The sequence below is a fragment of the Elaeis guineensis genome, chromosome 3 (assembly GCF_000442705.2).
Source record: "Elaeis guineensis isolate ETL-2024a chromosome 3, EG11, whole genome shotgun sequence".
Lineage (NCBI taxonomy): Eukaryota > Viridiplantae > Streptophyta > Magnoliopsida > Arecales > Arecaceae > Elaeis > Elaeis guineensis.
Window position 1 is genome coordinate 94,037,423 of NC_025995.2, and position 59,584 is coordinate 94,097,006.

Sequence of the window (59,584 nt, forward strand, 5' to 3'; positions counted from 1 at the left end):
AAATATATTTTTATTTGCAACATTATTCTTGAAAATTAGATAATATCTGAAATATCTGGTAGAGATACTTGTTACTTACTGGGCTGTCTAGCTCATTACCTTTCTTTCTATTTTTCAGATTCAGATAATTAATTTCGAGCGTGGGAAGAAATATTGGGACAGAGCTTTTAGAGACGAGATTTAGCATTGTCAACTTCATTGAACTTAGATCTAATGTTTTATTTTTAGTGAAAAAATTTATTGGATGTAAGACATTTGATTTAATTACATTGAATTACAGTTGAATAATAATTATTTGAATTTATTCCGCTGCAATGCATTGATATCGTGATGAGATGCCTTGCATGCTTATGGAGAGAGTTCTTCATGAGTATGCGGCGGTTGCCGCGACCCTCGATTCACAATCTCGGGTCGGGGGGGTGACAGTAGACCTCACATAATCTCTGACACTGCCACCGTCACATGCGCTCACAGAAGAGGCCAAGGGAGGAGAAGGAGGTGAAGGGGTCAAAGAGGTAGGAGGTGGCAAAGGCAGTGGCAAGGGAGAAGAGCAGGAGGTTGTGATCGAGGGAGATGGTCTAGGTGGTGTCCCGGATGCCTCACACATGGCCCTCGTTGGGGCCATGGAAGCACCTTCTGTGAGAAATCTCATGGGAGCAAGAAAGAAAATCTCATCGAGATCAGTGACTTCGATGAGTTTTCATGAACAGAGACCTTCACTAATGTGGCTACGGCAGTCTCCGATGAAATAGGCGAGGGCTTTGCTGAGGAAGTGGAGGAGATGGGAATAGAGAAAGGGGACTGAGGGAGGGGAGAGAGGGAGAGAAGATGGGAATAGAGGAAGAGAGTGAGGCACCGTGGAGAAGAGAGGAGTTCACCACCATGGGAGCAATAAAGCAGGGATAAGATAGATGTTTTTGTTCTAACGGCGTATGCTTTTTGACTCTTTGTTTAGAAAATCTGAATCCAGTATTAAATAGAGTTTTTTTATATGCATGTCCTCCCAAAGAGTCTAATTTATATGAATATTTTTTCAAAATTAATATTTACATATATATATATTTTAAAATATTTTTTTTATATATATACCCACATCATCTAATGTCGTTAAAAGTTAATGGTTTAAAATTAAAATAACTAAAATACCCTTATGGATAGATATGTAAAAAGAAAAATTTATAAGGGTATATATGCAAAGATCAATTTTATGAGGATATTCATGTAAAGTTGAATTTTTGGAAGGGTATATATGTAAAAAGCTAAATTAGAATTTTTTGTGTGTAATACACCTCTCTTGATTTGTGAATTTTTTTCTTATTCTAATAGAGAAATGTTAGCATGCAGAACTAAAATAATGAATATACTTAATTTATTGACTTACATAGATAAAAAAATCTTTTTATTAAATAATAGATCAAACTTATTTTATTTAAAAAATAAATAGGTCGTAACTATCCATGTTTCCTCTAATGTATAACTTTATATTCTTAAAAAAAATATCTAAGCCTGATATTAGCTGGATAGCTTGTACATTTGCACAAAATGGACAGCTGTGGATTTAGGCATTATGTAACAACAAGAATTTATAATTTTATTTATTTTATTTTAAAAATTTTTATCGATAATATTTTTGTGAAATATATAAGATATATCATGTTATTATAAGATACACATAGTCATCCAATTTTACTTAAAAATAAAATATAATATAGTATTTTAATATATAAAATGTTATATAATATCATCATTATATTATGTTATATAATATGTTACTATATTGTAGAATAAGAAGATCCGAATCCATCTAAATAAAATACATAAAAATTAAATTAAAATTTTTTACATATATATTCTTCTAAATATTCAAATTTAAATAAATATCCTCATAAAATTATTATTTACATATCTATCCTTATAATTTTTTTTGACGCATCTACCCATAAAGTATTTTAGTCATTTAAATTTTAAACCACTAATCTTTTAATGGCGTTAGATGATGTGGGTGTATATGTAAAAAAAATAAGAAAAAAGATAGATATTCATGTAAAATAAGTATTTTATAAGGTATATATATAAATATCAATTTTAAAAAAATATTTATATAAATTTAAATATTTAGAAGGATATGTATATAAAAATTTTTTAATGATATTTTGAAACACATATCTCAAAAATCCTAAGCTGAGTGGGGACTGGGGAGAGGCATGGGAAGTGGGAACTAGTAAATATATTATATTGAAAGCAGAGATTATGTGAAAAAAATCAAAAAAATAATATAATTGTGTTATATAAAAAAATTAAAATAGATGGGATGTCTATTTTAAGGCTCAATGTCAATGTTTGGTGATGATATAACTTAGTTTATCTGCATCACAATTTGTCAGACTTCGACAGACTGATTCTACAGTCTACATCAAATCACATGAGTGAGCTGCTTGACATTACTTTCCTTTTAGCCATAGGAAATTACATTGCATCTGAATTGTGCTAGGTGATCACAAAAGGTTTGTAGTTAGATTTAGAGTCTTATTGGGCTTCTGTTCTCTGAAAAATATTTAAAATAAAAACCTCTCGAGTTGGTTATGCTTAAAACAACTAAAAAAAAAAAAAAACAGTGCATTGCGTGGGTTATAAGCTAGTATAGCATGATACTTGGCATCATTTTAAACCCCAAGATCATTAGAAATCTCTAGAATTTTTATCCGTAATCATCCATTCAAGTTCTCTGCCACTATCCATTCAAATTCTCTGCACCCATAAGCACACCCCCAAGGATAGGGATTTGGATTTTTCTTTTTTCTTTTTGACTAATTCTTTCTTTTGGCCATCTCTTTGATCTCCTACCCTTTCTTAGGTCCAGGCTAGAAAGTTAATAGGACAAATGAAAAAGGCGGGGAAGAACTCTACCAAAATAAAGGCATCTCTTCTCTTGATTATCTAATTTATCGCTGGGTCTACCTTAGATCCACCACAATCCCTTTAGATCCACCTCAATCCTCTTAGATCTAGCTTCAACCTGTCTTTATCCGAGGCTTAGTAAGCAGAGTTTGAAGAGATGTGCTAGCAAAGAGCTCAATAAAAGGATAGGAGAGATTTTTCTCAAGGGTCCTCTCCCTAATGCTGTGTTTGGTTGGAGTCATGAGAAGATGGATGGATAGAATTGGAAAGATAGATGGCTTCCATTTACCGTTTAGTTTAAAAAATTACAGAAAGAATAGATGAAAAAGATGGATTGTCCATCCATCCTGGCCCACTATTTTGCATCCTTCCAAATTGGAAGGATGAAAGAAGGATGGATAAAGCATTGAAAGAATGGACTTTAATATTGATAAAATTATCTCTTATTAATTTTTTTGATAAAAATATAATACTTCTTTACTTTTTTATCAATATTATTTATGTATACTATTAATTATATACTATTAAATTTTAATAGTTATTATTTTAATTTTAATATTTAATTTTCATAATGATAATTAAATAATTAGATTATTTTCTATTTCTCTATTAATATTTATTATTTTTAATTAACTATTTGTATAATATTAATTAACTGTTTAAATTAAATTATAAATTAGTTAGTTATTTATATAATTAATTTATTAATAATTAATTTATGAAATCTATATTAAATTAAATATCTATATAATTTTTAATATAATTATAGATTATAAAGATTATAACTTTATAAATTCTTTACTTCTTTAGTACAAATAAGTATTATAAATTGATAATACTAATATTTTTTATCAAAGGATAGTTTTGTAAAATGTTATAAAAATATCATCTATTCTTCTTCTCATTCTTTCTATACCAAACAGATGAGGAAATTATTTTCATCCATTCTTCCATATTTCACCAAACATATAAGAGAAAGAATAGAAAATCTATTCATCCTTTCCGTCATCTATCTTTTCTTTAATCTATCCTTCGTACCAAATAGAGGGTAAGAGAGACATCGATAAGCATTAATACTTATGCTTAATTTTTTTTAGATAACATTAGTTAGCATGTACTAAATAATCCAAAGTATTATCTATGTGATGTTTCATTTTTCTACAGCACTCCAAATTATCTTTCATGGCATACCATTATTGGTTTTGTTTAGGAAAATAAAAGATTATTTCTGGAACATCTCTTTCCTTCGTACTTTTGAATTAGATGTCTAAGAAGATTGACTTCATTATTGACCGTCTCTCTATGAAACTGAACTAATTCTCAAAGATTTTGTCATTTTCAGAAAAAGTTGATCACACCATTTGGTAGCTTCATAAACGGCTCATTTGATTAATTTCATAATACCAAGTTTGTACGTCTCATTTATTCTCTATTTCATCACTTTTGGAATCTTTGGAGTAATTTGCTAAATATACTCCCTGTTTTGCTTGATACACTTTTCTTCCGTCTATTTTATACAGCAAAAATACTAAACCTATGCTAAGGAAAAGTATCCAAAAAAATAGGAAAATGGTTAACGTGGATTCCTCCAAGCATCTAGCCCCCCAATATGGATAGGTTTCCCAGAGTGAAACTTAGTAATTGAAATGATGTTGTTCTCTTATCAAAAAAAAAAAAAAGGGATATTGTTCTACTTCCGTTCTCCATATGTCCTTAGTTTCTCCTAAATAAATTCCAGGCCTCAGGTTACCAACCATCGGGCAAGCCGCAGTTCACATTGTAGGTTTCTAGGAAACAAAAAGAAAGCATTCCGTGCAGTCGCACTCAGAATCCAACTGGAGCCCATGGTGGTGTTGCTTGGGGGATAAATCATCTTGAAAGACATTTATATATAGTAGATTTTACTCTATTTATTTATATAAATAAAGAAGAACAATTAATGGCTCATCTAATTTACTCTCTTTCCAATTGACACGTGCACTCATATTTGCTAGAATTTTTTTCTTTCTTGAGATATTCATAAAAAAGAGATGAACCCAGTGTTAATATTCTAGTCTCAACTTTTCCTTCAACAGCATGAGCATCTACAATGCCAGATGATGCAAGTTCAAAGCTGCAACGTCCATCCTAAGAAGGTTTCTTCCAGTTAGTTGCAACAATACCAGTGATGATCAAACTTCAACAAATAGAAAAATATCCAGCACCTGAAATCTGTGTCAAGAAGTGTGCTAAGAGTTCCAATATGCATATCTAGAATTTACATTAACATTGGATATAAGCACTAGACTGTAAATTTATCCATTTGATATCCATTTGTGCTGATAAAAGTCACAAGCAAGATGAGTTCCACAAGAATAAGGATTATTGCATTGGCCACTTTTGAATTGCCCATGTCCCAAATAACTCAAGTTTTACAGACTTACAGAGGTGGACATTAGAATAATATAGGATGTTTTATGGAACAGCTTACATCACAGAACTATAGATAACAATTTATCCACCACAAGAAAAATCATAAAATTCTTGTGGACAATAAAGTTCACCAGCAACTAATCCTCCATTCCATCTCCAGAAAGTCACCAGTTGATCATTACTTGCTTGTCATGCCAAGCTACAACCTCTTTATATGCCAGATCACCTCCAAATATATCTAGAGCACTTCCAACTGTTACATCCACACGTTCCTTGCCTGCTGTCTTTATCCTCTCTAGGTCAGCTATTGTTGTGACCCCACCAGCATAAGTTACTGGAATCTGAGGGAGCAAGATAATACATTTCTATTATGCCCAACTTACAGGTTCAAAGATAAAACTACATATGAACGGATGAATCTAAGACATCATAAATGGCTATCAATCAGATGCACCCCTGGCCATATACTATATCAGAGTCACTCTCATGCAATAGCTTGGAACTTAAACTACCTCACCCTAACTTCTAGTAGATTGAACAACTATTTTTGCAATGAAGGTTGTCGAGACTTCTACTAAATTGGCATCCAGCTAATCCACATGAAAACTGAGTTTGGCAGTAAGAGCTGTCTATGAAAACCAATTTCATCTCACTTGTTGTTTAGTCATCTCTACATGATATGTTCCAAGATAACAGCTCCATTTGCAAAAACGATATGCAAGTTATCAAATTTTTGCATAGAAAATTGATTGTTGGTTCAAGAGAGTATGTCTTGTGATTAAGAAATTTAAAGAATAGCCTTTGCTCGTACCAATGCATCTGATGGCTCCTCAAGGAGCAAACTGTTTTGTTCTCCAAACAAAGTCCAACAATAAATATGGAGAACATAATAATAACATGATGAACAGATGAAGTGTCGCATACCAGTGAGTGACACCCAAGCAGTGCCACCAGCTCCTCATCAATTCCTAGCCTGCAATAAGACACAACATGGTAAATTAGGAAAAAAGACCTATGTAATATATTTCAAGGGAATCTCGACAGCCCAATTTTAACTTACATAGGTGACTGCCAATCACAGAGTTAGATGATCTTTACAAACTCAAGTCTATGACAGGTTTAGATAAAGAAATGAACAGTTTTAATGGTGATTCAAAGAATGAATGAAAACAAGGATTATTAATATAAGTAAAAAAAATGAAGATTTCAACCTGAAACTAGTACTAGCTCATTTAAGCTACTAGTTTGGTGTTCCCTATGTGTGAATTTTTACAATTTATATTGAGTAATGTGAAATAAGAAGTCACCCAGCCAACATAAAATGCCAAATGATGATAACACCAATTTTTGTGCTAGATATCTTACTAGGTTTTAATATTGCCAATCTAGATTTGTGCAAAAGTGCAGGTCCTACTAGAAAAAAGGGATATAACTGGTGCACCAGTACATCTAAGAACAGCACACCCAGAACAGTACAGAAGATACCAGAGAAAAGAGAGGGCACATTTTATGTCCTGAACTTGTTCCTTTCCCCAACAAAAGATGAGATTTCAGAGAGCCTTTTCACTAGATAAAAAGCAAAATGAAAGATCAAAAAATAGCTCCCTTGAATCACCATCTCCATCAGAAGAGAAGAATGACTCTCAAGAAGCTTCTTATGAGGAGAATGCATGGGTAATTGGTGACCAGAATTCCTCAATAAAGGCCTCTCGAGTGCAAGAAGGAAATTGCACAGTTAATGATGCCTATGGTGCCAAGTCTGCTTGTGATATGCCAATGACCTTCCTGATGATTCTAAGGAACAATCAGATTTGATATCTGAATTCTGATGCTTCTCTTGTGGTCAACATCTGAGGCTTGAGAGGTCTTAATGGTAGAGTGCAGGGTACATTTAAGTTAGATACATACTTCTCAAAGTAAAAAATTGAAGCATGCAATTGGCATTGCTATTGCTATTGATAGCTTAAGATGCTGACTAGGGAGTTTGTCATAATCCTCATGACGACTGCAAATTAGTAGCCCAAAAAGAAAAAAGAGACAAAATAATTTGCAAAATAGCAGTTTACCTATCCATACATAAACTCGGAGCAATTAAGAAAAAGAAAAAAATGATGAAAGAAAGAGACAAAAAGAAGCTCAAGAATATGTGCTGGCATTTAAGGAGGAAAAAGGAGGCACTTGTTAGGGGTCAAAAACATACAAGTTCCTACAGGTACCATACATGATGTGGACTTAGATGAAAAAAATTGTATTTGTATTCAAAGTTGAGCCAGAAGTTTTTCAAAACTCTAGATAGACATGTATAAGAAACCAATAGTAATATGCTGAGGTTGCAAAGCAATGAATTAAAGGAACTGGCAATCTGGCACAAATACAAAGGAAACACATAAGGTTTCAATACTGAAGAGCATAATAAGATGTGAACGGTAGTAAGAAAATCTAAAAGTATGGCTGTTCATGTTATTTTAAGAGGTTGTATGCTAGTTTTGTGGAAAAGAATAATTAATAATGAGGTAAAGACAAATAAGCAAGATGGATTACCTCAATTCAATAATGATGAGGACAATCAGTATCGAGCGAAAGTGATGAAAATTAAAAAAAATGCTACCACTACTGTTTTAGCATGGGCACCATATAATTCCAATGCCTCATGCCAGTTCCAGTCAAGAGGATATTTCCAAGACATACTGAAGAGGAATTTGTGGCAAAAGTAGTTTAAGAAAAAAAAAAGTAGAAAGCAAATGAAGTTCACAGGTCACTTTGGATGACCAAGATGAAGAAAGCTAATCATTGAAAAAACAAAAAAAGGTGAGAAGTACAGGGACCAAATGGAATACCGTAAGAAGTATGACATTTTATGCAAGCAGCTAAGTTGGTTTTGCTAGGCAGCCTTTTCAACAACATTTTGAAATAAGCAATATTTCCAATTATTACCCCTGTATTGTACTGATCCTAAAAGGAAGCGAATGCAAAATCACACTGGTTTTCTCACACACACAAATGCAGGCATATATTAAGCAATGGAAGAGAGTCATAGCATAATGAAATGAAAAAAGGCACTATCAGTTCCTTTTGAACAGAGCATATGTTGATCTTCTAAAAGAGTAAAATCTTGGGCTTGAAAGAAGGATGACGTAGTAGAGAGTTGCAAAGAAAACATCAAACAGGTGAATGAGAAAATAAAAATGCATGTGAAACTGGTTGTGGAGAGACTGGTGACTCTTGACTCCACTGACATGAATGATCAACCTCAAGAAGTCAAATCTCTTTAAACTTGAATACATGCATTTACAAGTAATCTGCATCAGGCTCCATGGTTCCCATCATGCCTAAAATCACATATTTTTTCACTGACCAGACAAGAACATGTGGATGCTAAATTATCTTAAGGAAATATTACGACCAAAAGGAACTAAATTGAAATAAAAAAGAATTGGAAAAAGTGATTTTTTTTGGGAAAAGAAATAGAAATGAGACAATGGTTACACTAATTGATATGAAAACATTAAGTTCAAATGACAGCATATATGCTGTATGGCCAAAATGTTGAGCTATACAAGGGTACAATCATTATGTTTACATAATAGAGATAAGAATGCTGAGGTCAGCATTGGGTTAATGTTAGAAGAACAGAGCTAAAAAATGAGTACATTAATAAACCAGTAAGTTTCATGAAATTGATTGAAAGCTATTGCAGATGGGCCCTGTGCAACTAAAATTGAATGTCTAGGTGGACAGATCCAAGACCTAAAATATACATACAGAAACCTTGATTGAAGTAAAGAGAGGCCAGCACATACAGCCCTTGATCAGTGTAGTATTGGAGAAAAACAAGTGTTCAAAGCAACCAAATGAAAAACAACCTTCAAGACCATTCTTTGAGGAACTGTTAATGGTCTAAAAGTTGGACATTTTGGCTACCTAGACATCCCACGAGGCACCCGCCTGAATGTTTTGCATTACATTGGACAATGGAAAATGAATTGATTCTTGTATTAATATTAAATGTTGCCAAGTTGATACCTCCTGCTGATATAATATCTTTTAATTTGTCAAACTATAATTATTTATTTAGGTTTCTCCAATATATTTTATTATCTTTGACCGCCTGAGTTCTTGCTGGCTAGATGCTAGGAATCTCCTTGCCACCCATCAGCTGTCTGCAGTCTTTTTAAAATATTGAGAATTGTGTTAACAAGGTTAGGCACATCGTACTATCTTCAGAAATGACAACATCTAAATAAGTACTCTGGCTTTTTACCTAACAGTCCCCAGACAAATCATTGCATAATAAGAGTCATCAAGAGCAAAAGCCATTTAACAAAAAAATTCTACCCCGAACAAATAAATAACTTCATGTTAAGAAAAAGACACAAAGGAGAAAAAAGGAGGAGAGAATCACCTTTTTCCCTCAACATCAACTCCATGAACTAAAAATTCATCTGCATAGGTAGCAAGAAATTCCAAAGTCTGCTCATCTAGAAACATATCGCTGAATTTTTGCCATCTATCAGTGACAATAGCATACTTCCCATTCTGCACAGCAGAGACATGCAGCAATTAAAGGTATTCATTCTGGAAAAAGAATTACCATTAAACGTGCTCATAACTAGTTGTTTATAATGGAAGCATTTCTGCTAAAAGAAATTCTTTTTAGCCTTCTCATGACAGGTATTAGGAGCGTGACAAGACTATAAAACAATAAATAGAAAGAAAAGATCAATTTCTATGAGCTACTCCTCATGAGTGCCACAAATAATTGTGAAGAAAAGTGACAATTTTCGAAGCATGAACACAATAACAAGACTATCTTTTCAGTACTAAAAAGAACTAGCAAGTTGGTGATTCATAACCCTGAAGATATTGATATAACATCATGAAGGGTTTTCTATCTTGCATGATTGGGCTAAAGTAAGGGATCAAAAAATATAAGAAAAAAAATAGAATTGTACAACCATACAAGCATCTTTTGTGCATACGGCTGTACAATGGAATTTACTTTTTCTTTTTCTTCTCTTTTATTCTATTGAAGAAAGAAATAGAATCCATCCGATCCAAATCATTGAATGACCATTTACCACCCTTCCTTTCATAGGGGTAAGAAAAAAAATACTATGATGGTTCCGTTGCTTTATACATTTATTTTGTTTGTGATTTAGCAATCCCAAAGTTCCTTTCTGATACGATCAAATAAGGAATAAAAATGATCTGATGCATTATCAGAAGGAAATACAAATTGCTACCTAATGCACCAGTCAGATGACACATTTCGTATAATAATTAGTGTTATGAGTCTCTTTACTATTTTTCCTGATTTACCCTGTTCTTTTTGTTCCTAATTATTTTATCCAAAGAGTCAATTTTGCTTCAGAAAGCGTCCATTTAGTTAAAGCATGAACCATATTCAGAAAATAACTTCATGAACTAGATGGAACTTGGTTGAAAAACAACACATCATTTAATTTTGGTGTCTATGTAACAAGAAACCATCAAAGATGACATTTTAATTCTATGAACACCTACCATCAGCCTCACTAATAGAAGCTCTACATGAAGAATGATGTATATGCAATGATAAAGCAAGCAAATGATGGTGCATGGAAGTGATCATTGGGGGCATGGTCAATTGAAGCAGAAGAAATTGACAACACAAAAAGGAGAACTGACTTCAGATCATGAAATCTCAGAGTTTAGGGACCCTCATCTGCAGCTTTACACTTGACCATATGGTGCCCCATCCAAACAAGAAAGATAAGAAACAAAGTTAAAGTTAAAAACCTTGCAAAAGGCAAGTTCTAGATGCAACTGATGGACCACACAGCTTACTATTAAATTTATACCAACAAGTTCAAATGATTTATACATGCAAAATAAAAAGGGTAATGAATAACAAAGGGATAAAATCCATTACCAGTATAATGTTCCAAATGTAACTCTCGTATGTTACCTTCTTTCTACAACTAAGATCCAAGATGAGCCTTTGCTTTCCAATCATATGAACAAGATGTTTAAGCCGTTCAAGGTCCATTTGTCCATCACTGAAAACATACTGCAACATAGACAATAGACAATGTCATATTAACATATTTTGAAAAGAACATCCAATTCAATGTCAAAACATATTATTAATGATACATCAACTCATGATATGTGGATGAACAGTGGAAACCAGTACAAAAATTCAAGGAACATATCGTTCCATATCAAGAGGCTCCATGTTCTAATTTATTCGCTCGGAGTCAGGGTGTCAAGATCCATTTTTCCAAATTTGTTTAATTTTGATCGGTATATATGTTACACAAACGATAAAGATTGAAACACAAACGAGGTTTTTCTTTTCCTTTAATGTGATTAAACCACATGACAGGAATATAATTTGATGAGGTACTGTTTCTATGAACCCTAGGTTGGTGCAATCCTAGAAATTAAGATTGATGGTCTCAAAGAAGAAGAAAAGGAGATACAACAGATAAGGTAGATGAAAATGATGCTGATGTCAAAGTTACATAAACAATATACCGATGTTACAATCACATGACTAGCCCCTTCTTCAAGATAACTCATGGCATTCTCCCAGTTGATCCCACCTCCAACTTGCAAACCACCTAAAGTTACAATATCTCACAGTGAGAACGAAAATGGTAGAGGAGAATATGTAAGTTCCAAACTATTCCAGACACATACTAAACCCAGCAACATTACACTTTCACATTTTAATAGAAACTAGACAAAAACATATATACATGAGAAATAGCCATTAATGGCTCCCCTGAGCAAGTAGTTCTGTTTGTTGGATTCAGTTGTATACTTTATAGCAAGAGAGGACATAAACCATCAATTTTACCTTGAATTCCCTGGAAACTTGAAGATAAGAAAGGACAAAAAGCAAAGAAAAAAAAAAAAAAAGAAAAAGACAACAACCGGAGAGTGATGACCATCTCTATAACACTTAACAGAAGATCAACAATTAATCAGATTAAGCTGTATTACTACAAGGGTACATGGATCAATTTGACATTATTTAACAAATAAGGTGTATAACAAAGCAACAGATAACAATCTTGTCAGAAGTGAGACATTCGACATACACTCAGCGATCCCTCGTGATCAATGAGAAAAAAAAAAGATGGCTAAACAAATTGAACATGAGGACAAAACATCTCAACTTTAAGAGCAAGTTACCGGGATAAGCTCGCAACGCTTGTCTGGCTGCAGATTGGCTTGCAGCATCGGCGCCGAGCATTATGACATGACCACCCGTCAGCCCGTCCTGCTTGTACAAGCTCGCGAATTCAGCCGGTGACTTGTCGGATTCGAAATTGGTTATCAAGGAGGCATCATCCGTCGAGTCTCGAAGGGTGGACCCAACTATTTGCTTCACCTTCCCCTGATGACCAGTCCAACCTTGTCGTCACGATAAGCGGGTCAAAGATGATCAACGGGACAAGCAGCGAAAGCAGATGAGGAAAACCTTGTGGATGTCGATGCAGGGGCGGAAGCGGACGGCGCATTCGATTGGGCGGACAGGTCCTGCGAGTGGAAAGACGATGAAATATTTCAAATGCCGTCACACACACACGCGCACACAGAGAGAGAGAGAGAGAGAATTAGGTACTTGAAGGCCGTGTTGAGGAGGGGAATGGAGAGATCCTCCATCGGTGGTTTCTTAGAGGGGATGACGCCGGTGGAGTAGGAGAGGAGAGGGGTGATCTGAGGTTGGGAAGCGTGCGGGTTCCCATGGGGAATTAACTCGGAGCTCTGAATCGCGAAAGAGAGATTCGAAAACGACCAGAGTTTGAGCTCAGGAGGAGTCGGATGGGAAGAAGGCGAGGGAGAGGAGTCCAACGGGGGCAGGGTTTTAGCTTCCTCTTGAGAGTCCCATAAACGGGTCGGTTGGGGTGTCCATCCCGAAACCTTGCCCAGCGGCCAGGACGCGAGCTTGCTGCGACTCTACGATTCGATTATCGGACCCGATTGATAGCTAGCATCTTTGGGTTTGGGTTCGGGTTCGGGTTCAGATTCGGGTGTGGTGGAGATGGGGATGCGGTCGGGAGTGATCAGGGTGGGGTGGCGGGTTGTGGATAGGGGATTGAAAGCCCTTCCCCAGAACTTGAGAAGATGCCGGTGCGCGCCTGAGTTAACATAAGGGTGAGTGCTGTCGTCAATGGGGATTCTTATTTCAGAATTTGGCAATTTGCGGATGGGGTAACACCGTGACACTCGAGTTTGCATTATTAGATACATCTTTAAAGTTGATAGAAGACCATATTAACTAATTATATAGTAATTTTTGTTGTTATTCAAAATATATTGAAAAGATTGCTTAACTAAAATCTAGGTATGACTTGATCGTTCAATTGGATAATTGGGTTTAAAAGATTTATTACTATACCTAGCCTAATTTAGTCAAGTTCAGGTCAGAATCCACCTTAATTTTTTTTTATAGTTTTTTTACATTATATCATGGATAAAAGTGACTCCTAGCTGTATGGGAACATCATTGGCCCGACTCTAAACCTTAGAACCCTCCTATACTTGAGTACGAGATTTTGCAGAAAAGGTCCTCTTTACTTTTACACCTCAAGCATAAACGTAATCAAATACAAGGCCAAAGTTTCACTGTGAGAAATTAGTAACGATAACCAATTAATTCTGAAGGCTTCAAAATGGAATATACTTTTTGTTGGCAAAACGGAATAGCATGTGAAAATAAATGATACAGTTCTCTATAAGGAAGCAAATGTCTCTTCTGTTCCGATAGAAATATTCAGTCAGTTCTGAGAAAGAGAGCTGTTATTGGCCGGATGAATTAACGTGCCTGTGAACATTTAAATAAATAAATAAATAAATGATCACTTCCATCAATTTTTCTTTGGAGAAATTATCATAGAGATGGTATTTCATGAAATTTGAATTTGTTATGCCATAATTTTTTCAACAGTGCAACAATTTCTTTGGAAAAATTATCAGGTATTTCATGAAATTTAAATTTGATATGTTATAATTGTTTGCAGTCAGAGTCCAACATATTTATAGAGAGACTAATACTGCACAGATTAGGTGGCAATTTTTATTGTTGACCACTCTGACGATTGAATTTAGAGACAGAAAGAAGACTACCCATTAAATTTGCAGAATTTTTTGTTTCTTAATCTTTTGGACTGCTCTTGCACCAAATTGATGTGACCATCTATTTGTATCAAAAAAATTTTTTTTTATGTACCCTTGAATTTCAATCAAAATAGCCTCTCCAGCGGTTCCAAAAAAAAAAAAAAAAAAAAAAAGTGCAACAACACATCTGAAATTGATACTTGCATGTCGTAGCTGCAGTATCTCAAAACCATATGATGTAATTTATATATCATCACGTGTTTTTCCATGGTAACCACAAGGCAGCACTCTGCAAGTCCACGGAGTGCCAATATTCATTGGTTGTTTCAACTTTCACCTCAATCAAAAGGATTACCTGGTATTAACCGTTAAATGCCACAAGCAAAAAAGTTATGCTTATTATTTACAAAGTGATTATGAAATTTAATCACTTCCCGAGTAAAATGTTCTAGAAGAGAACTTATTACAAGAAGAAAACATTTTGCAGAACCTCCCAATAGTTTCTAAACCAAAAATTATGAACAAATAGAAAAATCAAGTAAAAAAAAAAAGTAAATGTCTTGTTTGTTCTTACAACTATGATGAACATTTTCATGTAATCAAAAAAAAAAAAAACATCACTGAGCTTGTCCCTGCACATGCATGCTCTATGCCAACTCTCTTGCTCCCATCTCATCTTTGGCTTGGTCTGATGAAATAGGTGTTGGGCAACTCAACATCTAGGCTAAAACTTGTATTCAGCTACAGTGTGTCCGAGAAACAAACTACTGGAAATCCTTGAACTTTAATATATCCTTCTTGTTTAGGTCATATTCCTTGCTGATGCTGGAGATTGTGCAACAACTGACACAACCATCCTCTGTATCTCTCTGAACAAGTCTCTCGAGGTCATCAGAGGGCTTTAAAACCTTTTGCAAGCAAGAACATATTTAATCAAAAGAGGGAGATGGATAAGAGCTAACGGAATTACATCTTGTTAAAATAAAAGAACCAAAGTAAAATCAACAATAAAATTCAATATTGTGTTTTTTTCAGAAATTTTATATCGAGGAGACAGCATAAATGCCATGTAAGCTCATATGCGTGCTGTTTCCATATTTCACGTTTCTTTAAAAAAGAAGTGCATTCAACAAAGATATACGGTTTAAGATTCCCAAACACTGGCTATGTCATATGCGCGCATGTGTTTGTGTGTTTTAACATAAATTAGGTGCATTGCAAATAACATAAAGTTTGGTTCTTTGATTATACAAATAACCCCATAAAATTTTGTTATATGAGAATTCTTTACTTAATAAAGCTACAGAACTTCTTTTGAATCTTTAAATATGACAGACAGTGAACTGAAAGGAATTAATAAAATATAACTGAATAATAATTTTAGAAGGGAATCATAAGGAAAAGGTCCAGCCTATTTTTGATCTTGTAGATTTAGGTCACTTCTCTTTAGGACATGTTTTGTTACGTGAGTAAAGTAAAAGTGACTTTTGGGCACTTGCTACTTTCTAAAAGTTTCTACTTAGTATGTCTTTCGGGAGACGAACAACGCCGCTGATTGGACCACCTCCTATGTGACTGAGCATACAGGCGACTGGATCTGGCTTCAAGGTCAGACCTGCCCCCGAGCCTTGTAGAATATTTTATTTTTTAACCTTTTGGGGTACACCCATGTTAGATCGGTGTGAGCACCCATTTGTACCAAAAAAAAAGAGGGGCACTTTTCCTGTTCAGTTTGTTGGCATGATGAAAGTTACTGAAGTTCAGTTATTCCTTTCGGTGCTTGGTTATAAGATTGAAAAAAAAATAATAATTTCTAGCATGTGTTGAATATTTTTGTTTTGCTTTTATTTTATAGATATTTAAATAATATTATTTATTTTATCACATGTGAATATAATCATGTGCTGACTGAATAAAACAATGTTATTTTATTATTAGTTATTTTCTCGATGTGTAAGTAAGGGTAATAACAGTTCTAGTGGTAATTATTGTTAAAATAAATATAATAACTAATATCAATAATTAATTTTAAATAATAATCATGTGATAATTGATAATAATTAAACAATTATAATATTATAATTATATAATATAATACACTAACAAAATGTTCTTATATTTTAAACTAGTAATATATTATAAGAATATAATGTAATGATATCATTAATGATCTTACTATAATATAACAATATGAAAATAAAAATAAATACTAATTATACAATTAATAGTAATTGTTAATAGCAAATCTATAATAAATAATATTATAATGTAACATACAAAAGATACTTCTATATTGTAACATAATAATATATTAAAATTATAAAGATACTGTTAGTAATCATTATTACAACATAATAACCCAAGCTTCAATGGCCATTTGAAAGTGACTTTAGCTCGCTTGGGAGTCACAGTCACTTTTGGCCATTTCCATTCAAAATGGCTAATAGCAACTTTAGGCCTCAAAGTGAGTAATAGATTCCACTTTCACAGTCAAGTGATTCAAAGTGGTTGAAAGTTCATTTTCTAAAAATGACTTTTAGCGCATTCAAGGCTAACCAAGCATGCCACTGACAAGACCAATTGTGGGAGTTTTGGATGCTTTTGCCCCTGATTCCACTGATGCACTAGACCATGAACATGGATTGCATTCTCAACAATTAAGTGTCTTCAGTATAAAAAGCATGTGCATGCACTATCAAGATATGTATATTCGCTACTCGAACATAGCAGGAGTGTATGAATTAACAAAAGGGGCAAATGTGGCCCCAAGTTTTAGAACTAGAATATTGTTCTGAAAAATGTAAAAGTAGCTTAAAGCATGCGTTATAAATATAGCTATATTCATGGCTGCCTAAACATATCACTTGAGTGTCCTTCTATACTATTAACATGGAAGGAGAGAGGATGAAATAAAAAATAAATAAATAAAATTTCTCAAAATTAGGATTCTTGAGTCCCTAGATGCAGGGAATTCCAGAGGGAGAGAGAGAACGAACGTGGGTTTGGTAACCCCCTCTCCCTCTCTTTTGGTTGTTTTCTCTTTAATTTCATTGTTACTCATGAGCATCAAACATGCTGGTTGCTTGCATCCACCAACGAAAGGAGCAAAGGTGACCAAAAATTTTAAAACTGAGCAACCCCTGTGAAAAAAAATAGCCTGGAGCTGCTACAATGAAAAAAAGTGAGCTGTTTTTGCAAAATTTGCTTTTTAAATAGAGCATACATTTATGGGAAAATTTGAAATTATAAGATTTGTTTATATTAGATTAACATGATGGAGCATGTGTGGTGAGGCTCTCGGACTTTAGTGATGTCCTTACAATGTTGCTATATACTGCTGTTTTATTCTCCAAAATCTTGCTAAAATGTCATGCAATCAACAAATTCAAAAGGTTGGTTAAACTACCTAGAGACTCCATAACCAAGTAAATAAACAACTACAAACCTTGACTGAGATTTTGGTTAAGGTGGCAGCACAACTATAACATTCCCCAGGTTAACGTTCCTTTTTTTTTTTTTTTTGATGTCTGAGTAACTTCTGGGCCATATGTATCTCAACGAGTAATCAGATAGTTTCATAACATTAAGGTCTTGGGTATAATCTGATTTCTAGCTACTTAGGTCAAAGTAAAGAAAAATAAGCTCTGCAAACTAATTTTTCTTGCATGGCACATGGTGCCAATTACCTACCCTTTCTTTGTAGCCACATAATTGTCAGATAAACTAAAGTCCAAAATGACCCAATTTGCAAATTTCTCATTCCCCATCAATCCACAGATGGAAAACTATGAATTCATAAATCCAAATATTTTCGACAATTAAAAACTGAATGAAAAGTTGGAAAGACAATTGCCAAAAAAAAAAAAAGGGGATGAAACAGTTCCTAAGGAAGTCCAGAAATTGGCACTCAGGAATGAAAGAAGTATCGTTCTTCCATAAGCTTCTTCAAACAATCACTTCGACTCGGTTCTTAGTTTATTAGCAAGAGAGGGAAAGGCTGAATTGATGAATATGAAATGAAAAGGGCAGGCAGATGGAAAACTATGAATTCATAAATCCAAATATTTTCAACAATTAAAAACTGAATGAAAAGTTGGAAAGACAATTGCCGAAGGATGAAACAGTTCCTAAGGAAGACCAAACATTGGCACTCAGGAATGAAAGAAGTATCATTCTTCCATAAGCTTCTTCAAACAATCACTTTGACTCAGTTTATTAGCAAGAGAGAGAAAGGTTGAATTGATGAATATGAAATGAAAAGGGCATGCTCACCCATGGAGACTCAGGTGCACTGTCTGGACTATGATTGGAACGCCCATTGTCTGGACTATGATTGGAATCTTCCATAGACCCATTTTCCTTCCCACTGCCCCTAAGCAAATTCCATGATCTTGAACAGTCTGAAACTAATAATAGAAGCCTCTCACTTCCCTGAAAAGATGAAACAACCATAAGAAAAGAATAACAGAGAAAGTAAATGGTGCCAAGAAGAGACCAAGACACGAACACGAATGAGAGACAGAGCAACAAACAAACTAGTGGAAAAGTTTGCAATAATTAAGAGCAGATAAGAACAATGAAATATTGGAAAGGAACAACAATGGTTGTGTTAATGGGGTTACATAAATGCCAAGATACATATTGATGAAATTGTAACAATGCCAAAGGCTGCAGTTTTTATTATCTCAAAGCCAATACCAAGTCTCCAACATGACAAAGTGTCAATTGAAGTGTACATTTCTTCCTTAGGGAATTTATTGCTTTGATAAGAAGAAATAGATGCAAAAGCATGAACAAGATTTATTATGCTCAAGTCCTTTGGCAATAGTACGGGTGGTCCATGCCTTTTATCATGCTCAATCTGCTCTCTGGCAGAAACTTTTCTGCCATCTCATTGACATATCAATGAACATGAGGAAGGGCAATGCTATCACCTAAAGCAATATTTCTTTCACGTAAGGACGTTACATGGTTCCTTTATATATAGCAACCAAATATATTCCAAAGACAGAAAACTTCAAAATCCCTGGCGACTTTCCTTCAGCCAGCTACAAATAAATAACAGCTTCAGGTTCTTTTTTCCCCTCTTTTTTTTTTTTTTTCTTTTTAGTTGATCCGTAAGCAACATAACCCAACGATAACTAAGATAGCCAACCTTAAAAAAAGAGTGTCCACTATCTGAAAGTTTTGATGCCTTCTACACAACTCAATATTCCAGCCACACTATCATATCCTTCCTACCGGGTTATCATGCATGTTCAGCAGTTGCTTTATCAAAAGCTCAATCTAACAGACCAAGGAAAATAAAATATGATATCTCAGAAAAATAAGGGGATAGTTGTCACTCAAGTATGTGACATTACCCAACGAAAATAACAAAACATCTCTCTTAATGTATATTAGTTAAGGCCATTGCACATGAATAACAAAGAATAGTTGGACTTGAAAAGATATTAAACACTTGTTACCAAGTAATGCAATAACACTCTGATCTCATCCAGACTGTCAAACAACCCCGAAAACAGCAGGTTGCTAACATAAGACATAAGTAAGTTGTTACATTAAATAGCAAAAAAACAACAATAACTACAGATTTCAGGCCTTCTAAAGTAAACAAAGATATATCAAAGAACAGAGAAGTTGCATAACAGGTTGCAGTAACAACCATGCTTCATTATAAAAACAAAACATAAATATATGCAAGTTTACTTTCCACTATCTCTAATTAACCAGAGTGTTCTTGGTACCTTGAGAGCTCTCCAATGAGAATATGCACGGAACAAGATCCAGAAAAAAGGTATGTTTGGCAATGGTAAGACCTAGAAAGAATGAAAATGATTATATGAAATTAGAAACAGAAACACAACCATTTACCATTGCATTTTACTAGAAATAGTTGAGCTTATGTTTGTGTCTGCTGTATGATAAGTAAAGGAACATTCAGATATTAACAATAAAAACTACTACTAGATAAAAAAGGCCTAAAGGGGAAATCCAGTGTTCAAACAGACATAGTTAAGGCTCTTTCACACCTCACACCTCAAGAAGGGACTCTCCTTGAGGGTCATGGGTGAAGCCATATAAAGTGATGCTACCATGAATAGCATCATTTGAACTTCAGTATGAAACTTAACTAAAACTCTTTAAGCTTCCAGATTTGGTAGGAACCGATCTGAAACTGGAGTTGGTTTCAGAATTTCAAAACTTAGCTGTAGGCCAAGTTTATTGTACATATGGGCAATTCAGAATAATCTATTGTCATTTCTCCATTTCCTCCAATTTTTCGAAGCATTTTTCCTCAATCAAACTTGAAAAATTTTGTGACTGTCTAGAAGCAAACTTGGCCACCCTATAGCTCCAACCTAAGATGTTTCGAACTTTATGTGTAAAATTCTCATCAAAAAATAAAATGATATATTACTTAAGATGGTGTGGAAAATTTATAATCAATCCTTATATTTTAAAATATTTACGTAAGCTTTCTACACAAAATACACGCATGCATGTAACTCATATATATATACACACACACACACAGAGTTTCAAACATGAAGGCACCAAAATGATATACAGGTTCCAAATAATACGCTGTGCTTTGAAAGGATGTCTACCTTTTTCTTGACTTGTTTATATTTCTTTTTCTCATATTTTCTTTTCCTATTAAATTTTTTAAATATGTTGTGGTCAAACTACCCAAAACATGAACTTCATCAGACCAGTTTACAAGCCTTGAAAGAGAGGGTCATCTTAGACGCACATTTTGCACTGACTGTTGTTTGGGAATAGCAGAATTGTAAGGCAAAGCATTCAGACATTGAATAATTAGTGAGGATCACCAATTACAATGCTGCTTTTGCACAAATCTTAAAGAATAGGATACACAACATGTTACAATAACTTCATTTAGCAGAGTCCATATGAAATACAATCATGAAAGAATAGAGAAAAGGTACATCTTTTCCATTTCGCTGATTGTTGCTGTGGAAACTTTCAAATTCTAATGTTCATACCTCTCATATGAACAGACTCCAAATTCTATTTAATGACAAGATAGATATCACCTCATCTCAACCATTTACTACTTTGAAAATATTTATGAAATATATAGGGATGTTAACAGAATGCAATTAATGATTCATTTGACCTACAGATTCAAACTCTGTTCAATGAATATGAGCACAAGTGATTCACATTGGCTCACTTCATCTTCAAGTTAGTTCCCAACTAACAACCACTTTTATCTAGGTTCTTCACAAATGGGTTTCACTTGGATCTAAATATTACAACAATAGCTACTGTTTCTTACTTTCTACCGTAATGAAAAGTGTTACCTAAAACTAACCATTTTGTTCTCCAAATTGCAAAATAATCAGCATACACTTACAAGCTTAGCATGAGATTAATCTTTTTCTATTATTGCATTGATAATCGGAATCTTCCACCGATTATAATTCCAAGAGACAGAAATTCCCCAACAGACTCGTGCAAGCCCACAACCAAGAAAAGAAGAAAGTTCCCTGAAAATGACAAATTACAAAAATAACACATTCTAAACAATCATAAAAAAATCAAGAATACAGACAGAAGGCTTATATCCCGACTAGCTTTAGCAGTGTAGGTTAAAATCTTTGTTCTTTTTATGATCCACTGGCACCTTTAAGGATTTGAACTTTTGCTCAGACTACATTTTAGACAAGCTTGACCCAAAAATTACCTTTAAACTAGATAGGTTTCTACTACAAACTTATAAATTCCATGTAGGAAGTAGGTGAGAATGATTAGAAAATAATTATCCACCCATTTTTTTATTATTTCTATGCACAAAACATTAGGGAAGTTATGATCCTGTGGAATCCATTTCCGCACCATTGGTCCTGAGCAATAACATTTCTCAAAAGTTAAAAATTGTAACTCTTCCAAGTTCCAACTCTTGGTATATTGGATAGTAAAACATTCTAAATGCCATACCACAGTTACTGGTGATAGGACAAAGGGAAGATCCTCAAATACATGCATAAATGCTTGTGAAAATGGATTAACATCATAATCCAGTCAGTTGAACATTCTTAGCTTCAAGCACCATATGGATTGTAAAAGTCTAACAGTATATATTAATATGAGAAGAAGGGTTGTGGTAACAAAAACCACAATATGATGATGAAATATACAGCATAACCTATATAATATCTTGACACTATCATGAATTCGCATGATACTTCAAAATATGATAGAGAATGACAAAACCACAGAGGTCCATGCTTATTCATATACTTACAGCTAAAACAGTTGTAAATGGAAGCAAGGCAACTGAACCATAAAAATATCTCTTGTGAATTGCAGCTCCCCTGGCCCCAGAATTATTATACAAAGAAAGGCAAGAGAGTATAAGTGAGCTGTAAAGTGTTCAATAAATGTGGAAATTGTCAACGTATAATAAATCCATTACCTCATAGCTATGTGTCGTACTCTTCGCCGTACTAGACGAGGATTTAAACTGCAGTTTTTGGGGAAAAAATAAGATGTGAGTCACAAGACTGTCTAAAACTGAAAGAAAATGAAAATGATTTAAAAGAAGAAAAATAGAAGTGCCATAAAGAACACTAGTTGTTGGATAGGATATTCAAATGTTGGCAAAACGAGGATATGCAAGTGGAGTAACAAGGATGTCTCAAAACGCTCATTGCTCTTCCTAATGTAGAAAAATAAACAAAATTTGCCTCCCATAAGAAATTCTCAAAATCAAAGGCAGCTGAATGCAAATCCACCATATTCATTTCACCCATCTGGAATTCAAAGCACAAGTTTCCTTACACCCAAAATTTAACTTGAGTTGTCCGAGAAAGGAAAGAGGAATTGGATGATTTACTCAACACTATAGAAGTTGATAAGTTTTGCTCTGTAAAGAATTTACTCTTCAGCCCCAATAGTTTAGGCATGAATCAACATTACCAACTTACTGTTTCTCTTTTGAATCTAGTCACTAGTGTAAAAGTTTCTCACTATTTTTAAGAGTTTTTTTTTTTTTTTTTTTTGCCCCTAGAGAGAGCAGGAGAAAAGGGCGGAGAGAGAGAGAGAAGGGGGGGGGGGGAGCCATCCACAAACCTCTGGTTGCTGAGCAAAACAATGTGAATACTAGAGCAAGCCCCAGTTCACTAATACTTTTAGAGTTGGAGATGTTATTTAATACATAAAGTTGTGGTTCATGCACATAGACAATGACCTTGTGGTGATCTGCTAGAAGTGTAACCTAAGTTGACTGACAGCAGTAAATATTCAAGCAGTTGATTCAAAGTAGATAAGTCAAAACCCAACTGATGTAGTAGTGGTTGAAGATCACTAGTTGCAAGACAAAAGAGATCATAGCAGGTGAAGGAATTGACTTTGGAGTAGGCAGCTCAAGTTTTCACACAATGCAGGGCTCCAGTCACTCAATCAGAATGATGGGAAGGTATTTCGGTCCAGAACCAGCAGTGGCTGAGGATTGACTGTTGCATGGTGAGGTTGCCGTGGGAGAAAAAATTGGCTGACGAAGGAATGCAAATCAAGTTCTCAAGCAATGGAGGGTTTCAACTTCCAACAGCTCAATCAGAATAATGGAAAGGTATTTTGATCCTGAAACCAGCACGTTGTAGGATCACTTGTTGCATTCCAAAGGAGGTCATAACAAGTGAAAGAATCAGCTTACGAAATAATGCGATGGAGAGCTCCAATCACGCGATAAACATGGGAACATATTTTGACCCCGAAACTAGCAAATATTTGCATCCAGGAAACTGATTGCAGCAGAAGAGGTGAAGAATGGTTTAGATTCTATCAAGTCTTGTATTACAAATTATCCATACCAAAATAGAATTTTTTAATCCACTGGTTTCATTCAAATTATTAGAAGACATCGTTTATCCCTGATTTCTGTGAACATGCAAACATAATAGGTTGACTTATTTTTCTATTGGTGCCACCTGCAAGATCCCCTGCAAGCAATTGTAAGCCATCCCTAGGTAGTCCTACCTAATCCAATCTATGGAAATGAGAGCGAAAGAGATACAGATAACACAAGGTGTTGCATCTAACGGAACTATGATTAGGGAGAGATACATTGAAGCAAACAACAGCCATCTAAATTTAACTCATGGAAGTATATTGTATAATATAACAAATGAAAAGTCAGTCTCAAACCATGGCAAAATTTTTAGAACTTCTATGCTGCAACTAGTAGTTCGATTGGTTGACTTGCCAATTAATAGGAGTAAATATTGTGGATAATTTGTAAAAGTGCAGGAGACTGATTATACTCAAGCATGGTAATAATAAAATTGCTAACAGCAGACATGAATGTAGAGGATGGCAACAATTTTCCGCTTCATATATATATATGTATATATATATATATATGTATATATATATATATATGTATATGTATATGTATATATATATATATATATATGTATATATGTATATGTATATGTATATATATCTATATGTGTATATGTATATGTATATATATATATGTGTATATGTATATGTATATATATGTATGTGTATGTGTATCTATATATATGTATGTGTATGTGTATCTATATATATATATATATATATATATATATATATATATATATATATGTATGTATCTATATATATATATGTGTATATGTATCTATATATATGTATGTGTATGTGTATCTATATATATGTATGTGTATGTGTATCTATATATATGTGTATATATATATATATATATATATATATATATATATATATGTGTGTGTGTATGTATATACACACGCACACACACACACCATGTTCTTTTAGGAGACAGATACCTTTGGCAAAGGAGCTCAAACTGGCTTTGATATTTAATGCTGCAAGACAATTAAATATTTGAATTGATCATTTAATTCCATCAGACCTATATCAAGATAAAAGATTGCAGATTCCTCAAAAGATATCATCCTCAAGCATGGGTTATGTACTTGAGTTCATCATTTGCTTGACTCCTAGTACAGGCTAAATTCGATATTCAAACCCTATAAAGTTACAAAAATTCTAACATGAAATAATGTGGTTTGAGAAGTTACCAAGACCAACGTATGGACTTCTGCAGATACTAAGCAAGTCAAGCATGGTCTAGAATTTATCAAATCGTTATTCCTGAAGGCTCTTTGCCATTTGAGGATGGTGAGTTCAAGGCAATAGGCGCAGTATTAACAATCAGAGGTATAAAATTGGTATTTGAAAGCAAAAGGATGGTAAGATAAAAAAAAATAAAAGAATCCATATAGTAAAGGGGAGTAGTTGTTGGTCACCAAAAGAAAAATGACTCATTGCCAGCTCTCTCTCAACTCTGACTTAGAATCAGACTCATTTACCCAGATCAGGTTTTTATATCCATACTTATATTACATCAGAAGCTAAATTTCATAAAGTTTTCATAAGCATTTATGTGTCAGTAGAAGATTCTAGAAAGACTAGCTAATGTGAAAGTTACATCTCTCATGAAAAAAATATAATGACTGCCTGAGGGCAAGAAGAAAAGGTGCATATAAAGCCAATGAAGAGGCATCACTGCTAGGAAAGAATGCACTTCCTAGAGAAAATAAGCATCTGGTTATATTATCTGAAAACACTCATATAAGTAGCAAAGTCAGAAAAGCATTTTTTGACAACGCTAGAAAAACCTAGTTTCTAGCTTCTCCTTCTCTTCTTACAAAGCAAAAGCAACACTAAACACACCCTCAATGACAAGCTAAGCATTGAGATAAGTAGCAATATGAGAGAACTCCAGTGATATAAGATGGCTACAATTTTGCGAAGAAAAAGGGAATTTTGCTCCAGCTAGTTCTTAGAAGTTCACATACATCAGTCATACAATTGATAATTTATTCCAAACTTCTGCATCCCCTTGTACTCTTTGATAAGGAAAGAGTTAATTTATTTCAATGGAACAGGTTCCAATATTCAAAGGGAAAAAGAAAATGTATAGAAGATTTAACTTGCTTCACTCTGGATCTTCTTAGCATCTTTAGAGGCAGGCATTGCCAACTTTAGGGTGAACTAGATAAATCCTTCTCACTGGTTCTGTTTTTCTTTGCTTGAAAAAAATATTTTGCTTTGCATGCATTATCACTATGATAAATCATTCTAGCAAACAAATAACATGTGTTTTAAGCACCAGCGCAGCAATGGCACGATTGTCCATTGCTGTAACAGGTCTAGGTTGCTTTAGCCAGCAAATGCACCTAGCATTTGAACTTTAAGCAATTTCAAGTCTCTCACTGAAACATTCTTACAAACATATCACCAGTCGCATATCAGAAAGAATTTTTAGCAATTTTGATAGTCTCTCACTTAAACATTCTTACAAACAAATCATCCGTCACATATGAGAAAGAACTGATCCTGGAATACTGGGAAGAAGAGACGAACAGGAGGCCAAATTTCGGGTCTACAAAATTTGAGAATCCTTACCTCGAGGGGTAAGTAATTTCAACCTCGGTAATGTCCTTAGTAACTGACTTCAAGAATATTTCAGACGGCTTCACTCGCGACAACAGCCGCAATCCCAGACTGCAATGCAACCAAATCTCCATCCGTAAACCATTTCTTTCCGATCGAACAAAAACGAAATAAGATCATACCTGTGGATTTTACTCTTGAATGTCCCAGCAGGAGCCTTCTCGAGACCAATCCAAGCTCGATTCATCTGAAATCAATCAAAAAGGAAATGAAATAACAATACCATCAATCCTGTGGAACTCGAATAGCATCGAATTCATCGATCAAGAATCAGACTTTATCTGCTACGAAGTCGGCGACGATCTCAGCTTTCTCCTGCGCCGGACGGCCATGGGTGGAGATCTTTCTCCAGAGATCCTTCAATGCAGGAGACGGCGACGAGGATTCGGGGCCGGAGACGGAGTCCAGGGATCGGGTGAAGCACCAGTTCCTCCCTTTGACCGGGAATACCACCAGGCGAGCTCTCATGATTCCGGCGAAGCAATCATACGAAGAAAACTTCAAAATCCCGGTGATCCGATCGCAACGATGCGAAATTGGCAATCTAAAAACCCTAGGAGAGAACAGAAGCACCGCCCTATAGCCTTCTCGACGAGGATTTGGAAGGAAGGCGGCGAAAAATTAAGTTGCTTAAAATATCGCAATCCGGTGAATTTGTTTATTTATTTGTTTTTGCCGCCACATGGGGATCTTTCGTTCGTTGATTAATGAATTGCACCGCTTGATGCAGGAAGATAGACGGTTGTGATGATATGCCTTACATGTTTCCTTATTGCGTTTCATGTCCACTTTGACCACTGGATTCCAAGAGAAAGAAATAGAAGGCGAATTGTGGCAAGAGCAAATGATGGCTCTGCATAGAAAGCGGATTGATGCAAGAGCAAATGATGGCTTTGCTTGTTGGGTGGAGTTGGATGCATGGATTGGCTAATAAGATGAGGAGGGTAAAAATGGGAGAAAAATTCCTTGCTTTGTCTTTGTTGAGCACTAGAGGCAAATTATACCAACATGGTCTGCTTTTCTATTCTTAACCCTGAGCAATGGTCAAAAAGAAGGCCTTATTATTATCAATCTGCCTCAAAGACTTGACAATAGAAAGAGCTAATTTTCTCATTCCACCATCTCTCCTCCTGTAAGCCAATTCACACCTCAAACAGTTTCACCTCTCCATTTCTTTTCTTTTATTTTCTTTTTCCAAATTTGGTACAAAATGTAGTTTAAAATTTTAAAACATAGAATATAGAGAAAGCTAATAGTGTCTTGGAAACAAACTATCAGCTGCATCACCCTTCATGATCCTATCAAAATCAGGCAGAATAGCTTCTCCATGCAGAATATCAAGTTCTGTTGTTGTGCCTGACCTACTACTCAGCTTGATTGCCTTCTCTCTATGGATATGGGTGACTAGGAAAGTATTGAGAGATTTCTTCTATGTAAGAATGTCCTGTAGCACTGGGTTCATAAATCTGCAAGGAGGATGGGAGATCCATGCTATAACTATTGCAGCCTCCTTGAAGCCAAGTCTCCAGTGCATGATAATGAACAGCAGCAAAATAAAAGTCCCAACAATACTCCAACAAGCTAAGCAACTGGAATCGGGGGCAATGATTTGCCGCCAGCCGGTACAAAGATTCTTTAGATTTTAGGCCCCCAAATCTGCCAAGCCATGTCAGAAAACAAAGATTTGATTCTCCTATCAATTATGGCATACTTGCTAAATAATCAGCTAGTTCAGGCACAGAGCGAGGGATGAAGAAAAGGGACATTTTCCGAGCAAGCAATGACCAGAAAAAGTGCAAGAAATAATAACTTGATCACAATCTTCAGTAGTTCCTTGGCATAGATCACAAAATAAGAAGTCAGCGTGAAGAATGCCCCGCCTACTTAAAACTTGTTTGCAGGGTATCCTCAGTTACAAGAGCTTCCACCAAAAATATTTAACCTGCATAGGGACATCCAATTCCCAAACCCAAAGAAATCTAGTTGTTTTTTAGCAATCGACATAGGTTTAGGCAAGATATGCGATGTATGTTTTGTTGATACACAACTAGGTTTGCTTTGGCTCCAAACCTACTGATCAGTCCATATTCCATGCGCTATGATGATTTTGGAAATAGAGGTCATCATATCAGTAGAAAAAAGATCCACCAGCCTAGTAAGATCCCAATTATGATCTGCTGTAATATACTAAGAAATGGCAAATTGAGATAAATAAGTTTCAGCATTAATATAAGTGGACCACTGACACCACGGAAGGTTGGAGAGAGAGAGATCCGTAACCACATTGATAGACTGACCATTGCCAATCATCCACATGGATAGATTTTCCCCCAAACAATGGAGCATTTTCTGGACTTCTTATAAAGCAATCTGGTCCCATAGAATTCATATTTGGCTTTCACTACCTATGCCCACAAGGTGTTGCTAAGTTGGCAACAACTTTACAAACTAAAGCCTGATGTCTGATGCTTAAGGAAGAAAGGCCTATTACCACCAACATCTTTCGAATAGCAAAAAATACCCCAAGCAATGAAGTGGGTCTGTCGATGGTCTATCGAGTGGAGCATGGATCGTCTGCTGTGCATCACACGATACGGTGCACAGTGCACACCGTCCATCGCACGATGGACGGCCGTGCATGGCCGCGCGCAACAAGTGCGCATCCATGTATGGCCGTCCATCGTGCGATGGATGGCGTGCTGTGCACCGCACCATGTGGTACACAGCAGAGAACCCAGGCTCCTATCGAGTGACCCCATAAGAAGGCATAGATAAACAAGGATGTAGCATAGATAAACAAGGATGAAATGACACACTATCAATCCAGACACCTCAGCTCCAAATTCTTCCCCATCTCGACCAAGCTCACTCAAGACATTCGGCCAGCTCTCCTAGGTCACTACTGGACTCCAATGATTTCACCCACCAACATTCATCGGAGAAGCCTCCCAATGTCCCTAACTCGGCCTAAGTCGAAAGCGGCGAGTTGGGATCAGGGTTTGGCTTTCTAAACGAGTTGGGCCTCACTCGAGAGGATATTGTGGTGGGCCACAAGGAAAGCCTAAGCTCAAGCCCACGAGACCATTACATGGTGGAAATGGATTGGTTCTCTCTGAAGCGGGGCAAAAGTCTAGCTTGACAGCCTACTCCATCGGAGGCCCAGCCCAACGATCCTGGCTTGCCTAGGCTTCTTGTGGTGGGTCCACTAGTTGGGCCAAAGTAAGGAGGGTAGGAGGGCTCTGAGAGGGGAATGAGCTATGCGGTTGCACCGATACTAGAGGAAGGAAAGCAACCAACGAAGGGGGATGGTGCCGACCTCTCCAATCCCTCCTATGTCGGCAAGCAACGACCACACCGAGAAAAGGTAGGAGGTTGTCCAGTGGAGTGGATGGTGGCCGTCCTAGGGTGAATGCGGAGGGGGTGATCGGATCTGGCTACCGGGCGGAGGAGATCCAGAGGATGCAGCCAAGAGTGGAGATCCGAAAGCATGCCTCAATTCCGGAGGCTGGTTGACCATTCTCATCCATTGCAACTGAGATGGATGGATGTGAGGATGAAAAACAAGCAGATCCAATGTAGGGGGGCAGCGACTTGGGCCATGAGGAGGTTGTGGGCTGGATCAAGTAGGCCCTACAAGCTATTGGGCGCCAAGTGAAGACAGTTGAGAGTGATGCAGCGGGCTGTGAAAGGAGCTACCCTTCTCGTGCCTCTTCTACTCTCAACACTAGTTCCCCATGAAGGTGTTATTATAGAACCTAAGGGAGGTAGGGAAACTAGCCTTCCATTCCACTTTTAGAAGAATGGTATAGTAGCATGAACCTGATTTGTGTGTTTTGATGGAGACAAGGCTGTTTGGGCCTAGCCTAGTGTATATCCGAAGGAGATTTTCTGCTAGCTAAGATTTTTATGCTGTAGAGTCCCAGGATGTTTCTGGGGGTGTAATTATTATTTAGAAAATCAGTGTAGCTTTAGTGGATGTGTTACACCAATGTACTCAACAAGCTATAATCATTATCATGGATGTTAATGGATCAACTTGGCTCTTATCTAGTATGTATACGAGCACCGATTATTTGGACCGGCATATTGTATAGCAGAAAGTGGCGACATTGATTGATAAGAGGATCCTATCTGTGGTGGGTGGTGACTTTAACTACATTGTCGGGCCTCAAGAGAAAATGGAGACAGACCTTATGTGGATGATGTAGAGTCCAGGGAGTTTGGGGACTTTATCTAAACTAACGGTTTTGTGGACCTTAGTTTTGTTGGTCCAAGATTCACTTGGTATAACAACCACTAGGGGGGAGTTAGGGTTTGAGAGAAGATTGACAGGATCTCTGCAACGGACAGTTGGATTCAAAGTCACCCTGCTCACTTGGTTCGTCACTTGCTGAGAATTGCTTCCGACTATTGCCCAATCTTGTTTATCATTGACATCCTACTCTCTTATTGAAGCCCTTTCTGGTTTGAGAAGGTATGGCTTTTCTATTTTTGATCTTGGGACATTGTGTGGGAGGTTTGATGCATGCAGGTCCATGCAGATGTGAGGTATAGAGTTATCCAGAGACTGGAGCTGATAAGAAGGTTTCTGAGGTGGAATAGGAAGCAGGTTGAGGACATCTTCAGGAGGTTTGAGGCCATTGAGACTTCCATCATTGAGCTCCAGGAGCATGAAGATTGAGAGGGTGGAGTTGCAAAGGGGGAGCTCGCTAATCTATGGGGCTTGATGTCTGAGCACCACTCTCTCTTGAGGCAATAAGAGATTTTTTGAAGGTAGAAGTTTAGGGTGCAATGGATTAGGAAAGAGGATCAGAACATGAAGTTCTTTCATTAGACTACCATCATCCAAAGGCACACAAACCAGATTCGGACAACCAGGGATGCTGTGGGGTAGTGGCTGTTTGGAGAGGATTTGCTCTGATAGGAGATTGTGAGTTTTTTCAGATCTCTATAGACTACCATGCTAGGAGGGAGTTAGATCTTTCGAACCCCTTCCCCTGGAGAGTATGGTCATAGAGCAGGAGAACAGGAAACTCAATGGAGATGTGATGGAGGAGGAGGTGCAGAGGATGCTTTAGTCGATGGTAGAAGACAAAGCCTTGGGACCTGATAGCTTCCCTCCCTTTGCTTTAAGAGATATTGGCCTATTATCTGGTCTAAGGTCATGGTGGCGGTGCAAGAGTTTTTTATCTGTAGCTAGATATTGGGAACTTGGCAGCACACCTTCATTGTCCTGATTTCAAATAGATAGGAGGCTTCAGAGTGGGGGCATTTCAGATCGATCAGCTTGTGTACGATCATATACAAGATGTGTGCCAACTTAATGGTCCACGGGATGAAGACTATCCTCCCTCATGTGATCTATTTGGAGCAAGGGTATTTATCAAAGGCCGCAACATCTTTAATAATATCCTCATTACTTAGGAGTTTATGTATAATCTTAACCACACTTTCTCTCATCGCACACTTATGGTGATCAAGCTTGATATAGAAAGGGCTTATGATCGCTTAAACTAGCAATTCCTTGAGGATGCATTGTCATGCTTTGGACTCTGCTAGATTGGCTGGATTATGACATGTGTTCAGAGCCCTACATTTGTCATTTTGGTCAATGGGATGCTCTTAGAGTTCTTCGATTCCATAGTGGGGCTGCGGCAAGATTGTCCTCTCTCTTCTTATCTTTTTATTATCTATGCTGATGTCTTCTCAAGAGCCCTTCGTACTACATCAAAGGGGTAGGTGATAGGCCCTTATGTGCCAATCTTTGGGGCTTAGCTGATCTCACACCTTCTTTTTGCAGATGACTACTTGTTAGTGGGCCAGGCCATAGTTTGAAGTGTCGTAGGATTTAGAATGATCTTGGAGGACTATTGTAATACCTCAGGATAGAAGGTGAATCTTCTCAAGTCAGCTGTGCATTTTAGTCCAAGGATGTCGATGCAGCTCCACCACTCAATCATAGAGAGATTGGGTGTCACTAAGCATCGCGGGATTTTGCAGTACCTAGGGGTGCCCATCTCTGGATGTAGGCTGAGGAGGACTGAGAGTGAGAGGGTAGAGCATGCTATTTGGCAGTGGTTGGAGGGTTTGTAGGCACAGATCCTTTCGATGATAGGCAGGATTATTGTGGTCAGATCGATACTCAGCTTCATATCTATTTATCTTCTCTTGAATGCCATCTTGTCCAAGACTACAGTGTTGAGGATTGAGCAACTATTCCAAAGGTTTTTATGGAAATCGTGGCCTCATGGTGGTGGAGGCATGCACCTTGTTGCCTGAGATGTGGTGTGCTCGCCACAGCGAGAGGGTGGATTAGGTATCCTATCCTTGGTCACTAGGAGGGAAGCATCGATCTTCCACCATGCGATCGGGTTTCTTCTTCACTCGAAATCCACTTGGAGCACGATGATGAGGGCTAAGTATGGCCCTTGGCTTGCTGGTGGCAAGATCTAGGTCAGCCAAAGAGCCTTTGCTTTATAGAGAGAGATTTGCATGTGGGCCCCTGATGTCATTCCCTAGATGAGATGGATGATTGGAGACTGTCGCTCCATCAGTATGCTCTATGACTCCTGGATTACAGACATGCCTTTGATCTAGTATTTGACATTTGTTAGCTCTGAGGTGACTGACTCAATGAGGATTTGTGATCTTCTCTACATCGACAGTAGTGGATGGGGTCCAACAGTGGTGCTTCCCCTCTTTGGAGAGCAGCTAGGTGGGTGGGTTAGGTACCTGGTACTCCCCCTTCATCAGTGTCCAGATATCATAGTGTGGGGATCCTCCAGTATGGGGAGACCTATCACAGTTGACCTTAATTTACCATTTGTACTAGCCGAAGGCCATTAGGCATCTAGATGGTGAAAGGATTTGGAGGTTGGGGATGCATTTGATAGTGAGCCTCTTCCTCTAGAAGATCATCTAAGGACGGCTTCCAACCAGAACTATACTTAGGGAGACTGGAATGGATATCCAAACTATTTGTCCTTACTACAGTGAGGAGGAGATGGTGGAGAACATGCGCTTCCTATGCCCTTCAGCTAGATGGGTTTGATTTTTAGCAGGTCAGTTTCATCGAATTGTTCAAGTGGATGATCCAACTAGGGCCTTCATTGATCTTCTGAGGTGGAAGGCTGGGGGGATGCATCCAGGGAGGCTACTATCTGAGCTGCCTACATCACCTAGCATATTTGGTTGGCCAGAAACAGTATTGTATGGGAGTCCAAAAAGTGCCCAGTAAGGTTTGCCATTGAGAGAGCCCTGATCCTGGCTAGAAATCTGATCGATGTGACCTCTAGGTCTTTAGAGACCCGAGACTCCCATCCTATTCTTATAGCGACCCAACGGGTGTTCATTGTCTCGGAGGCCCAACCTCTAGGATATTTGAAGGTTAACTTTGATGTGAGTATTCGGGATAGAAGTGGTGTTGCTGGCTTTATCATTTGCGAATCTGACTCTAGATTGGTGGCAACAGAAGACTGCTACCTATTTGAGCTAACGGTCCCTAGAGCAGAAGTTCGTGCAACTTAGGCAAGGGTCATGTATGCACGGAGGATGTTGGGAGTAGATCATATAATTATTGAGGGTGACTCAACTATTGTGGTGTCCTGGATACAGGGTTATATGCAGAAAGTGGCTAACCATCCTCTTTTGTGGAATATATCCATTTTGCTTTTGATGTACACTGGACTCGCAGTCAAACATATCTTCAGGAAAATAAATACTGCAGTAGATTGGGTGGCGACGTATGTTGCGGAGCTCTTTGAGGATCTCTTGTGGACTACTATGGGGTGGCCTCTAGACTATTTAGGAATATTTTATTTTCTAATTTTTTGGATGCATTCACATAAGATTTGTATAAATTATCCATCTTAATCAAAAAAAAGGACACGCTACAGAAGGTTTGCGTTCCTCAAAAAGGGGAAGGCCTTCTACTTTCAGCCAGTCACCTCGGCAGAATTTTATTCATAAAAAGGTTGAAGTCAGATGTTTCAAGGTTCAAACCTGTCAATGGGACTCTCAAGTATTTCCAAACACCTCATTTAACCGGCATATTAAAAAGGCTAATAATTAACTTCCTAGTTCTCTTGGGAACAGAGGGACCGAAAATGATGCGAAATTTTCAACATTAACATTCTGACCAGAGTGATGAGCATCAAGAATAAGCTTCAAGCAAAGAACATCATGAATCGAGCCCCATGTTGGGTTGCATTGATGGTGCGAGCAAAAAGCAACCCTGGACCATGTATCATTGGTAAATCAACTAGTTTAGGATAACATATTCTGAAACTTCACCTTTTATATCTAATAATAGACCAGGCCCATTTATTGAAAAACTTGCTTATTTATTATAAGCAGTAGCGGAAAACAAACACAAACCATGTGACAACAGCTTCTTCTCCAACACAATCCGTTAAACCCAGACACTTTTTTTCCTTCGGCACATTATAGCATCTAAATCATCCTTCTTTTTAGACCATAATCTTGTCTGCAATTTTTGCCAATCTTGCACTATTGACGTGGTCTGTTGGGCTGTGCAACGCGACTCCAGGAATGATGAGCCCAGAAAGCCTGCAAAGAATTGATATTAGAGAAATTCCTTGTGCACCACGGGTGGTGCAGAACACGTGCATCGCCCCGTGACGATTGGCTCATACACAGAGTCGGAGCATGATGCATGAGAAAAAAAAAATTTTTCTTCTGAACCTGTGTATGAGCCGCACACCACCTACAGTGATTGATTCACGGATGGAGCTAGAACGTGGCACATAAAAAAAAAATATTTTTCTTTTAGATCCGTATGTGAGCCAAGCACCGTGGATGGTGCACGTGATTCTGCGGTGCACAAAGAATTTCACTTGATATAAAGCTTTCCTCAAGTCCCGGCCTTGTTTTGCACCTAAGAAGAGAGCCTTGAAGAGGACGCTCCAAGCGCTCCTGTACATGGGAATCACGTACTTCGGATCAAAGTAATTGGCGTTTGGGGTTTCTGTCACCACCTGAACATGTGATAAGAATTCATGAAGCAAATTCTAACAGCAGCACGGCATCATTAGCTAGTACCGTTCTATAAAAAAGTTAGCATATCTGTCCATTATACCAGCCATTGTAGTAGATACAAGTACCAAACTGCTTGAACGTCAGAGCGATAGAAGGCATATCGAATGGGATCCGAGGGACAATATCATACCTATACACCATTCTGTAATACTTCAATCTCACAATGTTTTCGATATAAGTCCCAAAGATAGCATCTCCAACTCTTGGCTGCCCATAAGTCAACACACTATACATAGAACTCAAAATATCATGCTCATCATGGAAGGAAAGCAAAGCAGCGAAGATGGCTGCAAGTGCACCACCCAAGCTGTGGCCAGTCACAGCAATCTTTGCATTCTTGTGTTGTTGGATTAGCGACCTGAATGCTTCTCTCAAGGCATAATATGCCACAGGTTTGTCAGGAGTGCCATTGTAGTCCTTAGGGAACCCTTCAAGGAAGTTCTTCTCATCTTGGAGACCAAAATGCCTTGAGGAATCCCAGGTGGATGTTCCTCATTTTGCCTGTGAAGAGCCAGGAAAGATCGACATCAGTCGACCAGTCCTGGGCATTGAAAGGTTTGGTGCCGCGGAAGACCAAAACAATCAAATCAGCATCCTCTGCCTTGTTGCAGAATATGAAAGCTTGCGTCGCATGCTTCTCGTGGAACTCTGTGATATTCCAATACTCTTTGGTTAGTTCAATGGCTAAATTCTTTCTTAAGAAACTTGGTGGTGTACATTCTAAACTACAGATACGAAAATATAGGCTCTCATTACTTTCACTGATTAGTTTAACTTGTTAACTCTCGTCAACAAAGTAACATCATGATTTTTTGGAGCCAGTTTGATTAGAATACTTACTGTTCCAGCAATCAAAGAAGCTTACAAAGTGCATCTGCAAATATTAAAATAAAAAATTAGTCATCTGATATTACTGCAGTGCTCTCTCTCTTCCTCCCTCCCTCTGTCTATCTATCTCCAATTCTGTAGAAAATATTGTTTTTTAAACAAATACTAGCAGGCATTGTAGGTGCCATTTTTTAATCAAGCTATTGTTGTTGCACAAAAATCTTTTGTGGATCCAGACTTCCAATATTACAAACTTTCCAAATGACTTCTGAAATTGTCTGTTCAAATATCCTTTTTCTTTCAACTGCATGAGATTTACTTTTCTCCAAAATCGTGAAAAATCTAGTTAATCTAGAACTGAACAACACCTCAAATGTGTCGGAAAAATTTGTATCCCAACTATGTTTCATCAGGTCAATTCCAATGCGGTTGATGATTGTAGTCAAAGGCGTATGAAAACATGGGACCAAAACCAAATTAATTCAGTCATTCTCTTTACATTCCTTTAAACCAAAACTCAAAACTGAAAATTTAAGGAAAAACCCTGCAGGTTACAAAATCAGGGGAGTCAAAAAGGAAGGAAAAGAAGGGAGGATTGCCAAACTGCTTAAAAGGAAAACAATTCAAGTTATTAATTTTTAAAATACCTTACCACCATTTTGCTCAGAAAAAAATTGAAACACCTTGAAAGATGCCGTGTATATATTAGAAAACATGTGCAAAAGCTTTTATTGAAGAAAGCATTAGATGACAGACTTGCAAATAGTGTTGCTTTTTGCCAAACATTCGATAAATAGAGTAGTTGTCCAAAAAATTGAGAAAATATTCTATTCCAACCATATATTATCCACTCCTTTATGTGAAACCGGCTCTAATAATGCATTAAGAATTTCTTACAGTGACCATACTTTCCAGTGATTAGTGACAGCATTCTTGACATAGGCTGCATTCTCATAGGCAACCTTGGCAGCCATCATGGAGAGATCAAAGATGCTTATGTCACCGATATTTGCGGGGGCATCCATCAAGGAAAAGTACTGGATCAGCGAGTTGCTCTTGTAAAGCTCAAACCGGCCATCAATGAGACCGCTGAATGATCGATAATTGGCAGCATCACGATTGGGGAAGACAACAGACACTACAAAAAGAGAATGGCATACCATGCCACCTCCATTGTGTTAGAATTACATAATGCAGTTAGCAACATTCATGAAGATAAAACTAGGTCTAATATTACAGTTGTCCCTTCAGGAAACGGATGGAGAATGCAGTAACGGGACCAAACAAATCTTAGTTCGTTTTAAATTAATTTTGAGGAAAATAGTTGATTTAAAATCTTTTGAAAACCAAAATGAATTATTCATTGTTGGAACCAAGCTGAACCCACTAAGATCAGGGCGGCTTGTGTTAGTTCCTCAGTTATCAAAAAATAAAAAGGTATTAATGAAACCTGTTGCTGCAAGGCTCCGAAAGTGAGATTGGTGCTGAATCGAGCTAGAGAGATGAATGCTGGATCGATATGAACTGCGAGTAAAATCTGTAAAAGAAGTCTCAAAACCGTGAGATGCCTTCCGATTTAGGATCTTCTGATATTTAAGTCAGCCAGAACCTTGAGAACATGTAGTAAAAAATAAAAAAGTAGAAAGCAAGAAGTGAGAATTTATGAGTGGAAAGAAGTGGAATGAACTCTAAGTGGAGAGAACTTTAGTTCTTCAGTGAAAATCTTAGCAGAGTTTTATCTCTGTGAGTTCAGATTTAGTTTGGACTTACCTTCCGGAGTGCACATTCTTCTCCTTTTATGCAGAGAGCTTGCTTAGGCTTTAAGGGGAGTTTGTTAGACCGTTAAAGATCTGTTAGGCCATTGGAGATTTATTAGGCCGTTTGGTTGTTATAACAGAATGGTCAGCTATAAAGAGATCGTGGAGTGGCCGCCCATATGGAAAATGAGCTGGAATACCACTAGAAGATGGTTACGACTGAGCTGGATGATAGCCATCAGATAACCATATATAGACATGGTAGCACATCGATAACAGACCGACGTGGGATAGCTGACATCAATAACTATCTGAGCTAGGCATTATGTCTTGAGTATCAATAATCAGATCGGCCAGAAATCGATGTAAGTTCGATTCAGTTGAGGGAGATCGGCAGATAATTGAGGTAAGCATTTCGTTTAGTAGCAGTTCTAGACTAAGCCGATTGTAGATAATATTGAAGAAGTAGATCGATCGTGAACCGAGATGAGTCCAAAGGACTTATTTTAGATAACAACCTGCTGCCACATAGTCAGGTGATGCTGAGGTCGGATAATATACACCAACATATGCCCCCCACTTTTCAGACCGAAGTGAAATGACTCATATCAGTATGAAAAGTATTCCAAAGGCTGTACCTGATCTATTTCATCATAATAAATGTTCTACTCTGATGATGGTTGAAAATATTATTTTTTTAATTATTTGAAGTGACATGCTATTTTTCAAAAACCATCCTGCTGTACGGAGTAACGATGGACGTTTGAAAAACTGAAATGTCATAAATGTCAGACCAACTTAACCATGAGACGTGTGCGTTAGGTGTTGAAATGCCATTAGGGAGGATGGTTTTTATGCAGATTCTGCTTATGTAGCTGCATCAGGGAGAAATGCGTTGAAACGACATTCTGCAAATTTGTTGGATGGCTGACAAGTGACATCAATTTGACGATACATCAGGTTAGTTTGGACCATTGAACACCTTTATAAATAGGCCTGTCTTACAGATGAAAACCACAGTTGCTATTCTCTCTTTATCGAAACTCTACCAGATTCTTTTCTTAAGGCATTGCATCGCTAGTGATGGAGAAGGTCCTTTGAAGTCGTCGGAGCTAGAGAAGGAAGAGAAGTAGAAGTCCTTCAAAAGCTCCCTCAAGCCCTCTTTCATCTGCTAGGTATCCACCTCTATTTCCATCCTGTAAAGTCCGATTTTAGGATTTTGGAGTCTTTTCTTTCCTTTTTTAGGTAGTTCCCCTTTTCTGTTCCTATTTCTTTCAAATCCTCTTCTTTCCTTGCTTATTTTTGTGCTTCCTTCTTCATTAGAATGTCCTCCAATAGCAATACTGAGTTGTGTCAGAGTAATCAGATATCTCGGTTGACCTAACCACTGCTCGATTTTGAGGTAAAAAATCCACTTCAGTTAGAGGCCGAGGTCAGCACCTCAGGTTAGGATAATCCTAAGTCTCCTATAAGGAGATTTATGGATTATCTCGGACCGACTACAGAGCAGTTCACTCTAACCTATGTCAACCTTCAAGAACTTAGAAAGAAATACTCCATTCCTGAAGAGTTCCAATTAATAAAACCAGACCTAGATGGTAAGATAATTGAACCTCCAGATAGCTGTGTCGCATTTTATAATGAGGTACTTTGGTTTGGTCTTTGATTTTCTTTACATCCTTTTTTCAGTAATATTTTTGACTTTTATAGAATTCATCCAACTCAGGTCACCCCTAATGCCATTAGGGCTATCATAATTTTCATTATCTGCGGCAAATTTTCACCTATAGAACTTATGATTTCTCTCATTAGGACGCTTTTTGTCCTAAAAAAACACCCATATGAAAAAGATTGGTAGTATTTTTTATCTCGATCAAAATATAAATTTGATCCTACCCTTCCTTCTTCCATTCATAACTGAAAAAATTATTTCTTCTTTGTTTCTTCCGATATTCCATGAGATTTCAGTTGCAAATGGTGCACCTCCGAAATCAAATGGAATGCTCATAATAAAGTACACCCTGAGGATAAGAAGGTTTTTGCTAGGCTTCTGGGTATGAAAGTATTCAAAAGGAGCTTACTGATGATGGAGCAATCTTTGCTTGAAGCAGGCATTAGTCAAGTCTCTCTCCAGGGTAAGTCTGATGTCAATTTTATAGTTCTGATACTTTTCATCAATATTATTATTTATTGACTTCCTCCATTCTTATGTGACAGAAATAATGAAGTTCAATATGCAGAGGTTGACAGAAGCCAAGAAAAAAAAAATCCAAGCCGATCAACTTGCTGTTGCCCCTACATCCAAGAAGGCTAAAGAGGCTGCCCCTCCGAAGTTAGCTGCCCCCCTGATCATCTTTCGAGGCTATTATCATTAATAGCGACACCATGCTGATCTCCACTATTTAATCGAAGCCAACTCATCCTATTATCAAGGTGGCTCGACCACCGCTTTCTAAGGGACCATAATCAAAGAGTTCTCTAGCACCCCCTTAGTTATCGGGCAAGTCAGTTCGGCCAACAGATCAGCATCTGAAACCATCTGACAATCCGCCATCCACCTTGGTGGAAATAATTGACTTGGCAAAGGTGTCGTTGATGGAGATGCCAAGGTTGGCTCGGGACCTCTTCAGTAAGATAATGCCCTAGAGAGATCTTGACACTCGAAGGAGGGATCTCTCTATAGATAAGCTAGCGAACTACAGTTACACTAGCTTCATGGATTTAAGTTTTTAATTCTTTCTTTCTCTCTCTCTTTCTTTTTTTTTTAACATTGGCTTTTATCCGACCTGAACACTTCTTTTTATTCTCTCTTTTTTTCATATCAAATTTTCTCTGACCTCATCATTTCTTTTTGCTCTTTTCTGTAGTTCATCATGTACTTTAGACTAATGCATGAGCACATGGGGTGGTTCAATGAAAATAAGAAGACTATGGAGGAAGGTCTAAAGATCGAAAAAGAGGCCAAGAAGGTGGTCGAGGAGGCCAAGAGGGCAGCAAAAAAGAAGGCTGCCAAGGAGAAGAAAATAGCAAAGGGACTGAAGAAGCAGCTCCAAGAAAAATTGGATTTGATAAAGGACAAGAATAAACAACAGCTGGATAATCAGTGCAAGCTGAATGAGAAGGATGATCAACTGGTTGAAAAGGAGGACCAGCTATAGAAGAATACTGAGAGAAACTCTGAACTAGAAAGTAAATTGAAGGAGGCTAAGGCTATCATCACCAAGCAGGAGGGCAATTTGATTTCATACCGACATCAACTGGATAAGGATCAGGAGCGAATGTCTCGAATTATCAAGGACTATAAGAACTTCGAAGCCTTTCAGGATAAGATAATCGAAGCCTCAGAAGGAGCCTTCGACTACAGCTTCAAAAGTTGTCGGAGCTCGATTATCAAGCTATTTCCTGACCTTGACCACAACAAGGTCATAATAGATGTAGCTATAGAAGTAGCAGCCGAGGTGATGCCACTGCCACCCAAGTTCTTGCAACCCCTTCTTTTGAGGTGCCTCCAACTAATGTCCCAGCCAGTCCGATTAAGGTTATCACCGTGAAAGCTCTTCCAGAAGAAAAGACCAAGGAAGAAGGCAGTTCAGCTCTTCCCAAAGAAGAACTTAGCTCGGCTCCTCCCAAAGAAGAACCTAGCTCGGTCCCTTCTCCAACAGGATCTCAGGCTAAGGCCCGACTTGCATTTTTCTTTTCCTTTTTAACTTTTGTATCAGCCCAACATGGGCTTTTGTAGTTCTTTTCAAATTAATGATTTTAATCAATGAAACTTTTTGAAATTCATGCTTGTTTTTTTTTTTCGATTTCAGATAATCTGATCTGAGTTTTACTTATTTTGAAATGTACTATTTATTTTTCTAATGTCGGTCAGAATGATAATGAGTATATCTAATTTAACATCAATCAATCAAATAGGTCAAATAACTATTCTCAACTCAGAGAAATAAATTAATATGATTAACTTTAAGAAGTAATCTTCTGAATTTAAATCAGATCATGTAATTGAAGATAAATCAATCTCTAATAATTCAATGTAAAAGTTTCAAGAATACCTTTAACCGAAATTGAGGTGGCAGATCAAATTTCATCACCTATAGATTTATAATTCATATTGCTTTCCTGTAGTCATCTTTAAAGAAATTCAGTTATAGATCTGAGTGCTCTTTCTATGGGCTTTAGCTCATTTCTTCACTTTACTTAATAAGATCTAATCCGAAGATCAGATTTCTCAAACTGTTTGATGGAGTCCAATCTGGAGATCGAATATTTTGTAATATCTGATGAGATCCAATCTGAAGATCGGATATCTCACAACAGGTTGTCCTATTTTGGTTGGAATCTTTATGGCCTTGTCGTGACTCTTCCAACCTTGCTTCAGAATGTTTATGGCCTTATCGTGACTTTTTTGACCTCGTTTCAAATTTTTTATGACCTTTCATGGCTTTTCGACCTCATCTCAAAATTTTTATGGCCTTTCATGACTTTTCTGACCTCATCTCAAAATTTTTATGGCCTTTTGTGGCTTTTTCGACCTCATCTTAAATTTTTTATGGCCTTTTGTGGCTTTTCTGACCTTACTTCATAAATTTTATGGCCCCATCGGGGCTTTTGTGACCTTGCTTCAAAAATTTTATGGCATTTCATGGCTTTTCTGACCTCATCTTGGAATTTTTATAGCCTCATCGGAGCTTTTCTGACCTCACTTCAGAAATCTTATGGCCTCATTGGGGCTTTTTCGATCTCGCTTTGAAAATCTTATGGCCTTATTCGGGGTTTTTCTGATTTCGTTTGATCGAGTTTCACCAATTTAGTTTAAATGAAGAAAGATTCTTCAATAGAAACTTTGGCCAAAACATTATCTTTATTAGGACAAAAATTAAATTTTTTATTGAAAAGATCTCATTGATAATACACTCTAAGATGTTCAGCATTCATGTTCTTAGGATGGTTATAGCATCAAGATTTTCAATTTGATAGGCTCCTAGGCGAATTACTTTGATAATCCAATATGGCCCTTCCCAGTTCGAAGTGAGTTTTTCTTATTCTATTAGTTTTAAGACTTCAGCTCATTGGAAAACTAGATCACCTTTACAAAAAATTTTAGGCTTCACCCGAGAGTTGTAATATTTGGCCACTCGTTATTTATAGGCTACCATGCGGATCTGGACTCTTTCTCGAGTTTCATCAAGTAAATCAAAATCATTCCTCAACCGATCTGAATTGCTTTCGATCTAAAAATTTTCTGTTCTGGTCGTATAAAGATCGATCTCAACAGGTATCACTACTTTTATTTCAAAGGTGAGCTTGAAAGGTGTTTCCCCAATTATTATCCGAGGTGTAGTTCTATATGCCCAGAGAACATTGTGAAGCTTTTTTGCCCAGAGTCCTTTAGCTTCAGTGAGCTTTATTTTTAAACCTTGAAGAATAGTTTTGTTGGTGACTTTGACTTCCCCATTTGACTGTAGATATCCAATCGAAGTAAATTTGGGATCAATGTGAAGGTCGAAACAGAATTCCTTGAACTTCTAATTGTCAAACTGCTATCCGTTGTTAGTAATTATGACTCGAGACAAACCAAAATGGTAGATAATTAATTTTCATACAAAATCTCTTATCTTTTTCTCAGTTATTTGTGCTAGGAGCTCAGCTTCGACCCACTTAGTGAAATAATCAATAGCTACCACCAAAATTTTTTTTTATCCTACGGCCATTGGGAAAGGTCCTAGAATATCCATTCCCCACACAACAAATGGCCAGGGTGCGGTAATAGAAATAAGTTCAGATACAGGCTGAGGTTAAATATTGGCATACCTTTGATATTTATTGACAAGATTGATAGAATCTTTTAGAATGGAAGGCCAATAATAATCTTGTCTAATTATTTTGTAAGCTCAAGACTGCCCCCAAGTGATTGCCGTAGATATTTTCATGAATTTCTTGAAGAGCATGATCAGTTTCTGAAGGTCTTAGACATCGAAGCAGTGGGGAGGAAAATCGACCTCTTGTATAATTGGTTGTCTAGAATAACATACTATAGGGCTTGTCTTTTGATTTTTCTTGCTTCAATTAGATTAGTTGGCAGATCTCCTTTGTTAAAGTACTCCATCAATGGATCAATCCAACTTGGCTCATAATCAATTTGGACAATAAGCAAGGTCTTAATACTAGACTTTTCAAGGAAGTCAATAGAAATATTTGAACTAAATTTGAAGAAACCATATGTGGCTAGCTGAGACAAAGCGTCAGCTTGAAAATTTTTTGATTTGGGATCTGTATGATTTCTAGGTCTTCAAAGCTTTTCGATAATTCTCTCACATTATATAAATATTGAGATAAAATAAAATTTTTAGCTTCAAATTGACCTCGTACCTAATTGACAGCAAGTTGAGAATCAGTGAAGACCTTGAGCTTTTTAACATTGAGCTCTTTAACCATCCCAAGTCCTGCAATTAATGCTTCATATTCTGCTCTAGTGTTTGAGGTATCAAAGTTGAATCTCAGAGCATGTTCAGTAATAACGTCTTCTGAGCTTGCTAGAATCAAACCAGCTCCATTTTCTTTTGAATTAGAGACTCCATCAACATACAATATCCAGAAAGAATCCAAATTGATATTTCCAAAGCTTTTTAAGATAGGTTCCTCATCGAAAATAGAGCATTCAATACTAAAATCAGCTAACACTTGAGCTTTTAATGAAGATCGAGGGCGATAATAAATATTAAACTCACTCAATTCAATAGCCTATTTGGCAAACCGATCTAAAGTATCAAGTCGCTATAGAATAGACTTCAAAGGTTGATCAGTCAAAACTATGATAGAATGAGCTTGAAAATAAGGTCGGAACCATCTTGCCGATGTAATAAGAGCATAAATCATCTTTTCAATTTTGAAATACTGAGTTTCAGCATCTTTAAGTAGTTTGCTTCTAGAATAAGTTGATCTCTATATTTCTGCATCACTTCAGACCAAAATCAAACTAACAGCTTTAGTTAAAATAGATAAATATATGAATAACTCCTCACCTTCCACTAGCTTTGATAATAATAGAGCGGATCCAATATACTTCTTGAGGTTGTCTCAGGTAGCTCGACGTTCACCGATCAAGTGAAATTTTTGATATGCCCGAGAATCTTAAAGAAAGGAAGATATTTTTTAACTGATTTGGAGATAAATTGGCTAAGAGAAGCTACTTGCTCAGTAAGCTATTGAGCTTCTTTGATCGAGATTGGATGCTTCATCTCGAGAAGAGCTCAAATTTTTTAGGATTGGCTTCGATTCCTCTTTGAGTCATAAAAAATTCAAAAAATTTTTGAAAATACTTCGAAAGCATATTTATTAGAGTTGAGCTTCATTTGATATCTACGAAGTTCACCAAAAGCTTTCTCTAGATCGATAATGTGCCGATCTGTTTCAATGCTTTTCACCAGCATATCATCAATATAGACCTCCATGTTACGATCAATTTGTTGCTTGAAGATCTTGTTCACTAGGCGTTGGTATGTAGCACCTACATTTTATGATCAAAAGATATCATTTTATAACAATACAAACCTCTTTTAGTGATAAAGATTATATTTTCTTCATCTCCAAGTGCCATTCTGATCTAATTATATTTAGAAAAAGTATCTATGAAACTCAGCAATTTATACCTTGAAGTAGCATCAATGAGCTAATCAATCCTTGAAAGAGGGAAACTATCTTTTGGGCAAGTTTTATTGAGAAAAATTTTTTATTGGCTTTCTTAACCATGACAACATTTGTGATCCACTTCAGACACAGTGCTTCTTTGATAAATTTGGCTTTTAAGAGCTTATCAACTCTTGATCTATTGCTTTCTACCTTTCTAGGGCAAAGCTTCTTTTTTTCTATTGCACTAACTTACATTTTGGATCAATATTGAGCTTATGCACAATGACATCAGTTGTAATTCTAGACATGTTGGAGGCTGATCAAACAAAGACATCGATATTTACTCGAAAAGAAAGATATCAGCTTCTCCCTCTAGTTTGGCTTTAGTAAAGATCCGATCTGAACTATTTTTTCTAGATCATCACCCAAAGGAACAGTGATTAGCTTCTCGACTGGTTTTTCTTGACTTTTTTCGATGTCGAATTTATTTTTCTAATCAGGTACTTCAATTGGCAAGGTTTCTACAGACTTCTTCATTCTTGCTGCTATCAAGAAGCATTGCTTAGCGAGCATCTGATCTTCTCGCATTTCTCTGACTCCATAGTAGAAAATCGGACTAACAGGTGATAAATGAAAACTATAGTTTTGAGGGTATTGAGTCCAGGTCGGCCAAGAATTGTATTATAAACTGATGATACTTTGACAATCAAGAAGGTGAGTCTTACAATTGACTGTCATGGTTCTGTGCCTGCAATGACTGGCAAAGTAATTTTTCTTTCTACAGATATAGAATTTTCAGAGAAGTCGATCAAAGGGATGCCGATCTACTTTAGCTGACCTACCAAATTTATTTTTTAAAAAGTATCATAGAATAATATGTTAGTAGAGCTTCTATTATCTACTAATATTCTTTTTAGATCATATTTTGCTATTATCATAAAAATAACAATAGCATCATTATGAGGAGTTTGAACTTTTTTGACATCATCAATAGAAAAAAAATAAAATTGTTTATGTGCTGACATTTTAGAGAACTCCCACCCACTTCAGGTGCTTCTGCAGTTTCACTGAGATTGGAAATCATGCTGATAACTCCAGCGATGGGCCTGTTTAGGTCATTCTCATTACCTGACTTTTGCTGTTGGTCAGCAGTTTGGCTAGCCCGATCTTGAATATATTTGCCAAATTGACCTTGGTGTATCAGTGCCTCAATTTCATCCTTCAATTGTCGGTACTCTTCAATGTCATAGCTGTGGTTTTGGTGATAATGACAGATTTTTTTTTTCTAGTGGGGCTCTCAAAGAATTAAGTCAGCAAAAATTTTTCTAATTCTCGATCTCCATCAATATCTGAGCTCGAGGGGTGGCAATGAAGTATAAGAATCAAATCATCGAGGTGGGCTTCTAAACTTCGAATTTTTCCAAGGACAATCAGTGTTGTTCTGCTAATTTTTGCGATCTTCCTCTTGAGGCTATTTTTTTCTATATTTTTTTACCTGATGGAGTATGCTTTCTTCTTCTTCTTCTTCTTCAGCCTGTGCATACTTTCGTAACTGGACTAGCATTTGTTCATAATTATCTGGATAGTTTTTGTTGAGGGAGAAGATTGGACAATTGCTTTTGAGTTCTTACTTCAAAGCTGCTATAGCAACGAACTCATTAAAGTTTTTTTACTTCCAAAATAGCTGCATTAAAGTGTGCAGTATAATCCCATAGAGATTCATCTTTCTGCTACTTTACAGTAAAAAGACTATTAGTATTTTTCAGATGAACCCTGTTATTACCAAAGTAAGTGACGAACAGTTTGGCTAACTATTCAAAGAAGGAGATAGATTTTGATCGAAAGTTAGAGAATTAGATTCTTGCAGATTTATTGAGGGTGATAGGGAAGGTGACATAGAGTAGGGCATCAAATGCCCCCTATAGCCTCATATGACTGTGAAACCCTCCAAGTGGTCCAAAGAATCAGTGGAGCCATCGAATGACTCCATAGCAGGTATCTTAAACCACATAGAGATCGGTTCATCAAGAATTTATCGAGAGAAGGAAGATTGCAAGCTAAAATCTCTCCCACTCTTGTTGCTAATTTGAATCTCCATCAACTTCTTCTCAAGATCTTAGATCTTTTGTTCAAGACCTTCTTCTAAATTCATCTTTCTGCTTGGAGCAGATGATTCTGCCCCTCAGGATTGATCAATCAGATCTAGAAAATGATTGTGAGAAGGATTTTGAGGAACTAATTGCTGGGAGTGGTGAGATTGAACCACTTGAGGAGTGGCCTCCCGTTGCTACTATTCAGTGGTATGCTGAAGCTATTGTACCATAGCAATAAGGGCTTGAACTTGCTAAACTAGAAAGTTGAATTACTGAGGGTCAACAGCAACTGATGGTTGGGTGACTTTCTGAGCATCTTCAGGAGAGGATGAGGTAGGTAGAGGATGAATCGATATTTTCTTATTCATCATTTTTTATTAAAAATTTTTTAGAAAGTCCTTCCTTTAGTACCAATCTATTACTGCAAGGCTCCGAAGGTGAGGTTGGTGCTGAATCGAGCTAGAGTGCTGAATGTAGGGTCGATGTGAACCACTGGTAAAACCTGTAAAAGTCCCAAAACTATGGGGTGTCCTTCGATTTAGGATACTCCGATGCTTAAGTCAGCCGGAACCTTGAGAACAGATAGTGAGAATGAAAAAATAGAAAGTAAGAAGTGAAAGTTTGCGAGTAGAGAGAAGTGGAATGAACTCTAAGTGCAGAGAACTTTGGTCTCTCAGTGAGAGTCTTAACAGAATTTTATCTCTGTGAGTTCAAACTCAGTTTGGACTTACCTTCCGGAGAGCATCTTATTTTTTTTTATAGAGAAAGCTTGCTTAGGCTTTAAAGGGAGTTTGTTAGGCTGTTAGACCATTAGAGATCTGTTAGGCTGTTAGGCCATTAGAGATCTGATCGTTAAAGATCTATTAGGCCATTTGTTTGTTGTAACAAAATGGCCAGCTGTGAAGAGATCGTAGGGCGACTGTCCACGTGGCAAATGAGCTAAAATACAACTGGAAGATGATTACAGCTGAGCTAGATGATAGCCGTTAGATAACCATACATAGATGTGGTGGCAGATCGATAATAGATCGATATGGGATAGCTGACAGCAGTAACTATCTGAGCTGGGCATCATATCTTGAGTATCAATAATCATGTCAGCCAGAAATTGATGTAAGTTTTGATTTAATTGAGGAAGATCGACAGATAATCGAGACGAACGTTCCACTTAGTAGTAGTTCTGGGCTAAGCCGATTAACAGATAATATTGAAGAAGTAGATCGATCATGAACTGAGGTGAGCTTAAAGAAATTATCTTAGATAACGACCTACTGCCATATGGTCAGGTGATGCTGAGATTAGATAATATATACCAATAAAACCATTGAGAATGGCAGAGAACAATATATGCTAATAAATAACCTATTTAGCAAAGCTGCAGAGAAGTGCTAATTAAAAAAAAATGTATACCATTGCCCTTCTCAGAAGAGGAAGAAAAAAAAAAGAAAAAAAAAGAAAAAAAAATTCTACCATTGCATGCCCATCTTAAGAGAAAGAATGTATACCATTGTAAACTGGGTCATATTCCGATGGTCACACTACTTACGTACAGACACAGGCTTGGATAGTGCATCATTTTAGACATGAGTAATTATAACATCATATGTTTGGTTAAGTACACTTGCTATAGTAGTTTTTTAATAATATTTTATTTTAAAAGATATTTAATATATTATTCTATCATTATTTTTTATTTTTTATTTTTTTAAAATAATATTTTATTATTTTTAAATTCTTCTTCTCTCTCTTCATTGCTTCTCCTTGCCGCCGCCCGCCTCTTTACCACCGCACAGCCCCCCTCTCCTCCTAATCCTCAATAACCTCCTCCTCTCTCCTCTCCCTTCGCCCTTCGCCCCCCAATATATCACCATCGCCGACTACCTTGATGCCACCCTGCTCTTCTCTCACCCCTTTCCTCTTCCTCCTCCTCTGCCCATCTCTTTGCCAATTGGGCCTACCGCTCATCTCGACCACTGCCGCTGCTCTCTTCAGCATCCTCTTTTCCCTTCCACTATTCAGGTCGACTGCCCCCTTCCTCCTCCTCCTCCTTCTCCATTATTTATGACTGTCCCACTTCTTCCTCCTCAACCATCCGGGCCCACCGCTTGCCTCTCCACCACCCCACGCCGACCATTGGTGGTGCTCCATTGGGAAGGGAGGGAGGGAACGGACGTGACTTCCAAAACACCCCACCATTTTTTTGGGAGGGGGGAAGGTTTTGGGATTGCATTTGAAATTTGAATTATTTATCATACCAGCCATGCACATGGTCAATTAAAATTGATTGTTGATAAATAGATCGGTACTATCCATTTTAAAATAGACAGCTAGAAAATAGCCAATAGTAAAATGGCTAAAAGAGGCTTTGGAGAACTATAGCAAAACCCTTGTTCGAAAAATAATAATTATAGTATCACATTGTAGGTCTCTATACCCTTGTTTTATCTTTTATTAGGAAAAAAATCATTCAAGAAATGTAGGACAAACTAAGGCAGAACTCTAAGAACTCGTTTGGTTTATGAAAATAATTTTTCTCCCCAAAAAGCACTTTTTGAAAAGTTAATTTTTTGGGAATAGAATTTTGGCATGTTTGGTTAACCAAGAAAAAGTGACTTATTACAGAGTACCTTATATTTGGTTGAGCACCTATTTTTCTGAAAAAGCTATATAAAATACCTATTATACATTTAGTAGATATAAGACCATATCTTTTTACTCCTAAATTTTATATAAATATTTATATAATATTTATATAAATATAAATATAATATTAAATATAATATAATATTAATATTAATAAAAATATTATATTAGTATAAGTATTAAAATAATATTATAATATTACAATATTAATATTATATTCATATAAATATTGAGATAATATTAATATAATATTATATTACTATGCAGTATTTTATCTTAATCATTCAGTGATATTTTGTAAAATCTTAATCATTGATCTAAAGAGATATTTTGAAAAAAAAAATAGTACTATTTTTCATCCCATGGGAAGTGCCAAAACCCATCTCCCTCATGAATTTTTACTTTTCATAAAATATGAAAAGTAACTTCCTATGGGAAGAACTTTTTTCACTCTTTCTCCTCTTAAAATTCTAACTAAATAAGAGACCATTTGTCCACTTCCCATAGGAAGTGCCTCTTCTCCCCTCCATTTCCCATCAACCAAACGTTTCCTAATATCCTATGCATGCTTTTAAAGGAATCCCAACTCCTCTTTAATTTGTTACAGTGTCGCAGAAAACTTCTTCTTCGGAATTATTCCTTCCCACCAAAAATGATGTCATCAGTTAAAAATGGAAACAAGTATACCGTTAGTATCCATCCAAAATAGAGTTATATCATGCATATTTCAGCAAACAAGTTGTTGGAAAATCTGTGATGATGTGCCAAATCAAGCGTAGGATGCCACCATTAAGGGCTACCAAGTTCAGGATGAACTCGGCAATTGTTCCCACCCATGCCATGCATGGGCGTGCTAATGGCTGACAAAACCTTCTGGATGAGCAAGGTCAGAGCAACAACTCATGGATCGGTGCCCTCGAGGGCAGTGGAGTCGCTAACCTCTACACACTTTTGTTTTGCTAGGCTTCTCTTAAAGATCAAAAGGCTTAGTATTTGGAGCAGTCCCACATCCTTGGGGCGAAAGATCATGTAGTCCCCAATAGCAGGAGAAGGGGTGAACTCTTGAGAATGGGAGAGGGAGTGGAAAGAAGAGGTGCAAGGCTTCATATTGGCAAGGGATGCTTTATATAGCAAGCAAGCTACTCTCAGCATCATCACCAATAAAAATCTATTTATATCACATGCTGATTTGATATATAATCAATTTGCCTATCACGGTTAGACACATGTGGCAAGCAATTTTAAATGGAGAAACCAGATGAGGATGAAAATTATAGCAGATTTAAATCCAAATAAAGATGTGAGTTTAGTAGAAGTAATGAATATAAAGAATAAACTAGCTTATAGTCCCATGTAATGCATGGGATGCGATTTTTTTTAAAATAATATTTGATTTTATTTATCTTGTTAAGATCCGATCTGAGAGAAATTGGAGGAAGAAGCCTGATGTTGGTGACGATGAGGAGGAAGGTGACGGCGGGAGGTGGCAGCTAAGAAAGTGGGGAAGGATGGGCATCCGTGAGGGTTTGGAACTTGCCTATTGGTTCTTGTGAAGAATAAAACTCCAAATTGTGGACCTTCTATTCAAGAGGAGATGGTCTCATACTCTGAATTCTTGTTGAAATTGAAGCAAAAGGTCAATAAATCAGCAATCCATGCAAGACATCAGAACCTATCATATATGTATCATAATTTGGTTGAACCAGACATCAGAACCTAAATCACCAATGCAAGTTGATTGCGACAAAAATTTTCAGACAAACCTATAGGAATAGAATGATGAATTAAGATTAAAAGTTTCCTATCCTCAAGACCAAGTCCCCCATGATCATTTCCCAAGACCAAAATTTTGGGGGAAAAAGAAGATCAATGAGAAAACTCAAAGAAACACACCATAGAACTGGCTACTGCTATCAAACCATGCAGCTTCTGAACTTTTTGAGTGTTCCAACAAAAATCCAATTGATTCTCTAATCTACCTTAACCTCTCTTTTACTTGATTTTTGGCTCAACAATTTTCATTTTCTTCCTTTGTCATATTCTTGTGCACAGTATCTTAATTTAAGTATCTGTCACCTGGCTCACAACTTCATGTCATTAAGCTGCCTCATTAATAGGACTAATGAACATCTTACAACATAAGTTTCTAATCAGAAAGCACCTGAGGGAGATAGGAGGGGAAGGCCAATATTGGTGACAATGGGGAGGAAGGTGATGGTGAAGATGGTGAAAGGTGGCAGCAAGAAGAGCGGGGAGGAGGTGGGGGTTTTGTGTTGAGTCTTTTATTTTTATTTTTCACTTTTCTTTCTTTTCATTTCTTTCTCTTTTTTGGAGATCTATAAGAAGGAAAATACCTGAGGGAGATAGAAAGGGAAGGCCAATGCCAGTGACGATTTTGGGGGGGAGGCAATGGCACAGCGGGAGGCAGTAGCAAGGAGAGTAGGTTCATTTCTTTCTCTTTTTTGAAGATCTATGAGAAAGAAAGCACCTGAGACAGATAGAAGAGAAGGCTGACGTGGGTGACGATGGGAAGGACGGCAATGACGGAGAAGGTGGAAGGTGCACTACAAGAATTTTGATTTTTAGCGATGAAAAATCTTAGTCACAAATTATTTTACTTTCATCATTAAAAATTTTTAATAACAAAAAATATTTCATCACTAGATGGTTACTAAAGACACAAATACTATTATGTTTAGTGATAAAATATAAATGGCTATTAAAGATAAATATTAGTAACGATTGTATTTATGGTAAAAGATAAAAGAATGATCATTAAAGAGCTGAAAAATAATAACTTAATAAGAAATTAATGATCAAAAATAAGTTTTAATGAAGATTTAATATCATCACTAAAATTTTTTTCTTTTGATAAATTTTTATTGATCACAACAAAATGGTACAATTAGTCATGAAATGAAAATGATCATTAAAGATATGTATTTGTAATGATTTTTTTATGACAAAAGATTAAAATTTTTTTATAAATAATCCATCAAAATATATATTTTTTTTAAATTTTAAATTAGGGTTTGTGCCAATCCATTCTGATAGGATTCGAATGGAGATCTTATGAATCTAAGATAAATATTTTTTATTTTTTATTATATAAGCTTAAGAACCTAAGATATATTGAATATTTGTCTACTACTTAGCCATCATGACAACTTTAACTTCTTATATGAAGTCGTAGTTTATTATACTAATTTAAAATTTTTTATATTATAAAATATTCTTATTTCAAATGTAGTATGATATATTTTTTTTACTAATTAATTTTTTAATAAAAATATAATCATTTTTTTCTAAAGTCCTTTAAAAATAGCTAATGATGACTCCTTTTATTTATACTATAATTAATACATAATAACATTTAATATATAAAATTTTTTAATATTTTATATTATACATTTTATTTGAGTTGGATAGGTAATCCAGATTATTGGCTAAATCGCTCTCCATTCAAGTTTTTAATAATTATAACTTAGCCTATTACCTGATTTTGGTACGTTACTTTCGATATTGATAGTGGATTTTATAGTAAAAATTATTTTCTATATTTCTTAAGCTATCTTGACTCATATAACTTATTTATTAAATAGATAATATCAAATTAAGTTAAAAATAAATATTTAATCTATTAATAAATTATAGTTAAAAATAAAATATATAATTAATTTTATAAAATTAAATCCTGATGGGGTATATGAAATTCAATAGTTTAGTATGTTTAAAAAATCCATCAAGTATCCAATTAAAATTATATAGTATTAGGTACATCTTATCATTTTTTAAATCTTACTTCAACTCTCATGATAATTAGCTTGATTTTAATGATATACCAATACAAAATTAAGGTCCACATCTTAATTTAGTGATTAATATATATATTTTAAATATTATTATGGTTACTATTTTTATTGATGATATCATTATTTCATCATTAATGTATAAGATTTTAGTGAAATATAATGATTGATATTAAAGATATAAATTTTTAATGACTAATCTATAATCTCATCATTAACAGTATATACCTATAGTAGCTATTTTAAAATATTTTCATAAAAAATATATGCTTTAGTGATGAATCATAAAATCATGTATTATTAATATATTTATCAATATTTATTTTAATGACCATTTTATCATCTCGTCATTTAATTATATATATATATAGTGATCATTTTAAAATATCATCACTAAAGACATACATTTTAGTGATGAATTATAAAATTATCACTAGTGATTTAACCAACATTGATGTTGATACTAAAATTATGATAATATAATATATTGTCATTAAAAATATAGACTTTTAATGACTGTTCTATAAGTTTGGTCATTAAAGGTGTATATCTATAGTGACCATTTTAAAATATCATTATTAAAGATATAAATTTTAGTAAAAAATTATAAAATTATCATTAGTGAGTTGATCAAAATTAATTTTGGTGCTAAAGTTATTGTTCAATCTTAAAAGGCTCTATTTAATGATGAATGTTTAATGATAAAATGAAAAATAGTTATAAAAAATATATATTTTGTGATGAAATCTCATCTCGTCATTAAAGATATTAGTAAAAATGGTTTGTTAGGATAGTTTCTTATTTTCATCACTAAATATGAGCTTTTGGTGAGTAGACTTATAGTTCATCAGAAAAATCTTGAATTCTTGTAGTGGTGGCAGTGAGGAGAGCGAGGAGGAGGTGAGCATCCATGAGGGCTTTGCTGCTCATGCTCTGCTGTTCGCCACCTCCCCACTGCTCTCCATCATCGCCACCTTCATCGATCATCGTGAGGCCCCCTCTATGCCCTTGCCCTCTCCGATGTTTTCCTCTAGTTTTTCTTTTGTATTTTATGTGGGTGGGTGGTTGGGAGTGGCCAAATACATAAGCTTAAACGAAAATGCTGCCTTGTGTTGCCTTATAGATATGTAGTAGATGGTGGCTTAGAAAAAAAATTATTACGTAGCAATGGAGGCTGATGTCTTTATTTTAATATAAATAATATAAACACACAGAAGTAAATGAAGTAAAGTAGAAGCAATCAAAAACATATACAATGATAAAGATTTATGGTAGTTTAGTGCTAAGTTCAGCATTTATATCCACTTTCCAAGCAATCTCGTGGGAACTTCAACTTATAATCACTAAAATTACAATCCAATTATTTTGCTAAGATTATAATTAAATTTAGTTGGTTTTTCATAGGTACACCAATCAAAATCTTTCCTTAAGCCACTCCTAAACTTATACAAAATCTAGTTCAAATCTTGAATGAGCCTATCCCCTAAGTTCAACTTCAACTAAAACTTGTAATAGTGGAAAATTAAATATAATATAAAACATAAACGAAAAGCTCCTTTAAGAGCAAATAGAAGGTCGATGTAACTCAAGCTAAAAAGATGAAGGCTTTGCAATCAATGCACCCTTCTTCTTTTTGAAAATCATTTGAATGTTCAAGAAGCAAGTGGTTGGAATCTAATTTTTCTTCTTTAAAGCTCACTAAATGCTTAAACTAAACTTTTGACTTTCTTTTTTTTACTTTTGCTGTTCAATGCACTTCTCGCCTATTCTCTTACTTTATTAAAGTCTTTAGCACCCATATATCCTTGTTAGTATGTCCAAAAATAGATTTCTAGCTATTGAAAGATGAAAACTAGCCATTGGAAGATTTCTGTGCAAAACTATAGCTTTTGAAAAATTAGTCATTGAAGCTGTCAACCATAGTAAAGTCAACTTGAATAGATTAGGAGTTGACTCAAGCTATCTTTGAGTTAACTCAAAGTCTTCAGGGGTCGACTCAAGAACTAATCTTAGAAAACATGCTCTTTATCTTTTTTGAAAGTCGACTTGAGATTTTTTGGAGTCAACTCAAGACTTGTGCCACCTGATGTTAACGTGCCAGAGTCAACTCTAGCTTGGAGTTGGATCTAGACCTTCTTCACTTGATTCTTCATAGTGTGGTTTCCTCAATCTTTACTTTTTTGGATTTTTCAAGATAGGAAGCATGGAATTCTTTGAAACATGGCATTAGCTTCCTGAAATCTTTTTTCAAAGCTTAAACAACTTGTTAGTATCAAACATATATTCAAATATTTAATTTTCATCAAAATTAATTTTAGAGCCAACAATCTCTCTATTTTTGATGATGATAAAACTTTAAGTATAGACAAATAACATAACTGAAAAAATGTGCCAAAAAATAAGCTAAAAGATTATATGGATCATCAATTATCGCTTATCACATAACTTGATATAGAGATCAATTTTTCTTGTCATTTGAAGATTTAAAATTTTTAAAAAATTGATTAGGGGCTACGGTCCTACAATTGATATTAGAGCATTAAATTCATTTGACTGTCACTCTCAAGAGTCTTATCATTAATTCAAAGCATTAATTCAGATTCATTGTATTCTTCACTTGATTTAACTATTAACTCAATTATTTGCTTGCTATACTTTTCTTCTCCTCTTTTTTATCATTAGTAATAAGTATATTAACATGCAAAAGATGAGATTGAAAAGAAAATACAATGCATTTCATATAAGATAAAATATTTTGTAAGAATGTACTACATACAAGAAGCGAACATTAAACTATACATCTAAACATCAACACAACAATAAGGTTAACAAAGCATAGTAATAATAGTAAGTGAACAATGTAAGATCCTAAAATATGATCTAGACTTAATCTTTATTAGAGGAGACTTCTAAGGTTGAGAACAAATTAGTCTTAGAGGTGGAGAATCCAGCTCTCCTGCTCTTGATCCTGCTAGAGGGGCCAATCATAGAGGATAAAAATCCTATATCTGGTCTAATGAAAGCCTTGAAAGGTGGTCTAGGTGTGGGTTGAGTGGAGGTGGATGGCTAAAAGATAGGTGGTGGCTGGGGAGAAGGTGCATACTAGGATGGCTAAGGAGTAGATCGATCATGAGCACTAAATGAACCTATTGCTGTTATCATTACTGCTGATGTTGACGCTGCTCCTGCTGTCGCTGCCACACTCAAAGTGCTATAACTACTCAACTAGCAGCCCTACAGTGATCAGAAGTGTCTTCATGCTAGACTTTTGAGTTTTTCCAAAACCTCTGATCTCTTTCTGTATCTGCACGACTCTTGACTCTATTCTTCTTTTGATATGCACAGCCTCCTAAGCCAGATTGAAGAAATCAAATGGCTCAATAGATCTGTCTCTGTCCTTCAAAGCTACCACCCTCTTTGATAATCTATCTATCTTAGCCAAGTCCACAAAGCTCTGACTATAGCTGCTCTCTCTCAGGTCTCGATCCATCTAAGATCATTTCAACCAACCTCCTCATCTAGTCATCATCTAATCAAATATAAGAGGGCTGAGTAGACTGTATTGCTGCTGTTGGTGCTGAAGCTAGTGCTGATGCTGATGGTGGTGTCACTAGAAGAATAGATGCATGAGGTACTTCGATAGGTGTCTAAGGCTCTATTAATTGAGGTGGAGGAGACTCAGACTCTGAATCGAGTTGATGACAGGTCCTATCTCATCCCTCGATCTTTGTAGCTCCTGTCCAGAAACCCTATGTCCCCAATAACCATCCAACTTATGGTACTCCATGTGATGCAGGGACCGCTTATTGTACGTGTTAGAGTGCATTAGGGCATAGGTGGTCTCCCCCTCATGTGGCACTCCAAACTTTCTAAAAACTAGGGTCAAAGCCATGCCATAGGATAGGTATGCCTTTGCCTTGCCAGCTGCCTCTCTAATCTAGTTTATCATCAGAGTGAGAGATTTAGAGCTGCCCCCTAAATTATGCAGTGCATAACGACGACATCTCGCTCGGATACGAAATCGAATCTACCAGTTTTCGAAAAGAGAATCCATCCAATGATATAATGAAGTAGTTGCAACTCAATTGACAACTGATTGGCATAAAGTTCGGTAATCCCCTCCACATTCGATCTCTTTAAAATATCCTTTAAGGCATCCTTATAGCTTGATGGATGTGTGAGTGATGGACCTTATCTTTGGAGATGCCAAATCCTCCCTAATCTCTATTCTGTTAAAACAAATTGGACTCCCTTGATAGTGCATTCCACCCCACCTGAACCTCTCTTCATTGTGTTGTAGAACTTTCTTACTAGACTATGATAGGTCGGAAGATCTAGACCGCAGAAGAAATCCCATCCTTACTAACGAATACATTGTCTTAATTTGAATCCTTCATGGTCTAGGAAACTGAAATCCATCTTGCAGCCAGTGGTTACTGCTTGGTCACCTAGGGGATCAACTGAGGAAGGAGAATGAGGTTGACAAGGCATGATAGAGGTCTCCTCTCAGTATGATGGTTTGAACCTAGCTTTGGTGCAACGCTCGGCTTCAATCTCGGCCTATAATCATTTGAGATGTTATGCGAGTTACTTCCTTGGTCCCATTGCATACAAAAAAGGGTTTGAATCAAGGGAAACAGATAGATAGAGGGCTCCACAAGAGTGAATGGGAGTCTAGGGTACTATTCTAGCTAGGATGAATAAAGAAAAGGGAAAAGTGAAAAAGACAATGAACACCTCGGTTAAAAAGATGTGGTTCCGATCAGAAGTCGACTCAAGATTTTTATTTAAGTTGACTTGAGCAGAAGTCGACTCGAGCTTAGATATAGAA

The 59,584-nt window shown here is 36.3% G+C and overlaps 2 protein-coding genes and 1 pseudogene across 5 annotated transcripts; all 3 read right to left on the bottom strand.

Moving 5' to 3' along the window:
• Positions 1 to 5,240: 5,240 nt before the first annotated feature.
• Positions 5,241 to 13,387, bottom strand: LOC105041964 (1-(5-phosphoribosyl)-5-[(5-phosphoribosylamino)methylideneamino] imidazole-4-carboxamide isomerase, chloroplastic). Of its 3 annotated transcripts, none has more exons than XM_010919042.4 (8): positions 12,926 to 13,230; positions 12,782 to 12,840; positions 12,493 to 12,697; positions 11,830 to 11,915; positions 11,222 to 11,359; positions 9,713 to 9,846; positions 6,235 to 6,283; positions 5,241 to 5,651 (listed from the first exon to the last, which is right to left on the bottom strand). In XM_010919042.4, the coding sequence occupies exons 1-8, from the start codon at positions 13,047 to 13,049 to the stop codon at positions 5,475 to 5,477; spliced, it is 972 nt and encodes a 323-aa protein (XP_010917344.1). In that variant the 5' UTR covers positions 13,050 to 13,230; the 3' UTR covers positions 5,241 to 5,474. The 3 variants fall into 3 exon arrangements, with proteins under 3 accessions (XP_010917344.1, XP_010917345.1, XP_019704596.1); XM_010919043.4 differs by having other exon boundaries at positions 11,258 to 11,359; positions 12,926 to 13,220; XM_019849037.3 differs by having other exon boundaries at positions 5,513 to 5,651; positions 6,122 to 6,283; positions 12,926 to 13,387.
• A 1,386-nt stretch (positions 13,388 to 14,773) lies between these two features.
• Positions 14,774 to 27,706, bottom strand: LOC105041963 (uncharacterized protein C23H3.12c). Of its 2 annotated transcripts, XM_029263599.2 has the most exons (9): positions 27,211 to 27,706; positions 27,057 to 27,121; positions 26,887 to 26,985; positions 25,242 to 25,280; positions 22,868 to 22,915; positions 22,697 to 22,766; positions 20,169 to 20,240; positions 18,694 to 18,852; positions 14,774 to 15,329 (listed from the first exon to the last, which is right to left on the bottom strand). In XM_029263599.2, exons 1-9 carry the CDS (start codon positions 27,400 to 27,402, stop codon positions 15,186 to 15,188), a joined length of 888 nt encoding a protein of 295 aa, XP_029119432.1. In that variant the 5' UTR covers positions 27,403 to 27,706; the 3' UTR covers positions 14,774 to 15,185. The 2 variants fall into 2 exon arrangements, with proteins under 2 accessions (XP_029119432.1, XP_010917341.1); XM_010919039.3 differs by lacking the exon at positions 25,242 to 25,280 and having other exon boundaries at positions 14,777 to 15,329; positions 27,211 to 27,684.
• Positions 27,707 to 35,402: 7,696 nt separating this feature from the next.
• On the bottom strand, positions 35,403 to 52,099 carry LOC105042056 (triacylglycerol lipase OBL1-like; annotated as a pseudogene).
• Positions 52,100 to 59,584: the final 7,485 nt, after the last annotated feature.

Excerpts from the sequence above, each read along its gene's own strand:
- LOC105041963 (XM_029263599.2), bottom strand. The coding sequence starts at position 27,402 with ATGAGAGCTCGCCTGGTGGTATTCCCGGTCAAAGGGAGGAACTGGTGC. Across the intron at positions 25,281-26,886 it reads GAAATTACTTACCCCTCGAG|CATTAAATATCAAAGCCAGT; the intron begins GTAAGGATTCTC and ends ATTGTCTTGCAG. Across the intron at positions 15,330-18,693 it reads GTGCACCTGAGTCTCCATGG|GTTTTAAAGCCCTCTGATGA; the intron begins GTGAGCATGCCC and ends TGCTTGCAAAAG.
- LOC105041964 (XM_010919042.4), bottom strand. The coding sequence starts at position 13,049 with ATGGGAACCCGCACGCTTCCCAACCTCAGATCACCCCTCTCCTCTCCT. Across the intron at positions 9,847-11,221 it reads ACATTTGGAACATTATACTG|AATGGGAAGTATGCTATTGT; the intron begins GTAATGGATTTT and ends TCTGCTGTGCAG. Across the intron at positions 6,284-9,712 it reads GTTGATGTTGAGGGAAAAAG|GCTAGGAATTGATGAGGAGC; the intron begins GTGATTCTCTCC and ends GTCTTATTGCAG.